At 55.9% G+C, this 69,179-nt stretch overlaps 4 protein-coding genes across 4 annotated transcripts; 2 read left to right on the forward strand and 2 right to left on the reverse strand.

Annotated features, from left to right (window-relative positions):
• The first annotated feature begins 5,033 nt into the window (after positions 1-5,033).
• Positions 5,034-6,014, forward strand: LOC113177313 (olfactory receptor 9S13-like). The gene has a single exon (XM_026381844.2). The coding sequence runs from the start codon at positions 5,034-5,036 to the stop codon at positions 6,012-6,014; it is 981 nt and encodes a 326-aa protein (XP_026237629.2).
• Positions 6,015-22,225: 16,211 nt separating this feature from the next.
• Positions 22,226-23,173, forward strand: LOC113177314 (olfactory receptor 9S13). Its single transcript, XM_026381845.2, has one exon. The coding sequence runs from the start codon at positions 22,226-22,228 to the stop codon at positions 23,171-23,173; it is 948 nt and encodes a 315-aa protein (XP_026237630.2).
• An 11,507-nt stretch (positions 23,174-34,680) lies between these two features.
• On the reverse strand, positions 34,681-38,729 carry Cops9 (COP9 signalosome subunit 9). Its single transcript, XM_026381846.2, has 3 exons — positions 38,354-38,729; positions 37,169-37,241; positions 34,681-34,927 (listed from the first exon to the last, which is right to left on the reverse strand). Exons 1-3 carry the CDS (start codon positions 38,414-38,416, stop codon positions 34,890-34,892), a joined length of 174 nt encoding a protein of 57 aa, XP_026237631.1. The 5' UTR covers positions 38,417-38,729; the 3' UTR covers positions 34,681-34,889.
• Positions 38,730-39,864: 1,135 nt separating this feature from the next.
• On the reverse strand, positions 39,865-41,487 carry Otos (otospiralin). The gene is made up of 3 exons (XM_026381848.2): positions 41,430-41,487; positions 41,282-41,308; positions 39,865-40,649 (listed from the first exon to the last, which is right to left on the reverse strand). The coding sequence occupies exons 1-3, from the start codon at positions 41,485-41,487 to the stop codon at positions 40,465-40,467; spliced, it is 270 nt and encodes an 89-aa protein (XP_026237633.2). The 3' UTR covers positions 39,865-40,464.
• Between the last annotated feature and the right edge of the window lie 27,692 nt (positions 41,488-69,179).

Below are 69,179 nucleotides of genomic sequence, written 5' to 3' on the forward strand. Positions count from 1 at the left end.
GCATTTGCAGGGAAATGGATGGCACTAGAGTAAATTATGCTAAGCAAAATTAGCCAATCCCTAAAAGACAAATGCTGAATGTCTTCGCTGATATAAGGGAGGTGACTCAAAACAGAGTAGGAAGGAAGAGCATGAGAAGAAGATTACCACAAAATAAGGAAAAGAGGAGGGAGGGAAAGGGAGGGAGAAGGGCAAATGCACGGAAGATGGAAGGAGACCCTCATGGGTTCACAAAATACATATACAAGGTGTGAGGGGGAAGGAAAGGGGAAAAAAGAGAGAGATAAGTGTCACAGTAGTATGGGTAGACAATAGGGATGGGAGGGGAGGGGAGGGGAGGGGGGATAGGGAGGTCAGCAGAATACAACTGACACTAGGATTGCAGTATGTATACACATGGATGTATCACCAATGTGATCCTGCAATCTGTACACGTGGAAAAATGAGAATTCATACCCTATTTGAATCAAATGTATGATATGTGAAGATCATTGTATTGTCTTGAACAACTAATAAAAAATAAAATAAACTTATTGTTAAAGTTTGTCTTTGTTCCTTGAGAAGGGAGTGGTAGATGGAGAGTCACGAGTTGACGAACAGCAGCCCGCCAACTATGAGGCTGAGACCCACCAGCTCCCCACCAGAGCCTTTATCCTGTGCTCTGATGAGAAGCAACCTTCATCCACCCTGCAATGGCACAACCTGTTTGGTGTCTGACTCAATCTCTGATTTAAAGTCACCCTAGGTCTGTGGCAGCCTCCAGCCACTGGTGTCTCTTGTGTCCTCCCCCTGCTCAACAACAGTCTTTGTTTTCTGAGAACAGGCAGAAGGTAGGGAAGAAAAAAGCTAAAATGTTCCAGCCTCCCTGAATCAGACAATCCAGGAGGAGCCCTTTCACTGTGACCAGCCTGGATGAGTCACCAGAAACCAAGCTGCACTATCTCCCCACCAAGATAAACACCTTGGACTGACGGATGTTAATCACAGCAAATATGAACACAGTGCTTTTGCTTCCTTGGTTAAAACCTCACTGAGATAAGGTTTCCAGAAAAAAATATAAGCTCAGGCACCATGCTTTCAGAGAATCCTGCAGGATTTATGGCCACAGAAAATAAGTTTCCCTTTAAAACTCAAGCTATTTCTGACTTGACCATGTGGCCTTGTTAATTAATAATCTCCCTAATTCCACAGAGAAAATTGGAAAGATTCTAAACATACAAGTTTTCTTTTTCTTAAAAACATTTTTTAAGGATTTTTACAGGCTTCTGCATTCTATGGATGGTTGGGCTGATTCTAATCTGAGCTCAGGGCAAACACTTAGTTGATGGAGAAGTTCCACATGCCCCTTTACTAGATTAACTATAGTTTCTTCTCTAAAAAAAAAAAAAAAAAAAAAAAAAAAAAAAAAAAAAAAAAAAGAGGAAAATGCTTTGGGGCTCATGATTTTATGGTGAATTCACATTTGATCTTGTGTGCCTAAATTAATGTGTTTCTCTAATCAGTTTTACTTTGTGTCACTATGCAGGATTTTTCACTCTGTCTTTTTACAGAGGCCCATTTTTCTGGGGATGGTGGTGGGTCAGATAGCCATCAAGGACAGGTGGCCGATTATCCAACCTTTGCTTTCACTCTCCATCAGGCTGTTAGATTTCAAACCTGACATTTCCATCTACATAGGCCTGCTCTATATTTAAATCATAATGTAAAACTCTGATTGGCTCTATCTTAATTTCTAAACAAGTTAAATCTAACAAATGCTTTGATAGAAATCCATACAATTACTTCCTACCTGTGGAGCTCTTCTTAAAGTAAAAATCTTTGCTTCTTATCTGTTTTGTGTGTACACAGTGTTTTGTACGTTGTCTGTGTCTGTATATTATATATGTGGTATCAAAATTGTCATATAGATAAATGAGCACTCATAAGTTAAAATTAAAATAAAAATGGATCCAAACAGTTGTAAATTAATTCAAGTAACTTAAAAAGAAATTCAGTTTAAATTGGTAAATAGATAAAAGATGTCTTTAATATTACCAAATCACAAGTTTTTCTAGTTGGTTTATATAAAATGTCTAAAATGTAATATCCACTGCTTATAACAATTTTTTGATACTTAATACTATCATCTACATTTGATAGATACATAGAGATAGTTAATACTATTATCTACATTTGTTTGATTTCTTGGCTTTTTATAGTTAAGAATAAGTAAGTTAAATTTAAGACTAGTGAGATTAATTAATGTTTTTATTAAAGGAAACACATTAATTTACAAAGTTAAATTGCTTAAATATCATCTACTAAATATAGAAAGATCAAGCTCTCCTAATTAAAATATATTTAAACATTAGATGTGTTTATAATTTGGTTAATAAAAAAGAGTATAAAATTCCTTTGTTTTCTATGTTCTCACTGAGAATGGAGTTGCTGGGAGTTAAGATTCTGTCAAGTGTGATTATATACAAGAGTCTAAGACTCTGAGTCCTCAGCTCTAATAAGAGGCTTTATAATCAGAAAAGCAATAAAACAATCTACTAGGCCACTGTGAAAATAAATGATGTTTTAAAAAGGGAAGAACTGTCTCTCACGCTGGATATTCTACTGAGATTGCATGAAGTTGATCCAAATAAAATGGGATAAAAATTAAAACATTCACAAGTACGTCTTGAGCTATCATTGTCTATCAGTCATTGACAGCACAAGGTCACTGAGGCCACTTTTGCAGTCAGTGGTGCTGGGTAGCCAGATGCATTAAACTAAACCACAGATGTGGAAATTTGAAGGCCGTCAAAGACAAGGTTAGGAGGCAATCATTTTTGACAGACAAAGGATATTTGCCCAAGTACTAATATCCACAAGGAGGGAAAACCTAAAACACTGGAGTGAACCCCGGGAGATCAAAGGCCTGAAAAGGAACAGCCTGCTGTACCCTAGTGCCCAGAAACGCAGGCCCGGTTCTCACAGCGTGTCAGAAATACGCTAAGACGCGGGACTACTGCTGTCTTAGAATGAATGGTGTGTACTTGACAAATTTTCCTTTAATTAGAATGATTTTTTTCTTAAAGAGTTAGATTACTCAGTCTCCCTATTTTTTTTTCCTAAAAGAACAGGCTGTATTTTACAGTGATTTGGGATTTGATACCCCTGATGTTCTTGGTTTGATAACATTGTTCAGTTGGGACACTCAAAGGTATGTATATAATAGGTGAGTAACACATAAAAATCAATGAAAGAATTCAAAGATCTCGGAGTTTGTTTAAAGTGAGAGGTAATCCATGTGAACACTTGTGAAGAATCAAATTCAAAATACATGTGGATTGATGCTTGCTTTATTTTCTTTCAGAGAGGGTTTTATATTTTTTTATGGTAACCGCCTCAACTGTTAGAGTTTGATTCAAGAATTTGTTTTGATTTTGAGAGAGAGAGAGAGGGAGGAGGAGGAGGAGGAGGAGGAGGAGGAGGAGGAGGAGGAGGAGGAGGAGGAGGAGGAGGAGGAGGAGGAGGGGAAGAGGTGAGTTGTAAAACAAATGGGGAAAAAAAACACAAAGAAATGAGAAAGGAGACTTAGAGGTGATCTGCTCCAACTTTCTAACTGTGCTCAGGGGTGATAAACCGCGGACTCACAGGGCCTGTGCAGGAACCGTCCCAGTCAGGGCAGAGCGGGCTGCCGGCCTCCCAGAGCAGGGTTCCCACCTCACTGCCCGCACACCATGGCCAGGATGGAGCAGAAGGGGAGGGCTGTGGGTCAGGAGGTCACATTAGCCCCAGCCCAGGGCAGCAGCTCTTACAAGGGGCCGTGGACACGAGGTCCCTAGGAGTTGTCTCTGCTGCATCCCTCAAGGGAGTCCCTGACGATTCAGTCTTCCTGCCGCCCCACTGGGAGGAGATGGTGATGACACACAGGTTGGCCACAGCCCTGCAGCTTGGGGGCCCAGGGAGTTGGAGTCCAGGCACTGCAGAGGCCCAGAGCCTCACTAATTGGCCACTGGAGGCCCAAGTACCAGCCCTGCCAGGTACACAGTGACCCCAAGTGAAGGTGCCTTAACACGCTGCCCAGCTGGCAGGACAGGAGAGGAGGCTGACGTGGGGCCCCTGTGCTTCACAAAGCTAGGAGCCTGCTACACCACAGCCTGGGCCCAGAGCCTCGCTGGACCTACTACTGCCCGCCACCTCACTCACTGCTCAGGAGGTCACAGCTGAGCTGCAGAGGACAAGGGGCTGGGCATCCACAGCCCTGTCTCCAGCACAGGCCTGGCTCAGGAGCACAGGGACCCTGGAAGCACAGCTGCTGTCCTAACCCTCACCTGGACAGGCAAGGTCAACACACCACCTGCTCAGGCCTGCCAGGACCAGAAGCTGACCATGAGTGAGCAGGCAGCAGGGCTGTGTATGCAGTAAGCACTCAGGCCTTGCCCCAGCAGGGAGGAAGAGACCACTCCCCTGCCCACACCCTGCCCTCCACCCTGGTGGCTGGGCAGGACCTGTGAGCCTTGGCCTGAGCCCCCGCTGGCGGCCCCTTGCTAAGCACAGGCTCCGAGTCTGCAGGCTGGGGCTGCGGCTCCTGCACTTCCACCAGCTCCCAGGGGCCAGGGACGCTGCTGGCTCAGGACCACCTGTGCACAGTGGGCCAGGGACAGTGGGGAGGAAGGCCATCCTATCACACCCAGTCAGTCTTCCAGCTCCCCAGCAGATGGGCACCCTCCCTACCCCGTGGCCAGCTGCTCATTCCACTGGGCCCAGGGATGGCCCTGCGTCCTCACCAAGCTGGACAGCTCTGCTCTGTCCCTCTTCCCACGTGAGTCAGTGACCTTGGCCTTGGGGTGGGCATTCCAAGTGTTTTCAGCTCATCACAAGGACAAGCTGTGCGGTCAGTGTGGGCACCACCAAGGGGGCGTTCATGAATTCTCTGGTTCAGGGTGCAGCATGGCACCGACACGTCTCTGTACTCCACAAAAGACGTGACCACGGTCCCGTAACCTGCTCAGTCTCACGGCCTCCACTGTCCTCTGTGCCTGCTGTCCCAGTGCAGGGCCATGCCGACCCTCAGAAACGGAAACCTCTCGGCACTGCCCTTGCGGGAGTTTGTGCTGGAGGGCTTTAGAGGAGGGGTGGAGATTCAAGCTCTGCTCTTTGCTGTCTTCCTGGCCCTGTATGTGGTGACCGTTCTGGGCAACGTCACCATGATCGTGGTCATCACCCTGGATGCCCGCCTGCACTCCCCCATGTACTTCTTTCTCAAGAACCTGTCCTTCCTGGACCTCTGCTACTCCTCGGTCATCGCCCCCAATGCCCTGGCCAACTTCCTCTCCCCCAAGGCCATCAGCTTTGGGGGATGTGCCACCCAGCTGTTCTTCTTCTCCTTTCTTGGTACCACTGAGGCTATACTTCTGGCTGTGATGGCCTATGACCGCTTCATGGCCATCTGCAGCCCCCTGCAGTACCCTGTGACCATATGCACTGCTACGTGTGTCCGCCTGGTGCTCGGAGCCTACTGTGGAGGCTGCCTCAACTCCATCATAGAGACCAGCCTCACCTTCCAGCTGCCCTTCTGCAGCTCCAACCGCATCGACCACTTCTTCTGTGACGTGCCCCCCCTGCTCCGGCTGGCCTGTGCCAACACGGCTCTCAACGAGCTGGTCATGTTCGGCATCTGTGGTTTCATCCTTGTGGGTGGGATACTAGGGATCTTGGTCTCCTATGGCTACATCGCAGTGACCATCCTCAGGATGCGCTCAGGATCTGGGCGGCACAAGCTCTTCTCCACCTGTGGCTCCCACCTGACAGCCGTGTCTCTGTTTTATGGAACTGGTTTTATTATATATGGCCAGCCAGAAGCCGTGGGGTCCATGGAGCAGGGCAAGGTGTTCTCCGTCTTCTACACCCTGGTCATCCCGGTGCTCAACCCCCTCATCTACAGCCTGCGGAACAAGGACGTGAAGGACGCCCTGCGGAGGCTGGGAGAGAGGCCCACAGCCTTGTGCAGTAGGGAGGCTGGTGAGAGGCAGTGTCCATGAGGACTGATGGAAAAGCTCCAAGGGAGACAGTGCGTATTGCAACAACAGACCATGTGTGTTCCAAGTCTTAATTTTTCCTTTCCTTCTTGCTTTCTTGCTCCGTCTGTCTTTCCTTCCATCCATGATCCAATCCTTCATAAAAGCATACCATGGCTCAGACCTTATTAAATACAAATGTGTCATGTTCTTTGCCACCAGAAAAGCACTGGTCCAGAGATTGAGCTGACCCATGTCCTTCATGCTTTGTTGGAACACACAGAGGCCTAAGCAGAGCACTTTGGAAGTACACCATGGAGCTGGTGCTGACATCTCCCAGTGAAGGCTTCTCTTTCCCTCATCACTGAATGTCCCTGTACCTGGGGACCCCTCCTGTGCTCCTTGGGACTCTGAAGTGGCTGCTGTGGAGCCTATCCTACCGGTGTCGCAGGCAGTTCCGAGAGCTCTGAAGTCTACTTGTCCTGGTGTCACCCGCTCAGGTGCTGCCTCTGCCTCCCTCCCTGTGCATGATGCTGGCCTCCTCCTGTACTTGGCCCCTAGGATAACCCCCAGCCCCCAGCAGCAGCCCCAGGCACACCACCCTCCTGAGACGAACCTTCCAAACCCGCCTGCTCCCGGTGATCACAGAGAGTTGTGCTTCGTCCCACAGAGGCTGCAGAGGGAGGATGGGCTCTGGCGGCAGCACCAGGTGGAGGTGAGGAAGGGATGGTGCACCCCGTGGTGGCCAGCACAGCTGCACCAAGCCTGCTGCCTCCAGTGCTGGCTGACAGCCTGCACCCGTAGCTAGGGTGGACCCTCTCACCTACCCCCTCCTCACCCCACCCACCCCCTGGGCTCCATCCCGGGACCTAATTGATATGCCTGTCTGTACTGGAACCACCCATGCCCTGGCCACCACCAGCAATACGTCCTCCTCCTGGAGGGCCCTGTGTCCCTGCACCTCAGCCTGGTCTCCCCTGCAGGAGCCTGCCCGTAGGAGCCCTGCAGCAGCCAGTTCCGAGTGCTGCTCCCCATCAGCTCACCTCACCTGCACTCACCCCCAGCGCCCAGCTCTCCGTGACTCTTTGTCCCTCTGCTCGGGTGCCTGCTGGATGCCAAGTCTCTGTTTCTCTCTGGCTCTCCTGCTTCCTGCACGGTGTGTCTCGCGTCTGGTAACTGCCTCCCGCTGGAGTCTCCCTCCATGCCCTTCTCTCTGTGCTTTCTCACACGTGTCCTGTCAACCACGTGTGAAGTTGCTTCTTGTTAGTCACACATGACAACAGCATCCATGCCTGGTGCTGACCTGGGTAGGGTCTCCCCAGGGCTTCTCTCCCCTCTTCAGGGCCTGTGCCCAGGAGTGGGCTGCCAGATGACCCAGCAGTTCTCGCCTAACTGTCTGTGCATTTATCCTTACTAATTCTTTTAGTCACACATGACAGCAGGGTCATTTTGATGTGATCATGAAGGCGTGGAATACAGTCTGCTCTGATTCAGTCTCCGCACCCCTCCCTCGACTCTGCTGGCCTTCCGGGGCTTTCAGGGTCTCCCAGACATGCGTGGAGGTGGCTCTGCGGTGGCACAGGCACACAGGCACGGTCTTTGAAAGGCCCACCTTGCTCTTTTCGCTGCCTGCTGTGCCATCTTGACCCCCCAGCAGACGAGCGCCGCCTCCCCACTGCCTGGCCAGCTCGAGGTCCTCGGCAGGTTCCGGCAAGCCACCTACCAGGCACAGACGGCGTCTCCTTGTGGAGTGATTCACATTTCCCAGCTGAGTGGTGACGTGCAGCACCCTTGTAGGTGCTGGTTGGCTGTTCTGGGTCATGTTTGAGCTTCCTCTGCCCAGCTCTCAGTGGGCCTTTGGGGGACACTCAGCGGTCAGTTTGTTTTTGAGTGGTAGGACTCTGACTCCTGTCACATCTGTGATTTACACATCCTCTCCCACTCTGGAGGCTGCCCTTTCACCATGTTAATTGTGGCCTTCAATAAGCAGAGGTCCTATGTGGTGTGGTCTCAGCTGTCCATATTCACTCTTGCTGCTGGAGACCCAGGGCTCAGCTTTAAGAAACAATGGCTGAATCTGTCCTGCAGCCTTCCCTGTATTTTCTCCTGGGAGTTGTATCATCTTAGGTCTTAGGTTTGGGTGTTTGGTCCAATTCTCATTTGTGGTGCCAGGGAGGATCCAGGTTCAACCTGCACGTGAGCACCTTCCGGGGCACCCTGCTCCGAGGGGTCTCTTTCCTTCTTGGTGGCACTGGAGACTGTCAGAGAACACTAGCCGGGTATGTCGGGGTCCAGGCCTGGCTCTGCTCTGTCTCACTGGCCCACACGTCTGTCTCCTAGTCCTACACTCTCGTTTGTTGTTCACCAAAGCTTTGGAAGACTCAACCAAACAGTGCAGACCTACACCTTTTCACGGTTGCCTGGGATATTTGGGGTCCCTCAAGATTCCATGTAAATTTTAGGATGTGCTTTTCTGTTTCTGCCCAGCACAAGATCCTGGGATCGGGCAGGGCTGCAGGTGAGTGTATGCACTGTGGGTGGTTCCGCCCTGCCACACAGGAGTCCTTCAGGACCGCGGGCTCTCTTCCCCTTCCTGCAGCAGCGTTTCCAAGACCTTCCTCTCCTCGGGTACATTCATTCCGAAGCATTTTACCCTTTGGTGCCGTGGGACGTGCAATTGCTCTCTTAGTCCTGTTCATCATTAGCAAGCAGCACTGCCACTGACCTTGGCCTGTGCTGTGTCCCTGACTTTGCTGGGTTCACCCTTGCGTTCCAGCAGTCTGTCTTCTCCGTCTGCAGGCCGCATGAAGCCCACTCCATCTGCACAGAGGAGCGCTTCATGCTTCTCAGTTCTCCTTCCATCTTCCTTTCCTGCCACGCTCTGAGGATGCGGGTTTCCAGTGCTTGCCGACAGTGGCAAGAGCAGAGCCTGCCTTGACGCCACCGCAGAGCTCCTCAGTCTCTCATGTGAGATCCAGGCTCTTGAGACAGAGTTTGACTGTGTGGACGTAGTTTTTCTTCCACTCCTAGTGAGTTGAGTGTTTTCATCATAAAATGGCATTGAATTTTGTCAAATGATCTTTTCTTTTTGTTGATGACTTTTTAAAGAAAATTAGAGCATTATAGTTGCACAGAGTAGTTGGGTTCATTTTGACAAAACTACACATGCATAAAATTTGACTTTCTCCTTTCCATTCCCCTTCCTTCCTCTTTCCCTCCCTTCTCTCTCCCTTATTCTCCTTCCTCCCTGATCTTCCTTCTGCTCATCTATTTATTTTTGATTGGTGCTTTGTACACACACAGAGTGGTGAGATTCACATGACTTTGTTAAATTCATTCCATTTCTCCCCTTTCCCTCCTTCCTCTGTCCTTCCCAGTCTCCTTCTAGTCCACTGAGCTTCCCTATCTTTATGACATCTCATTCCCCTTCCCCTCATTTTGCTCTAGCTTCTGCAGATAAGAGAAAATGTCCCACCCTGGATGCTCTGACCTGGCTTATATCACTTTCACCAGAAAGTGCAATGATTTTATTCTTCTTTATGGTTGAATAAAGCTCCATTCTGTGTATGTTCCACATTTCCTTTATACTTTCATCTGTTGACAGGCACTGGAGATGGATCCTTAACCTGGATATTGTGAACTGTGCTGTAAACATTGAGGTGGCTGTTTGGCTGATTTTAGTTCTTTTGGATAAATACCAATGAGTGAGATACCTGGGTCATATGGTGGTTCCATTCCTAGTATTTTGAGGAGTCTCCATACTATTTTCTAGAGTGGTTGCACCAATTTGCAGTCCCACCAACAATATATGAGTGTACTTTCCCCCCATATCCTCTCCAGCATTTATTATAATTTGTATTCTTGATTATTGCCATTCTGACTGGAGTGAGATGATGTCTCAGTATAGCTTTGATTGGCACTTCCCTTAATTCCTAAGTCTTTGATCCATTTTGATTTGACTCTTGAGCAGGGTAAGAGATAGGAATCTTGTTTCTTTCTTTGACATATGAAGTCCAGTTTTCCCAGCACCATGTCAATGATCTTTTATCATTCAAGCTGAGCAATTGTTTTCTTCATACTTTACTGAGGTGTGATTGGCATACATAAAGCTGTACACATTTAACATGCACAGCTGAGTGAGTCTGGAGGTAAGTACACAACTATGAAACCATCTCCATGATCTATGCCATGAACACTTCCATCTCCTCCCAAAGTCTCCCCTGCCCTCTTTACTCACATCTTCATTTCTGTGATAGGAACACTTACAGAAGATCTGCGCTGGCACCTTTCCTGGTGCACCACGCAGCACGGTACAGAGGTGCTGTGCTGCAGCGCGGCTCCCGAGGGCCCACCCACAGAGGCCCGGGGAGCCTCTGTGCCCTGCGGCTCTCCTTTCCTCTTTCTGGTCCCCGGCAGCAGCAGCTTGCTTTCTGCTTCTGTGTGTTCTGTGGACTCCACGCAGCATCTGTCCTCGTGTCTCCAAGTTCCCCCGGGGGGAACCCTTCCTGCCTAAGACTGGGAACGTGTTCCTGCAGGTGGGCACATTTCCTTTGTCCACTCTGTAGATGGGATTCAGGTTCCTTCATGTCTTGTACAAGGCGAGTTGTGATGCAGAGAATGTGACAGTGCAGGTGTTGCTTGAGATTATCACTTTAATTCCTTTGCATATAACCTAGAAGTGGGGTGGGTGGGTGGCAGGATCCTGTGGATTCCACTTTACTGAGGAAGCCCCACATGGTTTTCCATTGTGGCTGGAGAATCCCTTCCATGCCAATCATTCTGAGAGGAGTGCAGAGCATACCAGGTGCCCACTGCATCCACGAGAGGCCCATGTGCTGACCCTGTCACACTGACCACCGGTATGCATCTCAGCACTGCCCCTGCACCCCAGGGGTGAACACTACTTGGGGTCGTGATGTATGAGCTTCCCAGTGTGAGTTCCGCTCATGAGCATTTTGTGGGTTGCATCGTGGTTTGACAGGGACGTTGACCTGTGGTTCATTTTCTTGTGGTGTCTGTCTGGCTTTGGTGAGAGTTTGGGAGTGCTCTCTGTTCTTCGGGTCCCTGGAGGTGTCTGGGAAGGACTGGTGGCAGGTCTTGGTGTTTGGTTCATTTCCAAACCACATTCGTCCACACTCCCACAAAGGGCAGGATTCCCTTTTGAAGGCTGGGTAGTGTTCACTGTGCACACACCCCAGGTCCCTGTCCCCCACACCTGGTGATGGGTGCTAGGTTCTCCTGCGTCCTGGGTGCTCTGGCACACGGACTTCCATCAGCCCCCATCGGTGGGAAGTAAAGGTTTTCACAACTCTGGATGGAATTCCCTGTGGAGGCCTCAGGTCCTGAGCTCTTCTGTTGGGGTGTTCCCGTTTGCTCCTGGTGTGTCTGGCCCTTCTGTCTCTCCCGGATCCTCTCCTGGCAGGGTGTTGTAGGAACTTACCCGTGGAATGCCCTCACAGCCCTTCAGGGTTGCTTCCCTGCAGTGTGGGCCTCAACACTCTTCTGTTCCTGATTTTCTTGGGCTCTTTCTCTCTTTTCTTAGTCTACACCAGGGTCTGTCATTTGTTTATCTTTTAAAAAAACTTGCCATGCATGGACAGTTATGTCAAGATAAACCCCAATATCATGTGTAACTGCAGTGCACTAATAAAAACATCTGAAGACGTTGCCCTTTCGTGATCTGTTTTGCCTTTGCTCTGATGTCTGTGGTCTCCTCTCCTGGGCCTGTCATTCTGCTCAAGCTCCTGGAGGGCTGGGGCTGGTTTTACCCGGGGCCTCCGTGGAGGTGTGAGCCTCTGCTGCTGCCCCTGTGCCGCTCAGCTGTGTCCCGTTCACGGTGACCTTCTGTTTCTGTTCTCACTGCCCGTTTTCCAACACCCTGGATGTCTCTGTCCCCAGGACAGTTGCTCAGGCGCACGGTGTGTCATTACCTCGTGTCTTTCATTTCGAGTTCTTATTCTTTTCTGGTTTCACCCTCTTGTGGTCATATTTTGATCCTGTCAGTCTGTTAGGACCAATTCTGTGACCTAGCGTGTGTGTGTGTGTGGTGCTTCCTGGAGCATGGCCGTGTGTGTGTGTGTGTGTGTGTGTGTGTGCACGCGCACTGCTTCCTGGAGGATGCCCATGTGTGCCTCAATCGCCAGGCTCTTAGGGTTGCTGGGGGCTGCGGCTTCCCTGCCACCTGGACTTCTGGGTGGCCCACCCCTTGGTGGGGACGGCGACACCTGCCCTGCGGCAGCTGTCTCGGTGGTGGTGGTGCTGTGGCGGGTGACGTCACGTCTGCACAGCTTCCTGTGGAGTCGGCCCCTCCTCGTGTGTCACGACTTCCTTTTGTCTCCTGGGACAGTTTTTAACTGAAAGTCTATTTTACCTTAAATGAGCATTGCCGCCTGCTCTTCTGGTCTCAGTTAGCAGGGAACGTCTTTTTCTGTCCCTTCACTTTAAACCCATGAATTTCTGTTTTAGTCACTTTTACTACTGTCACCAAAAGACCTGACGAGAACAATTTTAAGGCTGAACAGTTTATTTTGGGTTCACCGTTTCAGAGGTCTCAGTCCCTAGAGGCTTGCTCCAATCCTTGGGGCATTATGTAAGGATGGACATCATGGCACAAGAGGGTGGAGGAGGGAAGCAGCTCAGGACACGGTACCAGGAAGGGGAGGGGAGAGACAGAGAGAGATGGGGAGGGAGGGAGGGAAGGGGGCAGAGAGGGAGGGAGGGAGGGAGGGAGGGAGGGAGGGAGAGAATGGGCTCCACAAAATCTAAGCCCCAAAGCCTCGCCCCAGGGCCCCACCCCTCCTGTGGCCACCCTCAGTTAATCCCATCAGGGGATGGATGTGCTGATTAGGTTAAGACTCTTAACCCAATCATTCCTCCTGTAAACCTTCTTGCATTTTCTCACACATGAGCTTTTGGGGATACCTCATATCTAAACCGTAACAGTATCTTTAAATCTAAAGTGAGCCCCTTGTAGACAGAGTAAAGCTGGATATGATCGTTTTAACCATTCAGCTGCCCCAAGTGTCGACTGGTGAATTTATACCATTTACATTTAGTGGAATTATCAATGGATAAGGACTTACTACTGCCATTTTGTTAACCATGTCCTGTCTCTCTTGCATCATTTTCCCCTCTTGCTAGTTCCATTTGTGATTTTGTTTTCTGTAGAGATAAACTCTACTTCTCTTCATCTTTTTAAAATCCGCCCTGCTGTTTCTCTGTGTGATTAAGATGAGGTCTGCATGAGGCTTCTTAGAGTGATGAAGTCGACGTTACGCTGCACTGCACTTCCATCAATGCAGCCGTGTTTCTCGACTCCTCCAGCACACACTTCCTGCTACTGGCTTGAGAATTTGCCTCTGTTTATATTGTGATCCATTCAGCTTTGTGTTTATAGTTATTCTCACAACATTGCTCTTTGTCTTTCATACACTGATGTCAAAGGTGATCCAGACACAACTGGGTTACCAGGTGCTGGTCTGGTTTGACCCTGAAGAGTAAGAGCTGTGCTTTCGCATGTTTCCTCCCTTTTAACCCGAGGACCTCCTCCTAGCAGTTCTGCAAAGACAGGTCATGGTGAGAAAGCCCCTGGGTATTGTTTCTCTGGAGAAGCCTTTGTCTCACCTTCATTATTATAACAGCTGCTGCAGGGTTGCTGCTGAGAAGATCCTGATGATATCATCACGGGTCCCTTGTATGTAACACATACCTTTTCTGTTGCTTCTTTCAAATCTTCCCTGTTGTTTTTCATTTTGATAATTTACCAGTTTAATTACACTGTGCCCTGGTACAGACCTCATTGGCTTAACCTATCAGGGATCTTTGGGTTTCCTGAATTTGAATGTCAACTTCTCTCCCCAAGTTAAGGAAGTTTTTGCCACTGTTTCTCTGAATGTCCCCTCTCTGTTCTCCTTCTGTGACTTTCCTGCTGCACACTGGCTCGCTTGGTGGTGTGCCCCAGGTCTCCTGTGCCTCTTCCGCTCTTTTCCCACTGGTGTTGTGCTGGCTGGGCGGTGTCAACATGCAGTCCACCTCCACCCCGTCCTCCCAGCTCAGGCCGACACAGGCTGGCCTCCCACGAGCGCAGACCCCTGTGCATCTTCCAGAGCACACCAGGCCTTCCCCAGAGCAGCTTGTCTTCACGAGGACGGACTGGCAAAGGGACCCTGGTCTAACAGCCCCCGGCCACCTGACGGCCAGGCCAACAGACACCTGAGGAGGGCACGCTGCTCGCCTGCAGCAGAAGCTCCTTGGTGCCAATTCCAGTCCACGGGTGTGGGCAGATTGTCTGAGACCCACCATGGCGTCTGCCTCCCAGCTGCAGGGCACAAGATGTGCAGTCTAAGCCCTCACTCAGGAGTCCAGCACTGTCAGGGCAAGGGGAAGAAACCACCCACACCCCACGACCCCTGGCCCTTCCAGCCCTCGTCCTCCAAGACTGAACATCATCATGGCTCCATACACGTCAAGCCATTCCAACCCTGAGAGAATTTTATAGAACAAGCAGGCAATTCTAAAATAGGATGCACCACATCAAAGAACTTGGGAAAATAATAACAAGGGGCAGAAACATATCCTGCAAAAATCGAGACTCCTTTTAACACTATAGTCCCAGAAAGTGAAAGAGTCTCAAGAATCTAAGAGGGAAAAACAGAAAACCAAACTAAAACACAGACACTTCTGAAGAGTCACTGAACTCATTAGCAGCTGGGAAATGCAAATTAAAATAAGATGGCAATGATGTAGCATGCCCATCAAAATGAGGAAATGGAGGGACAGGGACTCGGAGGCTCCCGCTTGGTGTCTTTGGTTCAGTGATTTTGAGAGAAGTGTAGCCGTTTCAGCGGATCGAGAAAGAGATGTGCTGCGGTGGAGTTGCTCACAGGAGTCCGCGGGACAGTCTCCGTGGGACAGGCGGCACAGGAAGAGCTCCTGGGAGTTATGAGCATGGACAGGGCAGACCCACAAGGACAGAGAGCCGAGGACAAGGTGGCGACCACAGTGTGCCAGCACCGTGTCCTCCAGCAGCCTGCAGATGGCCCCCTGTGGATGGCTCCCATGGGAGCTGTGGGCCTGGAGCAAGGGCCACTAGATGTCAGAAAAGCAGGACGGTGGAGTACTGGTGGCCTCTGGGATGTGAGGGTAGCAGGCACTGAAGCCGTTAAGGAAAACGCCTCTACTCTACTAAGACACCCACCTCCGTGTGTCTGCCTGAGGGAGCGTGGCTCATCACCCACTGCTCGGGAGTGCCCCAAGGCCCACAGATCCGTTGGTGTGTTCCTATGAAGGCCACAATTCAAGTGCTCAGTTCTAACGTGTCTGCTGCACTTCACTGGCTTGCTCTGCCGGGAACAGAGAGGTATGGTAAGACATCAACTGGAATTTGGATGCATGCCTTCCTTCTTTAATCAAACATTTTTGCTTTATATATTTTAAATCCTTATTAGCTATATAAAATTGAAAGTCTTCATTGTCTAGTTGGATCAATCATTTCTACTATGAAATGTCTCTATAAAGAAACGTCTTTCCTCAAAGTCTACCTAGTGTAACAGTAGCTGTAACATCATCTTTATTTTTTTAGAATCTTTATGGTATAACAGGTATTTTTCTTTTATACTTTCTATATTTTATATAAAAATAGTATGTCCTTTATACTTTGGTTTGGCTTTTATATCCAAGTGTACAATATTTTGCCTTAAAAGATGCTTTTACTCCTTTTGCTTGATTAGTTTAGTACCAACCTGAGAGGATCCTAGTGGCCAAAAAGTGGACAAATTTATGATTTGAATCAGAATCATAACTATATTAGATGGAAACACATAAAAGTTTGGATCTTGAGTGCACGCTGATACATAAAAAACAGTCATCTTTAGAAGGTGCCAGTGAGCCAACTCATTGCTCAGAAATGTCTCCGATGGCAGAGCCAGCGTCTCTCCAGCATTCCTCATGTGGACACAGCTCAGGTGGTCCACAGTTAAGTGGGAATTCTCTTCTCAGCCCAACCGGAAGCCAAAAACCGTTTCTCAAGAAAAGAGTCACTATCTACACAGGAAAGTCATATCTATAGGTGCATGCAGCTGAGCAGAAGAGGTGCTGGGTGCCACCTTTCTGCAAACCTGATGAATGGACCTAAGTGAGCAGTGCTGGTCAGCGGCTCATGCCAACACGGGGGAGAAGTGACACCACACTCCCAAGAGAAGAGCACATGCCTTCCAGGAAGTGGAAGTGATGGCCAGTAATGGTGAGAGTGGTAATGACCACAACTGAGTCCTAGTCAAACCCCTACCTACAACTACAGATTGACTAAAGACCCACAGGACAGGGAACATGATGAAGGGCACCACAGTGGAACCACTCAGCCCCGCCGGGGGACGTTGTACAGGACTAAGTCCAGCTTCTTTTAAAAGTAAACAGCATTGAGGTTTTTGAGTTGTTTATATATTCTGGGTATTAATCAGCCATAAGGAAGTATGAAATAATGGCATTTGCTGGTAAATAATAAAAATGGAGAAAATCATGCTAAGTGAAATAAGCCAGACCAGGAACATCAAGAGCCAAATGTCCTCTCATATATAGAAGCTAGAGCAAAATAAGGGAAAGCAGGTGGTAGGAAAGGAGGATTGATACCACAAAGATGTGAGACCAGTGGAGTAAGAAAGGAGAACAAGGAGGAGGGAGGAAGGCAGGGGAAGGGGTAGAGATGTGGAATGAAATAAACAATGACTTGTTACATACATATATAAATGCACCAAAAAGAATTCCACCTGAGTGTAAATGTAGGAAATACAGATTTAAAAAGGAGTGAAAGCAAGATCAACAGAAGAAAGGAGAGAGAAAGAGGGAAGGAAAGAGGGAGTGGTCAAATCCCTTGCATGTGTAATTTTGTCAAGATAAACTCAAATACGATGTATAATCACAATGTTCCCCAAAAAAAGAAAAAGAATCAGCGGCCGCCGCCCTGCGTTGCTACCAGCCACAGTGAGGACAGGCTGGGAAGGGAGCCCGCGGCTTCCAGGGGCAATGTCGACTGTCACTTCTCCGGTGAGGACCTGTCTTGGACAATTACTTAGGAGCTACGTGAAAGTGACATTCATTATGCTGTGAGCTCACTGGACATTGGACAGAGGTGGACATTTGATGACACCAGGGAAATATTTTTCTTTGGGTATGATAATGGTACTGTGCAGATCCTTTTGAAAATAAAAGCCCTTATTCTTAGGGACGTGTGGTGAGGTTGCACACAGACAGTGTGATTCCTGATTCTTGCCTTCAGGTGGCGCAGGCCCTGGAGCTGGGGAGGAAGGCTGAGTGATATTCGCTGTGTGTTGGTGACTGTGAAGCTGAGGGGCGTATCTGAGGCTTGCTGCAGTGTGGCCTCCACATTTGAGCAATTTTAAAATCATCCTAAGAACAGCCTAATAAGAAGGCCATGCCTCAAGGCTTCACCTTCTCCATCATTTTCCTTACAAAATCAGATTTCTCTTCAACCAGCCAACCCCTCTTCACTGCAGGAAGTCATCTAACATTGTCCTGGACACAGACTCCCTCCCGCTGCATTTCTCTGTGGTGTGGCCACAGTTACACGTACTGGTGCTTGGGTGACCTGCCTCAGTGCGCTGGCCTCTGGCCGTGTCCTCCCACCCCAGCTCTGGTTGTCTCTGACCTCTTAGGCACAACATTCCCCTTTACCTGGCCAGGAATCCCCCTGTGCTGGAGGTTCCGGGTTTTAAATAGGGATTAACAAAGTGTACTGGGGACATGGATGGCAGCATTTTTTCTTGTTGCCTGAGATCATCATACACATAAGTGCAGCTACAAACAGCAGTCCTTCCACTTCTCAGAGGCCTGACAGACACGGCAACCAGGGGAGCCAGGGGTGGGGTCTGGGCCACGCCTTCATATTCTTGGAACCCTGTGGAATTAAAAAGAATGTGAAGTTGGTTGAGATATTTGGAAGCCACATACCAGAATGCACTTTCTAACTCTGCTTGAAGACCAGCTGACTAGCATCACAGAGCTTGGAACACAGCACACACCTAAGCCTTGGGGCTTGTTATATGTGAACACTTCACAAATTCTAATGCTGACCAGCAAAGAGACCTCAAGGAAAAATGGAAGGAGATTGTAGGTCAAAAGAAAACAGAGCGAACAAGTTGGACAAGAACCAGCCAGAGCTGGTGGACAACAGCCACCAGGCAGGCAGCCAGCTTGAACCTGACCTTTCTTGACTGAAACAGGAAGGAAATGAGTGTCTCAGTGCACTACACACTTCCAGAACTGCACAGCCACATGGACTGGCCAGGCTGCCTGTCCCCCGAGGAGTGCAGATGCATGGACACGAAGGTGGGCAGAATGAAACCCATGAACTGTCTATGTTCACCCACAGGCTACCTGGAGGACTCCATCTACTCTGCAGAGATGACGGCAGAGGCAAAGTGTACACCAGATCACACAGTGGGACAGGACAGGAGAACGTGCTGGACCAGCGGTCAGCAGATGCACGGACAAGCACTGGACACCACCCAAGAAGACTGTGGAGGCACCGCACACAGGCACCCACACAGTCTCTGGTAAGGTAAAGTCCCAGTTCAGAAGTAGTGAAGGTGGACACGTAGACTGCACAAGCACACCAGCAGAAACCCACAGGGTGCAGACACATGCGTGGGATCACAGCCAGCGGCCAGGGCGGGAAGGTGTGGTGGGGTCGGAGTGAGGGCTCTTCTCATTGACCACTTGTACTTGCCTCTGTTCCTTCAAACAGAAACTGTTTTAAAATTTAAAAGGCAATCAACACCCATAAATCAGAGGCATTTCTGTACATCAGTGACAAATCCTCTGAGAGGGAAATGAGGAAAGCCACCCCATTTACAATAGCCTCAAAAAAATAAAATACTTGGGAATCAACTTAATGAAAGAGGTGAAAGATCTCTACAATGAAAACTAGAGAACCCTAAAGAGAGAAATCAAAGAAGACCTTAGAAGATGGAAAGATTACCTTGCTCATGGATAGGCAGAATTAATATTAACAAAGTGATCACACTTCCAAAAGCACTGTACAGATTTAATGCAATTTCGATCAAAATCCCAATGGCATTCCTCATAGAAATAGAAAAAGCAGTCATGAAATTCATCTGGAAAAATAAGAGACCCAGAATAGCTAAAGCAATCCTTAGCAGGAAGAGTGAAGCAGGTGGCATCACGATACCAGACCTTAAACTATACTACAGTCAATAGTAACAAAAACAGCATGGTATTGGCACCAAAACAGACTGGTCGACCAAGGGTACAGAATAGAGGACACAGAGATTAACCACAAAACTATAATTATCTTATATTAGACAAAGGTGCCAAAAACATGCATTGGAGAAAAGATAGCCTCTACAACAAATGGTGCTGGGAAAACTGGAAATCCATATGCAACAAAATGAAATTAAACCCCTATCTCTCACATGCACAAAACTCAATTCAAAATGGATCAAGGACCTAGGAATTAAACCAGAGACTCTGCATCTAATAGAAGAAAAATTAGGCCCTAATCTCCATCATGTGGGATTAAGCCCAAACTTCCTTAATAAGACCCTTATAGCATAAGAATTAAAACCAATAATCAATAAATGGGATGGACTCAAACTAAAAAGTTTCTTCTCACAAAAGAAACTGTCTGTGAGGTGAATAGAGAACCTACATCTTGGGAGCAAATTTCTACCCCTTATACATCAGATAGAGCACTAATCTCTAGGGTATATAAAGAACTCAAAAAGCTAAACACAAAAAAAACAAATAACCCAAACAATAAATGGGCCAAGGACATGAACAGATACTTCTAAGAAGAGGATATTAAATCGATCAACAAATATATGAAAAAATGTTCATGATCTCTAGCAATTAGAGAAATGCAAATCAAAACTAACTCTAAGATACCATCTCACTCCAGTCAGAATGGCAGCTTTTGTGAATACAAACAACAATAAGTGTTGGCGAGGATGTGGGGGGAAAGGTGCACTCGTACGTTGCTGGTGGGACTGCGAAATGGTGCAGCCAATCTGGAAAGCAGTATGGAGATTCCTTGGAAAACATGGAATGGAATCACCATTTGACCCCACTGTCCCTCTCTTTGGTCTATACACAAAGGACTTAAAAACAGCATACTACAGGGACACAGCCACCCACAAAATTACAATTATCTTATATTACATATAATGTTTATAGCAGCACAATTCAATAGCTAAACTGTGGAACCAACATAGATGCCCTTCAGTAGAAGAATGTATTAAAAATGTGGCATATATACACAATGGAATATTACTCAGCAATAAAAGAGATGGCATTTGCAGGTAATGGATACAGTTGGAGAAGATAATGTAAGTGAAGTTAGCCAATCCCCAAAAAACAAACGGCAAATGTTTTCTCTGACAGAAGGAGGTTGACTCATACTGGGGTAGGGACGGGGAACATGGGAGGAATAGACCAACTCTAGAAGGGCAGAGGGGTAAGAGGGGAGAGAGGGGAAGGGAGGGGCAGGGGGTAAGCATTGATGATGGAAAATGATGGACATCATTATCCAAAGTACATGTATGAAGACATGAATTGGTGTGAATATACTTTATACACAGAGATATGAAAAACTGTGTTCTACAGGTGTAATAAGAATTGTGATGCATTCACTGTCATGTATTTTTTAAAAAGCAATTAAAACAATAAAAATAAATTTAAAAAATAAAATTTGAAGGCAAAAAAATATATAAACTTGTTTGCAAAAAGAACAAGAGAAGGGAACTTAGAGGTAAACTAGTCTAACTTTTGAACCTGTCTAGAAGTCGACAGGGCCCTGCCTGTGCAGGAACCGTCCCAGTCAGGGCAGAGCGGGCTGCCGGCCTCCCAGAGCAGGGTTCCCACCTCACTGCCCGCACACCATGGCCAGGATGGAGCAGAAGGGGAGGGCTGTGGGTCAGGAGGTCACATTAGCCCCAGCCCAGGGCAGCAGCTCTTACAAGGGGCCGTGGACACGAGGTCCCTAGGAGTTGTCTCTGCTGCATCCCTCAAGGGAGTCCCTGACGATTCAGTCTTCCTGCCGCCCCACTGGGAGGAGATGGTGATGACACACAGGTTGGCCACAGCCCTGCAGCTTGGGGGCCCAGGGAGTTGGAGTCCAGGCACTGCAGAGGCCCAGAGCCTCACTAATTGGCCACTGGAGGCCCAAGTACCAGCCCTGCCAGGTACACAGTGACCCCAAGTGAAGGTGCCTTAACACGCTGCCCAGCTGGCAGGACAGGAGAGGAGGCTGACGTGGGGCCCCTGTGCTTCACAAAGCTAGGAGCCTGCTACACCACAGCCTGGGCCCAGAGCCTCACTGGACCTACTACTGCTGGCCACCTCACTCACTGCTCAGGAGGTCACAGCTGAGCTGCAGAGGACAAGGGGCTGGGCATCCACAGCCCTGTCTCCAGCACAGACCTGGCTCAGGAGCACAGGGACCCTGGAAGCACAGCTGCTGTCCTAACCCTCACCTGGACAGGCAAGGTCAACACACCACCTGCTCAGGCCTGCCAGGACCAGAAGCTGACCATGAGTGAGCAGGCAGCAGGGCTGTGTATGCAGTAAGCACTCAGGCCTTGCCCCAGCAGGGAGGCAGAGACCACTCCCCTGCCCACACCCTGCCCTCCACCCTGGTGGCTGGGCAGGGCCTGTGAGCCTTGGCCTGAGCCCCCGCTGGCGGCCCCTTGCTAAGCACAGGCTCCAAGTCTGCAGGCTGGGGCTGCGGCTCCTGCACTTCCACCAGCTCCCAGGGGCCAGGGACGCTGCTGGCTCAGGACCACCTGTGCACAGTGGGCCAGGGACAGTGGGGAGGAAGGCCATCCTATCACACCCAGTCAGTCTTCCAGCTCCCCAGCAGATGGGTACCCTCCCTACCCCGTGGCCAGCTGCTCATTCCACTGGGCCCAGGGATGGCCCTGCGTCCTCACCAAGCTGGACAGCTCTGCTCTGTCCCTCTTCCCACGTGAGTCAGTGACCTTGGCCTTGGGGTGGGCATTCCAAGTGTTTTCAGCTCATCACAAGGACAAGCTGTGCGGTCAGTGTGGGCACCACCAAGGGGGCGTTCAGGAATTCTCTGGTTCAGGGTGCAGCATGGCACCGACACATCTCTGTACTCCACAAAAGACGTGACCATGGTCCCGTAACCTGCTCAGTCTCACGGCCTCCACTGTCCTCTGTGCCTGCTGTCCCAGTGCAGGGCCATGCCGACCCTCAGAAACGGAAACCTCTCGGCACTGCCCTTGCGGGAGTTTGTGCTGGAGGGCTTTAGAGGAGGGGTGGAGATTCAAGCTCTGCTCTTTGCTGTCTTCCTGGCCCTGTATGTGGTGACCATCCTGGGCAACGTCACCATGATCGTGGTCATCACCCTGGATGCCCGCCTGCACTCCCCCATGTACTTCTTTCTCAAGAACCTGTCCTTCCTGGACCTCTGCTACTCCTCGGTCATTGCCCCCAATGCCCTGGCCAACTTCCTCTCCCCCAAGGCCATCAGCTTTGGGGGATGTGCCACCCAGCTGTTCTTCTTCTCCTTACTGGCTACCACTGAGACTTTCCTTTTGGCTGTGATGGCCTATGACCGCTTCATGGCCATCTGCAGCCCCCTGAAGTACCCTGTGACCATGTGCTCCAAGACATGCTCTCGCCTGGTGCTGGGCACCTACTGTGGAGGCTGCCTCAACTCCATGGTACAGACCAGCCTCACCTTCCAGCTGCCCTTCTGCAGCTCTAACCGCATCGACCACTTCTTCTGTGATGTGCCCCCGCTGCTCCAGCTGGCCTGTGCCAACACGGCTCTCAATGAGCTTCTCCTGTTTGGCCTCTGTGGTTTCATCATTGTGAGCACTACACTAGCGGTCCTGGTCTCCTATGGCTACATCGCAGTGACCATCCTCAGGATGCGCTCAGGATCTGGGCGGCACAAGCTCTTTTCCACTTGTGGCTCTCACCTGACAGCCGTGTCCTTATTTTACGGAACACTATTTGTGATGTACGCCCAGCCAGGAGCAGTGGAGTCCATGGAGCAGGGCAAGGTGGTCTCTGTCTTCTACACCCTGGTCATCCCGATGCTCAACCCCCTCATCTACAGCCTGCGGAACAAGGACGTGAACGACGCTCTGCAGAGGCTGGGACAGAGGCACATCGCCATGTGAAGAAAGTTCTGGTGACAGTGTCCATGGAGCTGGACTGAAGGGCTCCATGGAGATCTCTGATCCTCCAACTGCTCCCTGCTTCAAAATGCACCTGAAGGTGTTGGGCACATGTTCGCCAAGGTCTTAGAGCATTTCACGGACCAGATGTTTATTGAGTGTGAGAAGCATGGATGGAGAAGGCTGGTCATGGGCACCATGCAGAACTCTGAGGAGGACTGACAGCCTGGCCACAAGAAGCCTGGGTGGGCACTACCCCTGAGCGCCTAGCAGGGCCTTGCCTTCTGCCTCCTCCTTTGCATCTCTGGGCCATTTCCCAGGCTTTAGTTGGTAGAGGATAGATATTGTGCATCCTGATTAAAGTTGTCAGACAAAAATGTGTATCTCACTAGCCCAGCTTTCACCCAGATGCAGAGCCTGGCTGGCCGGTGGCCTCCCGTGATGTGAGTAAAGGGTCTGCCTGCCCGCTCCCTCAGCCCATCTTCCACACCAGTGCCAAGGAGCTACTAAAAATAAGAACTGTTTAAAGATTCACAACCAAGCCATCCCGCAGAGCGAGTCTGGCCTCAGGTGGAGCAGGTTTGGCTGTGAGTGGCCCAGTCTGACAAAGAGAGCCTGTGTGTGAAGGAGCTGCAGGGGGTCTGAGCTTCAGGGTGGCTTCTCTTGGGGCAGAGCTTGCCTAGGCTCCTGGGCATCACACCATGGGCACAGACAGCATGGCCCTGGGACCCGGCAGCCCCTCCTAGCCTCAGGATGGACCTGGGAGAAAGTAAAAAGCTGCACTGTGTGTGTGACCATAACTGCATACATCATATACACGCAGAGTGTGTGCACATGGATGCAGAGCAGGACTTATCCCTCCTGGTATGTGCACATATGTCTGTACATGCACAATAGAAACTCTAATTCCAAGGGAAAATACACAAGTTTCATCTACAACTCAGCAAGTTCAACACCTGCAGGTCAAGAGAAGGTACCGCTCACGCCACCTGCCTGTCCTCGCCCTCAGTGTTAGCCTTATCCTGACTAACCACATCTTCAGGATCTGGGTGGCACAAGCTCCTCTCCATGGAGAGTTCTGTGAAGACAAAGTACTTTCCATGGAGAGGTATGCACAGTTTGTCTTCTGTTTGACCACTGCTGCTCGCCCATGTCCAGCTGCCTGTAACGGAGCCCTTGGCTGTCCACCGTACATGATTCCATTACAGATGTTCCTCAGTTGCAATGGGATTACACCCCGTAAGCCCAAAGTAGGTTGGAAACATCACAGGCTGCACTGCATCCAATACTTGTCACCTACAGGTCACAGTTGGGCCTGGCCTACCTAAGCATGCTCAGAGGCTCACATCAGCTTCGGGATGGGAACAATCATCTCACAGGAGCCTCTCTGATACCAGTGCTGAGTGTCACCTAGATCCTTCAACACGTCCAGGAAGGGAGAGCAGAGCACTGAAAGGGTAGCTCACACCATCAGAGAGTCAGGAACCACTGCATACAGTACTGACATGGTCATTCACTCATCCTCCTACTGACCATGGACATTTTGGCTGGTACTAATTACTGGCCCTTAAAATAATTCTGTGTTCTGTTAAACATCTTTTCCTGTGAATGAAATGAAATCCTGCAGGCATTCTTAAACATGAAATCGTTCACCCAAATAGTTTTCCAAACATGATGCCGATTTCTGCTCACATTGACCAAAGCAAGCACGATTTCCGTTGCTGTGTATCATCAGGAGCAGATGTGTTCCGCTTCACAAGCTTCCCCACTTGGGGGTTAGTGATCACACATCCCTGCCATTTTCCTTGTCATTTCTTGAGTGGCTCATGAGCTCACCCACCTTTGCACAGAACAGACATCTGGATATTCTTTGGGGGGAAGTATATCTGTTTTGCCCATTTTTCCACTGTTTTCTTTTTCATATTGATTGTAGAAATTCTTCACCTCTCCCATCCTTATGAACCCCTTGTTGGTTATTTGATTTGAAAATACTTCTCCCACTTGGTAGTATTCACATCCACATAGTTGTTTTTCTTTTGTTAACAAAGTTAGTCAACATCATTCTCTAAACTTATTACCAGGTAACTGTGTTGGTCACTTCCTTCATGGTTCTGTGGCATTTAATACTTGCCTATGCTACGTCCCCAAAGATACTCTTCTCTGATATCTTGTTATTTTTAGATCTCTTTGCTGAGTCTTTCATTCCGTGTCCACATGCACACAAAATTGGTGATGGCTTTTGTGCTTCAGGGGTAAACTGTGTGCGGCACATGGTTACTTACAGGTTCCCACTGGCCTAAGGCCACCTTGAGTCGACCCTGCCAGGAGCCCTGTGTTGGCTGCTTCCCGGCACAGACAAAACCCACCCAGGTGTAGGGCTCAAGTCGGGGGATGTGCCCAATGTCTGTGGCACTGCCTCCAGGTAATCCTGCGTTCTGCAGGACGAAGTCACCTTGGTCCTGACTGCTACGCAAGCCCCTCCTTCTTACCCAAACTTCAGGGACCTGATGGCCTTGCTGCTTCCCAGGAACACACATGATCACAAGTCCAGGAAGCTGCATGTCAGCCAGCCTTCCATCTTGGGCCCTGTGGCCAGTGCTCATGCCCTGGGTGCAGGTTTTCCTTTTGTAACTTGTTTTTAGATGTGCATGACAGCAGGGTGCACTGAGATATTACACATACATGGGGAGTAACCCATTACAGTCCTGAGCCCATTCTTATGGCTGAACAGGATGTGGAGTTACACTGGTCATGTGTTCACGTATGAGCACAGGAAGGTTATGTCCCATTCACTGACCTAAGAAACACTTTTTAAAGCACCTTTTCTCTAGAGTTGTGCAGGGTCACCAAGTCATTAACCAGGTGCCCCTGTGGGCGGGCTTGCTTCCAGAGACTGTATTCTGTTCTATTGAGCTATTTCAAAATACATCATGGAATCTTACAGGTAAAATGTTATAATAAAAAGTCTTTAATATCTATGGTGTGTAAACTATTAGGAAATAAAGTGTAGATACTCTTGAAAGTTGTAGCAGGGGACCGAGGAGAGAGCCAGCGTGTCTCTGGCTGACGGCATCCCACATGACAAAGCTCCTGATAATGCGGCACAGCCAAACCAGCCAAGGCCTTTCCAACCCTAAGGTGAGGTTAGGAGCCACCTCACACTTCTCTGGAACAGTTTTAAATGGCACAGTGGGAGGGCACGCCCTGCCCGGCTGGAGCAGTGCCACGCTGCAGCACACGGGTCTGGGTGTGAATGGACTTAGTTAGAGGCCCTGGCACCTCTGGCCCCTGGCATCTGGGTGGACTGCTTCTCGGTCCCCCAGCCCACCTTGGCCTTCCACCAGGTGCTCATCAGACCCTGGCAGAGGGCTTCTAAGGCCTCTGCCTTAGGTTTGAGGGGCTGGTGAGACCCAACCCAGAGCAGTTTGCCACTCTGGTGCTCTCAGGGACATCCTGGACCTTCTCTTGCCACACAGGCCAGAGCTCCCCTTGTCACAACCCTGCAGTCGTCCCAGAGCCCCCTTCATAGCCTACGGGGTGCACCATGTCATTTTACCCTCTGCCCTTCTCCAGCACAGTCCCAGGGTCAGTTGCAGGACAGTCCTCAATGCCCTCTTCTCATGTGCCTCAACTGTGGCCACGCTTGCCCAATCACTTCCCTTCTCACAGTGAAGGCAGCTGCGTGTGTGCATGTGCACAAGAGCATGCACGTTGGTGCATGCTGACCTCAAGGACAGAGACCACAGCTCGGTTCTCTCTAGTCTAGTACACAGCCCCTCGTGGCTAGTGACCACAGGCTGACCTGAGCTGAACCCCCAGCAGCTGCACTTTCTTCTCCTCCTCCTCTCCTCTCTTCATCCTCTCCTCTCCCCACTCCCCGACCCCTGCAGCCTGCTCTTCATCCTCACCCTTCCCTCTAGCTCAGGCAGGTCTGTGGGCTGCTCACCTCGCACTCACTCCCAGGAGCATTTCTTACAACAATACTCTAGACTTCACACCTCTGCTCGTGCTACTCTCCACCCCTCTGCAACCTGCTCCTGCTTCTGCCACTGCTCACTGTCCAGACCTAACGGGCATGTCCCATTCCTTGTCAAGGAAGACCTCTGAGTGGACCCGGGTGCCATCTGTCAATTGCTCTTTGGTGGCTGTCTTCCACTGGTGTCTGTCTGGACACTCATCAAGCTTTGTGCTTTCTAAACACCTCTGGTCATTCCTGCATGACCAGACATCTTTGCTGGGCACTCTTCTCTGTGCTGGCTAACTACTGGCACCCCTCAGGGGCTGGTCTTGCCCCTCAAATCCTGCAGTCTGCTTTCCCTCCCTTGGTGACCTCCAAGGTCACTCTCCATGACATCCCCCCACCCATAGAGCTCCCCTCCACAGCACACATACACTAGGTGTGCACTCCATGTCTTTCACACGATGCCCAGGCCCTGCTGCCCTCACCAGGACAGGAAACGCTGAGCCAAAGAGAGCTCTTTTGTGCCCTTTATCAATGAACACCCTGCTGCTAGGGCAATCATTATTCTGATGATCTCTAAGAACAAAAATGACTTTTGTCTGCTTAGAGAATCACAAAAATCAGTTCACCTGAGGGAGGTGTATTCTTCGTAGACTTACCTGATGCAACAGATGCCCCAGGCCGTCCTCCCTGCTGCCCAGGACGGCTGTCCTCACTGCCGCCTGCGACAGCAGTCCCCTCTTTTCCACTGCTGTTCAGTATTTGATTGCTCAAATCATACATCCCTTCTGTGGCTGGTGGACAGTACCGCTATTCTAACTTGGGGGACATCATGAGCACACTGTTAGGAACAATCTCCTGTGTGTCTTTGATGGTACAAGGAATTATTTCTATTGCAAATATGCCAAGTAAACTGGAAACTGTTGTGTCATTGAGACATGCAGCTTCAGCAGGCCATGCCAAGTAAGATGGCCTTGGAAAACTCTAAGAATCTACCAAAAAAAAAAAAAATCCCTTAGAAAAATAAATCAACCTCAATCTCAGGATACAAAGTCAGCACACACAGCCAATTCCACCTCTACACTAGCAAGGAGTGACTGCAGTTTGGACTTCCCTGTCATATGCAATATGCCAAGTAAACAAAATATGTTAGAATAAACTTAACAAAATGTTAAAGTACATTAACAAAAAAGTATAGAATATCAATGAAAAATTAAAAAGCCTAAATGAAGGGAGCTAAAGTGTTTGTGAACTGAAATATTCTACATTGCTAAGATACTCATTTGTTCCAATTTGGTCTCTAGATTCATTGTAATCCCCATCAAAATCCAAGAGACATTGATGACTTAATTCTGAAATTTATATGGAAAGAAAAAGCACTAAAATAATTATATTAGCTATCTATTTCTACATCAGCTCAAAAGTCTAGAATCTTACATATATACTGGCTCCAGGTGTGCCTCAGGCTCCTCGGGTTTGGCTCCTTAGGTACAATTTACAAGTATAGTCTTTCTTGATCTATAGACCTGCGAGACTAGGGAAGCTGTCAGATCCCTGTGACCATCGCAACGATGGGGATGGTCAGACAGGCATGGACAACTTGTTTTTTTTTTTTTTTTTTTTAAGAGAGAGAGAGAGAGAGAGAGAGAGAGAGAGAGAGAGAGAGTTTTTTTAATATTTATTTTTTAATTTTGGTGGACACAACATCTTTATTTTTTTATTTTTATGTGGTGCCGAGGATGGAACCCAGGGCCCGCGCATGCCAGGCGAGCGCGCTACCGCTTGAGCCACATCCCCGGCCCGAGCCCCAGTCTTTACTCAACAAACTGATCGCACGCAGCACAACAGCGCTTCATCTATGCTGCTCACGGGAAGAGAGCACCCAGTCCAGGCCACCTCCGGGAGGGTGCGAGGTCTCCGGGGCCACCGTGGAAGCTGCCTACCTACCACGCTAGTCACAGACTGGAAGAAAACGTTTGCAGATTATATATGTGATAAAGGATTACATTACACACAAACATGATTTTAAGTAAGAAAACAACCAACCAAACACAAACGAGTAAAAAGTGGTTGATTTTTCCTTCATCAAAGAAGACATACAGATGGCAAACCATCACATGGCAATATGCTCAACACTAGTAACTAGGAAATACACCTTAAAACCTCCATGGCTCCTAGCACGCTCACCAGCATGGCGGAGACAGAAGACTGCTGGCGAGAATGTGGAGCCCTCTGGGAAACAGCTTGGCAGTCTATTAAAAAGCTAAGTGTACACCTGCCACATTCCACCCCACATGGTGACCTCCAGCTCTATCCATTTTCCTGAAAAAGACGACTTAATTCTTTTTGTGACTGAAGAATACTCCATTGTGTATATACACATACATTTTCTTTATCCTTTCATCAGCTGACAGATACTTAGGATGCTGTAAATTGTGCCTTAGAAGACACGGGTGTGCATTACCTTTGTGATATGCTGGCCTTAGCTTCTGCAGGTGTAATGGGTGGCAGGGTCAACTGCGTCACACGTGGTAATGCGACTGCATGGGTGGCAGGGTCAACTGCGTCACACGTGGTAATGCGACTGCGCCCTTTTGAGGAGCCTGCGCTCTGGCGGCCGCGGTGGCTGTATCTGCATTCCCACTGCAGTACCTAGGGGTCCTCTCCCCTGTGTCCTTGCCAGCAGGCACTGTTGTTTGTGCCCTTGAAGACAGTCCCGGTGACTGAGGGGAACAGAACCTCAGTGTGGTTCTAATTTGCATAGTCCCAAGAGCTAAAGATGTTGAATGAATTTGTATGAAATTACTGCCCATTGTACTTCGTTTGAGAGGTGTCTGTTCAGTTCACTTGCCTGATTTTGACTGGGGATTTTCTTTCTTTCTTTTTGGTATTAAGTTGGCATTCTTTTTTTTTTTTTTTTGAGTTCTTTTTATATTACAGACACTAATTCTCTGCCATGGTTTCTGTATTAGGTGTCCCCCAAATGCTCACCTGCAAGGATGTTCAGATATTAAGTGACTGGGTTACGGAGGCACTAAAGGGACTGACTGGGAGGTAACTCTAGGCAGGTCAGGTTGGAGCTGAGCTCTCTCTGCTTCACGGTGCCATGTCCTGAGCTACTTCCCCCTCCATGCCCTCCACCATGATGTTCCGCCCCGCCTGGGCCCAGAACCACGAAGCCAACTGACCACAGATTGAAACTCTGAAACCATGAACCACAATGAACTTTTCCTCTGCTGCTGTTCTCGGGGTATTTGGGTCACAGCAATGAAGCGCTGCTGTCAGAAGAGTGGCTTTCCCCGTTCTTCCAGCTGCCTCTTCACTGTTTCCTTTGCTGTGCAGAAGCTTCTAACTTGACATGATCCCATCTGTCAATCCTTGCTCTTGTCTGAGCTACTGGAGTCCTTACTCAAGAAGGGACTGCCTGGGCCTGAGCCTGGGCCTGGGCCTTGAAGCGTCTCCTGTTTTCTTTGGACACTGCCCTTCTCGAGGGCAAGCCTGCTCTGCCGCACCTCAGGGCCAGCCTTGGGGAGCCGTCCCACCACTGCCTGCTCATGTGCAAAGTGAGCACACACCCACTGGGCCACGTCCTGAGACGACATGACAGAATGCAGATGTGGGGCTCACGTGGGCTTCGGTGAATGCCACCTTTTAGGATTTATAATCCTTGGCAAGATGTTAAATAAATAAAAAACAAAACTGTTCCAAATGCTATTTTCATGCCAGGTCTGCTGGTTTTCCGCCTCAGCAAGAATTCTAAGAGGTTCTTCCAACGTTTACTTAACTGCACTGGGCACAGTTGGGGACAGAGGTGAGCCTTCCAAGTGACAGTATAAATTAAGTTCAGCAAAATAAATTTTGAAGTTGAAGCAGCCAAAAACAAAAAGGAAAAAACAAGCCACCACCAGGGGACAAGGGGAGAAAGCACCACCCCACCGCCACCTTGCCCGAGGCGGCCTCAATCTGCAGACCACGACCACGTCCACATCCTGACACTCGAATCCAGGGGCCGGGGCTGGCAGACTCCCAGGTGAGCAGAGACCCTCAGATGCAGGGAGGTTCCAGCTGAAAGGAGGCCCATCTGCAGCACAGTCTGCCACAGGCTGCCCCCAGCAAACTCCCTTCCCAGGTCCAGGAGCAGAGGCCACCCACAGCTCTGGAGGCCAGTCCCCCTTTCAAAGCACATGCTAATTAATGGCCCTTGACCTTGAAGGCCATACCTGCCTTCTTTGCTTTAGCTGCAAACAAGGAAGCAAAGAAAAGGATACAAGATTGCAGCTTGGGGCTGACTGCATGTCTGGGATGGACAACTGCTGCTCAGGAGCACAGCCCATCCCAGGTGGCCAGCCACAACCCCGTCCTCCCTCTCAACAGTACACCCTCTCCTGAGGCTCCTCTTCACTCTCCAAGTGCTTCCTTCCAGGTGAGATGGGGGCCATCTGCTCCCCAGCCCCTACTCACCCACGGTGTGTCCTGGGTTTTCATAGCTCTTTCTCCACAGGCCTTAAGCACAATCCTTCCTGAAACACGTTCACATACACACGGAGCTGAATACACAAGTGTGTGATCACAGCTGGAGATTCTGGGGGGGCTGCAAAGGTGGAGACCTGCGGGGCTTTGTGTACGCGTATGCCCCACGTACACTCACCTAAGAGCACACATCTCTGCACACAATGTGTCCTGTGTGCACAACCCACAGATGAACACGCCAAGCAACACGACTCTCTACCCTGCTTCCCACCCAAGGACCAGGTGGACACCTCAGCTCACTGGCTGGCTGTGGGAGCCCACGGGTGGCCACAGCATCAATCCCTCACTTGGTTTTTTCCACGCTTGTTGGGTAGTATTGAGAGGTCAGCAGGCACATGGCCCTTCCCTGTTTACCACCCTTACGCTCTCTCTTTAGAAAAGACTAGGGGTACATGTTGTCCCAAGTATGGAAGTGGCTGCTGTTGGTGAACTTCTGTGCACGGCTGCTGGGTTCACGTAGCTTGCATGTCCTCAGGGCCAGGGATCCTGGCTGATTTTCCATCTGGATCACCTGACCACTGCCACTGGGGACACTGAGATCTCCTACAACTATCATCAGCAGCAATTTCCCCTCAGATCCACCGGGTGGTGGCAGGGGCACATAGGACTGTTACACCTCCCGCCACCCCTGTCCCACCAAGGCGGGTGGTGTTCATCCCTCGCTGGCCTGGCGCATGTCACTCTGAGCACCTTCAAACACTTACTGGGCCATTTGGCTTGCTTGGCTCCTCCATGAACTTTTTTAAGTACTCTGTGCCCATGATTTTTTACCGTATGGCTTCGTTCATGCCTTTGCAAGCATCTCAACATCTGACAAACACCAACGCTTCGGCTCTAGGCGCGTGACCTTGTTTCAGGAACTCCTTCCAAATCCACCCCTCATTTCCCTCATGGCCTCTTCGGAGAGGGCAGCTCTTGATAAGGGCATGGGGTCTGGCACCTTTGTCCTCCAGAATTCTGAGTGACCTGGGCGAGCAGAGAGGTTTTTCGACAAGGTTCAGAAATCAGAGTGGAAAGCCGAGCAGAAGGCCAGAGTCCCTGCAGTGCCCAAATGTGCACACAGCAGCAGCGCACATCCGCGGGACTCTGAAGCCATTTCACCCACATTGACTCAGAGCCCCCTGGCCCACCCCACAGGGAACACGTCACTGCTGCCCTCACTTCACAGCCCGAGGCAGACGCAGCAGACCACCTCGGACAGCTGGGCTTTGCCGCAGGCATCAAGCTCCAGGAACCCTCAGCTACTGTGCTGCTCCCTGACCAGGCAGCACATCAGATGGGTGGCATGCAGTGCCTTGTCCCCCTGTGGGTGTCACCAGGCAGGTCAGGTGTCTGGGGCAGTCTTACTTGGCTGGACCCTTTCTGCTCAGGTGAGGCTGACCATCACACCCCTGGGATCGGAGTTAGGGGCTCAGGCAGAACTCTCAAGCCAAGTGTGGCTTGAGGACAGATGGAAACTCGGGCCCCATGGCCCTTGCTACGCACGGACGGCTGCACTCTTTGTGTTGCTGGTGCTCTGGGTCCGGAGGGGCACAGCATGGGGCTGATGCTCAGCACTTCTCTAGGTTGGCATTTTCTTCTCTCCAGAAAGACCTAGGACTTGGTCATTTCCAAGCCCCTTGCATATTGATATACTGTTATTTCTACTCAACAGATACTTGCTGAGCACCTTCTGTGCTAGAGGCTCCCCCTGATGCTGGGGACAAAGAAATCAAGCTATTTCTTAAACACAGTTACCTATATATAAGTCAAGTGACTGCTCTTGAACACTCAGGGTGACAGCCATCTGAGGCACTCACACCCCTCAGAAATTATCCAGCAGCCACTAAAATCATAATTACGAGCAGCATTTTGTGACTCACCAGGGAGGGTAACCATGATTCACAGAATCCACCGGGCACCTAGGAAAGCTCGGAGCTGCTGGAGGCCTGCAAGTGCGGACACAGAACTAGATCCTGAAAAGATACACAGCATCCTGGTCTCACAGTGCCTGAGCCTGCCTCTTGAGAAGGGTGTGGCAGAAGCTCACAGAGGGCTCAGTCCCCTTCACTCTAGGCCGAGACCTGAATCCTGAGCAAAGGAGCAGTCCAGCTCCTGAGTGCCCAGCTTTGGCCTCGTGAGAAACAAAGGGACTTCTATCTAAGCACATTTTTCACAGTACTTTCTCACCTTGACTCTAAGCAGTGTCAAGGCAGGAAGAGTTCTACCATCAATAATGTCTTTTTTCTAAAACCTGCTTGTTCTGAAGTACCACTGGTACCAAGGGCTCAGAGACTTGTCTCTGGTCCTCAGTGGAGAAGATGGGCATTTCCACCTGACTCTGAAGAGGCAGAGCCTGAGGACAGGGCAAGGAGGTGCTTCCTCCAGAAGGCCTTGCCGGTGACCCTGCCTGTGTCACCCAATGACCTCCCCAGGCCCCAGGCTCCAGAGCCCAGCTGTACAACCCTCCTGGATGGCATCGAGTCACTAGAGAAGGCTGTTTCATTGAGGTTCTCACTTCTATCAGAACTGTAACAAGAACCTTCAGAACATTTGACTTTAGTAGAAAATATTCTTCAACTAAATCATCGCTGGCAGTGTGTGGGTCACCCACTGCTCCCTGCCCTGCAGGAGAAGGTCCTTCCATCAGAGTGGCTGGGAGCCACCACCCTGCACAGCTCAAGCTTGGCTGCTGCTGACTGGCTGGGCCTTCTCCATGTAGTCCCCATGGGACAGAGCCCTGGGACATAAGCCTCAGGTCTGTGACAGAAGCCACTTGGATCAGGAAGCTAGAGGAAGAAACCAGGCCAATGGGGGTGGGCAGCAGTAAGGCCCTGCCCACTCAAGGAAATGCAGGGTCAGGAGTGCTGCAGCAGGACACCTACAGGTGACCAGCAGGCACCACACCAGAGGCACACCAGCCACCAAAAAGCAGCACATAGCGTCTAATCCTCCTTGCATGCTGATACACAGTGCACACACCCAATCCACACACTCGGACGGCAACATCCACCCAGACATGCAAGAATCACAACTGCCCTGAGTGTGATGGTGTGTTTTTAATAAGCGTGAGGACAAAGGCCATTCCACAGGAGATGATGAAGTGTCCAGGGGGTTAAGACAGTCCCCCACCCTCGGTTGGCCAGGTCCTGACTTCTAGTGATCTCCACGAGGTCTCTAAACCATCTGACACCGCCCTCTGTGCAGATTGGTGTGCTGTGCATGGCCATGTGTGCAGCTGGACTGGACTCACTGGACATCATCGTCATCAAAGAGATCTTCAAAATCTATGTAAACAGAACCCCACATTAATGGGCACATAGGGAAAGCATCCCAGAAACCCACTTCAAAATTAATTACAGGTAGTTGAAGACACAGACAGTAAATGATGTGGCAAAGGCCTTTCCCCACGACAGATGCTCAGCTTTAGCTAACAGGGCTCACAATTCAAGGGGACAGTGTGGTTTCTATGTGCTTTTAACCTGCTCTTACGCAGGAAGACACAGGTGTTGCACACTGACAACCACCTCACAGCTGCACTGACACCTGTGCTAAGGGTGACATGCGGAGGGGCTACAGAAAGGTGGCAGAAGGACTGTGCTACTGAGAATGGCCTTAGGGGGCCTGGAAGAGGTGAGTTCAAGACACAACGAAGCCCCATTCCTGCCAGAAGCAGCTGGATAAACACCCAAGGCACTGGCTGGGTGACCACAGCCAGGGCCAATTTGTCCTTCTGTTTTCCTCTGTGCACCTTCCAAGTTCTGGACCTCATGCCAGCATCCCCTTCACCATGGGAAAAGAAAGAACTAAGCCCCTCCTGTGGGCCCTGGCCTGAGGATGTGGTCAGACAGAGCGGTGGGGCAGGCCCCACACTGGCCTTTCTGGGGAAGGGCAGCTCCTCTGGCCACAGAGGGAGTACTCGCTGCCCACTGACCTCTCTGTGTGGTGCTACTGCTCTAGACACTTCTTTCCCTCTCCCCAGAGCATCCCTCTGCTCTACATCTTCACAAGGAGACACCTTCCAGGGCAATCCCACCCAGCCCTCAGGGTGCAGTTCTGTCCCTGCCTGCCACCTCGTCTAACTCCTCCACTGCACTGTGAAACAAGCCAGGGAAGAGAGCAAGGCACACTCATCATGAGGACCCACTGCCCAGCAGACAATGGATCCCAAAGTCCACCCAGCTGACGAGCCAAAGGGCTGTGGGAGAAACCTCAACTGAAGCCAGAGGCTCCTCGTGGACAACAACAGCCACCACCCAAGACGGGCAGCACCTGCAGGAGGACTCTGACATGCTCCTGAGCCCAGAGGCAGGTGCACAGGAATCCACTGTCTTTGGAAATCTTTGGAAATCCTTCTCACTGGAATCCAAGGGCCGTCTTTGGAAATCTCAGCACTGACCATTGAACACAGTCAATCATCTCTAATTTAAGAGGCTAGCAAAGGACAAAAGGGACTTTTGAAGATCACTGAACTGTGAATTAATGGTGCCAGCACTAGGAATGAGACGGCCCTGCCTGGTGAGAATCCCAGGTGCCCTGCGTAAGCCACCCTCCTCACCAAAGAAGCTCTAGAAGGCCACCCTCCCGCACCTTGTGTTCCCTTGGGCAGAATTTAGAGAAAGGCTACTGAGGCTCTCAAAGCTCAGCTCCAAGGTTATTGGATGTCTGATATCAGTTGGTGGCAGCCAGCGCCCCTGGAAAGACTGCACCTTATTTAGCAGCAAGGTTCCTCCTCCTGGACACTGAGCCAAATCAGCATGGACTCAGGGATCACTTGTAAAGGCAGACCACACCCCAGCTGCTACTAGCGAGTAACAAAAGTTCTTTGTAGGGACAAAAATCATGTGATTACAGCGGTACAGAAAAAGGAGAGAAATCTCACTTACCCTTCTGAGCAGGAAAAGTATGTTGTGTTTCCTCTGTTTGAACCCTTGGCAAGGGCCCAAATAACTTGTATGGACAAAGCCTTCAGAAACCAGAGGAATAAGAGAAACATGCCCTCTAGCACACCTGAAGGTTCTTGAGAGGTCAGCTTTCGGTGTGTGTTTGGTAAAACTTCCTGGGTAGCTAGCATGAAAAGAGTTCTGAAACAAGATGAAGTGTGTCCTCGTCCCGACTCAAAGACGGGGAAGGGCTGAAGCTGGAGAGTGGCTGCTCCTTGCAAAGACAGCCAAGGGCAGACAAGTATAGGTAAGGAAGAAGGGAGGGAAGATCAGGAGAGTACAGCCACCCGAGAGAACCTGTCCAGGGTGACAGGCCAGCCACAACTGGCTGTTAGCATGTGCTAACATTCATGCCACGTACTCAATCTCAGGCCCTACCATGTGAGACAGGGAGCAATTTCATGCTTCTCCAGATGTGGCCGACAGCCAGTGTGATCGCTTCTGCACTGTACTCTGAGAACGGCAGTGTCTAGGCTTCACTGTTCCATGATCCTAATTATTCAGGTCACAAGATCGTCCCACTGTATTAACTTACAGGAAAAACTTTTAAATAAAACCAGGCATGCAGAATCCCGGCACCCTTACCATTAAAGAAGTCTGCATGGACTGCTTTCTCATTGGCTGCCAAGTCCATCAGGAGTCCAGTGCTGCCTCCTGCCTGAGGAGTGAAAGGTAAGTTATGTGAGCTCTTTCCCCAAAACAGCTTTGAGTTGTCATAGCACCCCATACCTCCAGGGAACAGGAAGAGGGTGAGGGGTGACAGGCAAGTACTCAGGGTGGTGTTAAGAATTTTAGTTGCAAATAAAGAATGTGTGTGAAGGGGGAATTCAAGGAGACGTTTTTAAAATTCTACATTCCTTAATTTTTCCCTTTCTTTCAAAAAGAGAATTTCCATTGCCCTGAGTGCCACTCCTCATCTGTGGACCTCAAGTTCAGCCTCCAGTCCCCTCCTGGACACTGCACAGAGACCACAAGCATGTGCAACCCCCTATTCTGGACCCCTCCCTTCTGAGAATGCAACCATTTCCCTTGGAAGCTGACCTGCCCTGGCCCTGGTGTGCCCTCAGAGCCTCCCACAGCTGAAGCTCCTCCTGGTGGCAAAATCAGGTCACTGCCACCGCTGGGCAACAGAATGCACTCAGGATTCTGCACGTTGCTTAGTCGCCTGGGAAGGATCAGTGCAGTGTCCTCTGATGGTAGCCGTCTGGATGGCTGGCCACAGGAGCCTGTTCCTGCTCTGGTCCCTACATCCTCGAAGGTGTGTGCTCAACTCTCAGTGCCAAACGCCTCCCGTGCTCCGTGTCAGGCTGCTGCCAAGGTTCCAAGACTCCCCCCTTCTCAGCCAGCCTCCCCATCCCAACACTGCAGGAAGCCACGCAGACGCCACCATAAATCCTGGGTTGGGGTTCTCCCTGCTCCCACCGGCCTTCTCCAGGCCTTCTTCAAGTTTCCTTTCTAATTCCATTTTCCAGCCGCCTGGCAAATCGGAGCCTGAGGCCCCCCGCAGGGGCCTTAAACCCTGACAGGAGCTGGGCTCGGGGCCCCGGGAGTGGGATGCGCAGGACCCGCCGGCTCCGCGCCGCTCCGCCGTCTGGCCCTGCGTTCTCTCCTCCCGCCGGCACCCACCCCGCGGGCCCCTGCCAGGCAGGAGCTGCGCACCCCGGCCAGGCTCGTCCCCAAGACGCGCGGGCGTCGCCAGCCGGGGAACCAGCTCCCGCCTTCCGGCAACCGCCCCTGCGCTAGGCCAGAACGCCGACGCTCCCACCTCACCTCGTCCAGGTCCACGTAGGGACCGGCGCCCTCGGGGAACATCTCGTCCACCGCCGGCTTCATCTCGGGCCGTCGCGCTCTGCCCACTTCCGGCTCGCCGCGCCTACTTCCGGCGCTCCCACCCGGCAGGTCTAGACGCTGGAGGACCGCGACTCGGTGGTGCCCGCCGCGGGCCCCGGTCAGCCAAGGTGGGCTCCTTGCCTCGCCCTCGGGAGCTGGGCTGGTCTCGCCGACCTGCGTGCCCGGGGAGGGCGCCGGGAGCCGGAGGCTGCGTCGCAGCCGACGGGTGGAGGGAGCGGGGAGCTCTTGGACGTCGAAGCCCGACGTGGGGCGGGCCGGGCACGGCAGCTCTTCCCGGAGGAGGATGCGGACGCCAGGCTCGGGGACGCGCAGCGACGTTCACAGCCGCCGCGCGCCTCCCGCGTCCGCGTTCTGGGGCTGCCCGCGGAGGCGGGACCTCGCGGCGACCGGAGGACATCCCCGAGCCCTCGGAATACCGCCCAGGGCCGCCCCGAGTCCCCTCCGGAGCGCGTCCCCGTTGGGAAGCGGACTCCTGCGAGCGCCGCGCCGGGGGCGAAGGCACCAACGGAACGGGCCTGTCCCCTGGGCGCAGTGCCACCCAGGAGGCACGTTCCCCCGCGGTCAGCGAGGGCCAGCCTCGAGGACATCGGGTTACTGAAATAAGCCGGTCACCGAAAGACACGGTGTCCCGTTGGAGGCGCCGGGAACGTGCCTGGTGACACTGAATACGGTTAAGGTGGAAATTTCATGTTGTATTGTTTTGCCACAATTTGTGACGGAGAAAAGGGGGTAGGGAAGGAAAGGAGGGAGAGACCAGAGCCCAGAGGGAGCAGGAGGCGCCTGGACTCCACTTGGTCCAGAGTGCAGCCGCCTCCTGTCTGAGGCCCAGCTCTGTAAAGCCCAGTGTTAGCAAAGAGCCCTGCTAAGCCAGCGCAGCCAGATGTGATCACCCCGGCATCTGATGGGGTTCCTCCGCCCTCACACCCGTGGGCATCTGAGCTCCCTGGCCTCCTTCCGCAAGTCCTGTTTAGCAAGACCCACTGTGCCACCTTCAGTCACTTTCCATCCATCACCCAGCCTGCTCCTTGCTGTCCACCCCACTGCTGCTGCTGTTGGAGTTGGACGCAGTCTTTCCCATTGGGAGGCCCCACAGGCCCTGGCCCCTGACGTGGTAGTCCTGAATGGAGTCTCTGACTCCCTGTTAGTGTCCTTGCATCATCTTTTCCTTAACTTTCAGGAGTAGGTGGACATGGAGGTTGGGAGGGGCTGTGGAGGCCAAGGGACAGAGCAGAGATGTCGGGGTATTGTGGCCTGGACAGGGGCCAGCCTGGGCTGAGTGGACAGGGACTGGGTTCAGGGCGGAGGAGCCTCAGATGCCAGGTCAGAGTGTGTCCCCTGAGGCACTGAGGGGGCTGCCGCTGGCTGCTCTCTTCCCTGACTGGTGTGAGCCTCACGGTCCTCGTGGCTCGCACACCTTGCACAGACGGGTCTCCCCGCACTGGGGCTGGACCTGAGGCACTCCTGCGCTGCCTGTCCACCCTCCCACGGAGCCTGAGCCTGGGCCCTGACTCCCCTCACAGCTGGGCTCACGTGTCCTCTTTCCCTGCTGCTCTCAGGAGTGTGTGAAGTGTGGACAGCTGGCCTGGGCTGACTGCTGCCCAACTCCGTGTCCCCTGCTGGGGCGGGAACCAGCTCCTCTGACCAGCTGAATGGCTTTAACGATTCAGGCCGAGCCTCTGTTCCTGCCTCAGTCTCCTCACCGGCAATCTGAGGGTCATCGAGAGAACTGGAGGAGGGGGTGACTCAGAGGCGACTCCCCGTGGATGAAAGTGTGCAGACATTTATTAAAGCAGAGTCCCCAGGGATCAGAGCCAGCCAGGTCAGCTGGCGAGACAATAGAGCGGAGGCACTGTGTGCAGCTGTGGGGTAGGTCAGAGTGTATCCCTGGCCTGTGGCGCCCCATGGCCTGTGGTGTCTCTTCAGTGGGAGGTTTACTGGTGTGAAGCCACCAGACCCCCCACCCCACCATGGCTATGGGTCACCCCCAGGCAAGGGCAGTGCAGCCAGGCAGGCGTCAGGCTGGGTGCTGCTCAGTCCTCCTGGTAGGGGACGTGGAAGCCCAGGGTGCTCCCCAGGGGGAAGTGGGCAAAGAAGGTGCGGGCCAGGTCCTCCAGCTGTGGGTAGGCGCCCAGGCTCTGCAGGTACTGCACGTAGTTCCAGAAGTCAGAGGTGGAGAAGGGCCAGTAGGGCAGGGCCGGAGGTTCAACATAGGGGTCTGAGAGACACAGGAGGCCACCTCAGGGGCGGCCCACAGCCTGGAGACCCCTCTGGGGCAGGTGGACAGCCCAGCAGCACCTGCAGTGGTGGGGCCTTCTGGCCTGGAGCAGGGCCCAGGCTGCCCCTCATCATCCTAGGAACAGGGGCCAGTGTCCCTGCATCTTAAGGGTGCCAGGTCTAGGGACAGAGGAAGAGTCAGAGAGGGGAGGGATGAGGACCTGAGGTGGAGGAGGAGGAAGGGGAGGGGAGGGAGAGAGGGGAGGTGCTGAACTGGGAGGAGCTGGCTGGTAGGATTGTAGGGGCTTGGGCAGTGTCCTGGGAGGGGTTCAGAGGAGAGCAGAACTTCCTGGTCCTAGAGTTTGGTCAAAGACACCCAGATAATACCTGTGTTTGAACTTGAGGGAGGGCCCCGGACCAATCCCAGGTCTGAGGGTGGGAATTTTGGGGCTTCATTGGCCAGGTGTGTTCCCAGGCTGCTGGGCAGGGCCTGCTGGCAGTGACCCACCTCCTCGCAGCTGAGCCAGGCTTCCCATCATGTCTGTCTGGTAAAGAAGCCCTGGCCCCAGCCACCGCTGCTTCCACCCCACCCAGTTATTGATGTCAGTGAAGAAAGGGCCAGGAAGAGCTTACCTGCGCCCTCCTGCACAGGCTTGGCCCCTGCAAAGGGAAGGGGAGGCCATCAGCCAAGCATCCCAGGCCTGACCACACTGCTGAGTGGACCGCAGTATGGAGGGGAGAGCACCGGAGGGCAGAGGTCTGTCCCAGGGTGGCCCCTCACCTGCAAGAGGCCCCAGCAGGAGGCAGAGGGCCAGCCCCAGCATCCAGCAGGCCTCCATTGTCCCCAGTTGCAGCCAGTCGACTCCTCAGGTCCACCTGCAGGAGCCCAGAGGGCGAGACCACTGTGCACCAGAGCCAGCCTTTCTGCCACCCTGGGAAGCGAGTGTCTGCCCAGTGACTGACTTCAGTGGTTTCGAGCCGTCATTCTCCCATGAAGCCCCCACCTGGTTGGCTTCATTGATTCTGATTACTTAAGAGTCTGCCTTCCTTGCCCTCGGATACAGTCCCAGGTCCCCAGAGGCTTTACCTTCCCTCCGTCTGCTCAGCCCAGCCGTGCAGCCTGGATGTGTCGCTGCCAGCTCAAAACTTCCTCTTTATACAGGGGCTGGGGACAAGGAAGGAAACGTCACCTGTCTGAACTGTCAAACTGAATATCTCATTCCCAGCCAGAGGACTGTGGGCTTTTGTAGCCTGCGGGCAGCAGAGTCACGGGATCAACTTGTGAGACTTGGATCCAAGATCAAATTGAGAGAAAAGCATCCTTGTGCAGTCTGTTTCTAGAGCATTCAGGACTGAGATTCAACCTTGGCACTTGGAACAAACCCACAAGAGAGCGGGCATCTGCCACTGGGACCCATGGAAGCTTCCTGTCCTGGGGTAATGTGGGTGAGCCCAGAGCTGCCCCAGCAGTCCAGCTGGCAGGAGTCACAGAATGACTGTGAGCAAAGTCACAGCAGAAAGTGTGGGGCTGAGCTGGACCTGTCTCCAAACCAGAGCTTTTGGGCTTCTGCAGAGCCTGTCTCTAGTCGGGAGGGAGAGTGTCCCAGCCCAAGGGGTGCCAGCGCAAATGCCAGGGGGTCCTGAGCCATGAGAATGCACCCCTCTGCACAGACCACCACAGTGCCGAGACCACCCTGCCTCTCCGTGTCAGCGCAGATTCCTGGCCCTGCCCGCGAGGTCTGCCATCCCATGGGACACTACTTCCTTTGTTTTTCCTCTCCACCCCAGGGTGCTTCAGGGGTGCTGGGAAACTTGCTCACCCACGTGTTTTGGGATTCTGCACCTAAAGATCCCCAGCTCCACCCCAATTTGCCCACAGATCCCCATCCTAATGGCTGAGGCCCATTCTTTCTCTAATAATGCCCTAAATTTACCCAGAGACCCACAACTTGCATGATAATGCAGACACCCACCAGGTTAGACTTTGGGTTTCATTTTCAGAAACCTGGTCCCTGTGACTACAGGAGGTAATAGGTTCTCTTGGGGGCAGCTGCTCTGGGGTCTCCAAAACCACAATTCACTAAAAGAACACACAGGACTTGTCACGAGGATGCGCTCATGGTTGGTTTTATTACAACAGCTGGACACAGAGGGAAATCTGCATGGGACAGGCCCAGGCCTCCAGTGTCAGAGGAGAGAGCTGCCCGCGGCCATGGCTCCCACCCTGCTGAGATGGCATCCCAGGATGAGTTAGGAAAAGCACACCCGACAGCAGTCGCTGTACCTTCACGACTCTGTTCCTGATAGAGGACCGCGTCAAAAGTCTAGGAGGATGGACAGGGATGGTGTTTGGGGGTGGGGGACTACAGGTGCACATGCGTTCTGTCTTCTCTTTCTGTACGTATTGTAGATAATTTATCTCGTGTCAGGAGGTCTAGACAGCAGCAGTAGCTCCCTGTGACTGGCCCTGCCCTCTACACCCCTTGCCCCATCCACTGGTCCTCCCCCACCCCTGCTCTCCTGCAGTGGGCCAAGAAAGTCCTGGAGGGGGTTTGCCCGCCCCCCCCCCCCGTGTGTTCTGGTTTGGGCGGGAGAGAGATGTCCCCATCTTTAGGGATCTCCAGGGATTCTGTTGAAATCAGGTTCTGACTGGTGGTGGAGCAGGGGGTGCTCGGCATCACTACCAAGCTGCAGGGCCCGGAGCACACCTGGGGTGGTGAGGCGCAGCAGGGTCCAGGCTGAAGGCCCTGGGGGACCTGACAAAGTGCAGGTGCCACCGGCCCCTCCCCTCGGAGCTCTGAGTGAGCCCAGCGTGGGCTGCGTTTCCAGCTTGTTCCCTGTCCATCCTCAGCAGGGTGGTCAGCATCTGTGCCTCTGGCTCACGTGGGAACGAGCAGGGCAGCTTGAAATACCGCGTGTCCACCTCCCCGCGTGAATCCTAACTCGGCGGTGGACCCTGGTACCGGTGGGTTTGGAATTTGTCCAGCAACTGCTCTGAAGCCTGGTTGACCACCACTCCCTGGATTGGGGTCTTCCCTGTCCCAACCCCTGTCCCTGCAGGGCCCTCCCTATGGGGACATCAGAGGCCTCAGGAGGTCCACTGTCTGGAGTAAGAAAATGCCTGGGCTGCATAAGGCCATCTGGGTGGACAAAGGCTGCCCTGTACCCTCTAGTGATAATGAGAAGGCGCCAGCTGGCGGCCTCAGCAGCGTGGCAAAGATAAGGTCTCTGGCGCCCCCTCCCGCCCACCCTGGAAACAGCAGGTGTGGCCTGGATCTTGCAGCCCCCAGATGCCCAGGCCAGTGCCCCACAGGGCCACCTGCTCTCTTGGGAGACTCAGGTCTCACTGCAACTCTTCCCCCGGCCCTCCTCCCTTCCTGCTCTGTGGAGTGTGTCCAGGGTCAGTGCTGGGGCCTGCTCATTGCTCGGAGCCCTGCCCTCTCCAGCCAAGAGCTGCACCTCCCTGGGGCTGAGGCAGCGTCCTCTGCAGGCCTTGCTGCCCCAGTATCCCCTAGCCTGTCACTCCGTCCTATGTCCTCCATCCTGGCAGGTGGCCCTCTTGCCCAGCTGTGTCCCTGGGCTCCCAAGAGAGCCTGGTGTCCAGGGCCTGAGCAGTTGAGGTGGAGAGTGGCTCTCTGCCTTCGTCCAGCTAGCAAGGGTTCCAGCCCAGAGGCCCCTCAGCTGCCCCCTGCTGCCCCTCCTGCATCACAGGACATGCCATTCCAGTGGCTTTGGCCCACTTCAGTACTGTGCCAGACTCCCCCCAAACCTGCTGAGACCCGGGCCTGGGTCCTCGGGAGGCACTGCCCCTGCTCCAGGAGTGGGCGGGACGTCTTCTAGTGTCACCTACACTCGTTCCCAAACCCACAGGTTCTGCTCATGTTGTTAGCTCAATAAAGGACTTAAATATCATGAAATCAGTGAACACGAACAGGCAGACTTGGGAGTGAGAGCCACGGTGACTTAGAAAGACCCCTGATGGAGCAGGTCCCAGACCCTCCCTGTGGCCTTCAGGGGAGGAGGGCCAGGGCGGACCCCACAGGGTCTCTCCAGGTCTGACCCGCTGGGGTTCTGGGAACAGCACGTCTGGAACGGGGCCCAAAGTGCCCTGGAACAGGAGAACCAGGAGGGGCACTGCCGCAGGCTACACAGGGCTGGGCCTTGGGAGTCCCTCCTGGGCATGGTCCCGATGACTGCGGGGAGTGGGAGGGCTGGACAGAGGGGCCCAGTGTTGCTGGGGTAGTGGAGGGAGGAGTCCTGGGGCAGGGACATGACCCAAGGCTGAGACTGCCCACAAGAAGGGGCCATGGTCCAGGGACCACCCTGGGACCTATGGGCAGCTGGGGATGCCAAGAGACGTCCTCCTGCGGTTGGGGATGGGCCTGGCCAGCAATGGACTGCTGCGGAAGGTGGACACTCCTCCCCAACTCGGACAGGCATCAGTTTCTGCTGCTCCCAGACAGGGCCAGGGCTCCAGGACTGCACGTCCAGGCTCCTGACTGCAGGGGGCCCTTCAGCCATCTCTGCCACAGAGAAGCTGACCTTAGGGAACTGGGCGTTTCTCAGCTGCCTGAGGCACCCAGGCCACAGCGTCCCCCACCCCCCAGGGTGCCCGGCCTCTCGGCCTCTGAGGGTCTCTGCCGGAGAGTCCAGCCTTCATAGCTTCCCAGCAAACGGACCCCTGTCCTCCTCCCTCGGGGCCTCCAGCTCTCTCTCCCAATGCTGAGGACAGGAGAGGCAGGAGAGGTCTCGGTGGCACCCGGCTGCCGTCCCAGATTCCAGACCTGTTGATCCCCACGAGAAGGTGTTGTGAGCCCAGAGTGCGGGGAGTGAGGTGGCCGCTGCTGGGCAGGGTCCAGCCGGGCCAGGAACGCGTCTCTGAATTAAAGGGCTGGTCGTGCCTTTGGAAGCCCTGGTAAATCTGTCTCCTGGCCCTGCTGGGAGGTGGCTGTCCAGCCCAGACCCTGGACAGCAGAGCCCATCGCCCATCTGGCTCCCAGGAGATGTCAGCCTGGCCCCAGGAGCAGCCAGTGGGGGAGGACGGAGTGAAAGAGGAATGAAGACCCCCGCCCCTCCAGCCCTAGGCCTCCCTGTCCCAGTGAGGCCATGGCGGCCATGACAGGCCCCGATCACACCCGTGAATCATAAGCCCATTTTCTCACTGAGTGACATATTTGGAGGTCTGCCAGGTCAATATGTATGAGGCCACTCGTCCTTCCTAACAGCAACAACACTTTGATTCCAGTTCCCAACTTCAGCACGATGGACCTCGGTGGAACGCTAGATGTCCAGCAGCACCCCAGCCTCCACCCACCCCAGCCTCCACCCACTTCTGGCCTCCACCCACCTCTGGCCTCCACCCACCTCAGGCCTCTACCCACCTCAGCCTCCACCCACCTCAGGCCTCTACCCATCTCAGCCTCTACTCACCTCAGCCTCCACTCACCTCTGGCCTCCACCCACCTCAGGCCTCTACCCACCTCAGCCTCTACTCACCTCAGCCTCCACACACCTCAGGCCTCTACCTATCTCTGGCCTCCACCCACCTCAGCCTCCACCGCCTCAAGCCTCTACCCATCTCAGCCTCCATCTCCTCAGCCTCCACCCATCTCAGCCTCCACCACCTCAGGCCTCTACCCACCTCAGCCTCCACCCACCTCAGCCTCCACTCACCTCTGGCCTCCACCCACCTCAGCCTCTACTCACCTCAGCCTCCACACACCTCAGCCTCCACCCACCTCAGGCCTCCACTCACCTCAGGCCTCCACTCACCTCAGGCCTCTACCCACCTCAGCCTCTACTCACCTCAGCCTCCACCTCCTCAGCCTCCACCCACCTCAGCCTCCACTCACCTCAGGCCTCTACCCACCTCAGCCTCTATTCACCTCAGCCTCCACCTCCTCAGCCTCCACCCACCTCAGCCTCCTCTCACCTCAGGCCTCTACCCACCTCAGCCTCCACCCACCTCAGCCTCCACACACCTCAGCCTCCACCCACCTCAGGCCTCCACCACCCCAGGCCTCCACCACCTCAGGCCTCTACCCATCACATGCCAGCCCCAACCCTGGTCAGGACAACCCTGACTGACACACACCCAGGGGCACCTTGGGTTGGGGACCCTGCCCTGCTGTAGCACGCTGTGCCAATTCAGTCATTTTCCTGGATGACATCTGGGGTTTCCAGGACCTGACCACTCTGAGCAGCGATGCTGTGACCATCTTCACGTGCATCTGAAGTTCTAACCCAGAGGGGAGCTTAGAGTGGACACAGGGGGCAGCTGATGGAAACAGTGTGAGTGGACTCCACAGAGCTCCTGCCACTGGCCTCTGTGAGTGAGGCCCCCTGCCCACCCCTGCCCTCTGGTGACATGGAGTGGCCTGGCATGGACACTGCCATCCTGCTTCTGTCCAGGACCCGGAGCCCTCAGCTGTGGCCACGCAGTGTCCTGGGCTCTAAGCCAGCCTGGCTCTCCCCTGCCCTTGCTCTCTCCCCAAGGGGCAGCCTGGACAGCCGTGCACCCCTGGACCTGCTGGGGTGATGTTGCCAAGAGCAAGCCCGGGGCCGAGGCGTGGCTCTGGACTGGCTGCTGCAGAGGGCCTGGATGCTGCGTGTTTCCAGAACTTACGTGAACAGAGGCGTCCTGTCCTGCCCTGTGGTGCCAAGGCAGGGGGCCTCCGTGGGGCCTTATGCCTGCTCCCAGTCCAGGTGGCCTGGACGAGCAGACAGCCAGGTGGCTCACAGCAACGCAGCCATCCCGAGCAGGCCTTGCTGGGCGCCGCCAGGCCCACCCCGCCTTCCTCCCGGGCCAGTCCGCCCGGGCCCCGCCCGCCGCCCAGGCTCCGCCCGCCGGGGTACCTAGGCTCCACCAAGCCCACCCTGTTCCCCCAGCGTCCTGCCTCCCTGCAGCCTGGTCCATTCTCAATCTGAGCCTGGCCTTGGCCTCCAGGAGAGCCCTGGACACGTCCGCTCAGGGCCCAGAGTCAGGGTTTGTGACCTAGAGGAGGTAGAAATGGGGCGGCCAGCTGGAGGGCGGGTGGTGTTGGCTGAGACAGTGGGGTGGGCGAGGGGCAGTGGGGAAGGGGGATAGGACCGAAGGACGGGGACCACAGACAACACAGGCCACCACGTGAGACATGCCTAGTCGTCCCTGCGTGGGGGAGACCTGCTTTGTGGGGACCGTGGTGTTCCAGAGGTTTAATGAAGTCTCCTCCAGGCTTCAGGGTTGACGGTCTCTTGGGAATGACCTGGCAGGAGCTCCCCAGCGGAAGTGCCCTGGCTAAGGGGGAGACGGAGGGTCTCCACACCCCTGCCTTCCCAGCGAGGCTCCCCAGGCTGTCCACCAGGAGCCCCACAGGCGGACCCCACAGCAGACTGCACTTGGGGATGGGGACGGGTGTCGATTGAGGAGGAGCTGAGGAAGGCCAGGGGCCTTGGGTCGCCCTGTCCACACCCCCGGGGCGGAGTGACCCCTGGGGACCCCGTGGCACCAGGCCCCCGTGGCACCACTCCTGATCTACGGGGCTCGCCCTGTAGAGGACACTCCGCTGCGGGCCAGCGTCAGCCTGCAAAGGCAGCGTCAGGACCAGCCGGCTGTCCGGCCCCGTGCCCACTGTGTGCCTCCCTCTTCCCGTGCCCGGGGGGCTGGCTGCTGTCCACCAGGAGACACAGAGGACTTGGAGCTGCAGCGAGACCAAGCCTGTTGGGGCACAGCTGCAAAAGTGCAGGTGACAGCGACCAGGGACGTCAGCTGTGTCCAGGGGTCAGGCCTGGGGGTGGGCAAAGCAAGACTGAGGGGGTCACACGAGGCACAGTGACCACACCTAGGTGCCATCAGCCTAAGGCCACACAGACGTGTTGGAAGATGTCCTGGCAGAGACCCTCCTCGACTGGGAGCCCTCTGGGGCCAGGGATCTGCCCGTCTTCAGGGACGGTCACTCGGGCAGCTGTGCACAGAGCCCTTCTCCCAGAGTCCCCCAGGTTTGCTGCTGGAGTTGACCCAAGCGACTCCATTTGGGTTGTTTTCCTTCTTCCAACTGAAAGATGCGCAGTGACAGTCGTGACCTCCAAGACTGCGTCTCTCAGTCCCCACTGCCTTCCGTCGCTCCGGTCAGCTGCCAGCTGTGACCCCCTGGGGGAGAGACCCATGTGGCCAGAACCTGAGGGGGCAGCAGCTGGACCTCAGGCCGAGGAGCCGCCACCCCCACTTCCCAGGCCACGTGGTGGTTCCCTCGGACCCTGGGGTGAGGGCCGTGGACGAGGGTGGGACAGCACAGAGCAGCTCTGAGGTCTTGGTACAGAGCCACCCAGAGTGAGCGGAAGCCGCACCCTCCTGAATCCGCCTGTGGCCTCTGAATAAATCCACCACCAGCCCCCGGAACCCTGGGAGGGCTTCACTGCCATTGCACGTCACCGGCTTGACCTAACACGGTCACTCATCTGCAGCCAGGAAGGGGCCGGGACAGCCCTGCAGGTCCTGCGGCTTCAGAATGCGGTGACAGGACTCAGATGGCAGCCCCAGCCAGACCTCCCGGGACGGCCCTGATGTCCAGGGAAACACTCCTGATGTGGGAGGTGCTGGATCGATGGCCAGGGAGGTCAGTCGATAATGGGGCTGCGATAAATCATGCGGAGATAACTGGTTAATGACTTGGAACAAAATTTGAAATTAGATTTTTCGCCTCACAGGGTTTTTCATCAAAGAAATTCAGTCGGCCCAAGGGCTAAAGGAGTGAGGCTGGGCGTCCCTACCACCACCCGCCCGCCCAGTGCCAGTCCAGAGAGAGGGGCCAGGGCGGGAGGGAGACCTGGCAAGGCCCAACGTCCTGGTCCCAGGCGAGGCTTCGGCGACACCCAGAACCCCAGGCTGGACAGGGGCTGTCTTCAGCAGTCGATGCGCACATCGACGGGTGGGAAGAGCGAGCTCCGGGGAGCCCCGTGCCCGGCTTCCTACGCTGCACCAAGGGCAGGCCGGGGGCTCTGCTGGGGAGTGGCCTCAAGGAGGGCTTCCTGCCGGCCCTCACGCCCGGGTCCCAGGTGGAAGCATTTCTGGGGCTGGCTCTGGCTCACCTCTTCCCCACTCTGTGGTGACGGCCCAACAGCTCTCCCGCAGCCTGTGGACACTGGCGTTCCCACCAGCTGTCCCTGCTGCTGCAGGCTGGTCCTGCCCTGGGGTCCTGCTGGTCTCCTCTGGCCACACTGCCGGGTGGGGGTGGCTCTGTTCCGCTGGGTTGCGTCCCAGCTGTCCGTGAGCTGGAGCACCTGCTCCACCACGCGCCCGTGCTCACACACAGGACTGGTCTCAGCCTCGTCCTACCCCTGAGGCACCCCCCAACACATTCCCAGAAGAGGGTCCAGCCCTAGGTGAGGTGCAGGCCTCTCTGGGGTCAGCAAAGGGCAGTCTCCCGCTTCACCCCATAAACTGGCTACCTGAAAATCACCTCGAAACCTCAAGGGGGGCCACTTCCTGACCCCCCAGGCAGGTCAGCTCCCCGTCAGCTGAGCGGAGGTGAGCGGCAGTCCACTGTGCAGCCGTCTGACCTCCACATGAGTGACCACACAATGACCACCTTGCAGTCACCACCTAACAGCCCCGTGGTGGGAAAGCCAGAGGAGAGGACAGACACCCCCCGGACTCAGGCCCGAGTCACCGCCGTCATTTCTGGTGTGTGTCGTGCCCCTTTCTACAAAGGACGCCGCCCTTCTTTGTGGTCACATAGTCCGTGTGTGTGTGACGGCCTTCTCTCCTCCTGAGACACCTGACCAGCGGCTTCCCGGCCAGCCACACTCCACCGGGGGCCGTGCAGCGGCTGGGTGCCCCGGTCCTCTCCCTGACGGCTCGAGTCCTCTTGGCTGCCTGCTCAGGCTGATGGGAGCTGCGCAGCCGTGAACGGGGCAGGTGCGTCTTGGGTCACTCGGCTGCTTGGTCCTTTGTGACGATTTCCTAAGAGGAACGGGTCTGCGTGAGGCCTGGGCACACCGTGGCCCCTCCTGCCCAGAGCCACGTCCAGTGCGCCTGTGCTCTGCCGGATGGACGGGACGTCTGCTGCTGTCGTCACAGACGCAGGTCCATGAGCTTGGTCTTCCAGCTGGCCTCCACGGTCCCTGCGCCCCTCGGCTCCCACTGAGGTGCTCTTGAGCCCTGTCCTCTCCGCTGTGGGGAGCCTCGTCCCCGCGCTCGGCCTAGGGCTGGCTGTTGGCTCAGGAGGAGGCTGTCCGTTATTAAGGAAGCTCTTCCCTTTCTCGCTCACCAAGATTTCTTTCTTTATATATTTGTTTATCCAAAAATAAATGCTGGATTTTTGCACACGCCTCGGTGCCCTCAGTTTCATGGTTCTCTGTTCCTTGCTGAGGGGATAGACTTCCCACCTCTTCCTGGTTGAGCCCACCTCCTCGTTGAAGGTGCAGAGCAGCCGAGCACCCACCTGCACCCGTCTGTCCTGGCCACCGTGGCAGGAAGTCCTCTCAGGGCCTGCAGCTGATCATGGTCCAGGTCATGTCCAGTGCTCTGACCCAGGGTTTGGGCAGGTGGGTGGCTGGGAAGCAGTGAGTGGTATCCTTCAGACACCCCACAAAAGCAGGCAGCCCTCCTGCTGGCCAACAGAGTTTTCGTTCCCACCACCCCCTGTGGCCAGGGCCGAGGAGGAGGTGCGTGGTGGGCCGGGGCTGAGCAGGTGCTGGTCTTAAGCTGGTTCCTGGCAGGGCATGGGGCAGGACAGCAGCGCCTCTCAGGGCCTGCTTTCTCTTCTTCCTGGGCACCAGAGGAGGTGAGATTGCACAGAGCTGAGGCCCTGACTTTGCCTGGAGCTGCCACTCTGCCCCCAGAGGCACGTCCACTGCACCCTGGACAACTGGACTTGGACACGTTGTTTCTTGGATATTTTTTCTGATGCTGGTGAAACAGACATTGGAGAACACTTTCTGATAAACTCTGACCAGACGTAGGGGAGCCTTTGACAGCAGCGTCTTGTCAATCACCCTCCAAGGTCTGGGTGCTTGGCATCTGGGTGGGCTCTGGTGGGTAGGATCCCCGGTGGCCACACCCGGGCACCTGTGTCCTCGCTCTCACACACCCGTTCCCTTATTCCGCCCACACTGCTGAGCACCAACTCGTGCAGGAACAGGCGCGTGGTCAGGGCCGGTGCCGGTGGCCTGCAGAGCGGGGACAAGAGAGGCAGCTCAGTGCAAGCAGGAAGTCACAGCACCGGGGCCGTGGGGTGGCACAGGCAGGCTTGGGAGCAGGGAGGGTTTCCAAGGGGTGACATTCCAGAAGGAGTTAAGCAGAGGAGGAGGAGGGAGGGGTGCGGAAAGCGAGGCCCTGGGGTCGCCAGGGTGCCCGGCCTCCTCTCCCTCTCCCGCTCCTCCTCCCCCTCAGGCCTGTGGAGGGCAGCAGCTCAGGAGCTCCCTCGGCCCCTCCTGCCTGCCCACAGGCCCACCTCCCATCTTGCTCAGCGGGTTGGGGGGGCGCTGAGGGGGCGCTGTGGACGGCGCTTCCCTCAGGGCAGAAGAGCCCCTGTGGACGTGAAGGGGACGCCCCGCCAGCTGGCACCCTGGGGTTTGATGCCCTCACCTCTGCCCAGGTCCCCGGCCAGCTGCCACCCCCATTCCTTTTCCTAGAAACCAGTCTGGGGAGGAGCTGAGCCGGGCCTGTCCGCCGCCCTGGGACCCCAGTGTCGTGCTCTACCCTGTTTCAGTGGAAATGGACGCTGGCTAGGGTCTGCAGGACTTGCCGGTCCCATCCCATCAGGACCTGTTTGAAGCCGCGGGCCTCTGGGTGGCGCACACCCGTGGTGGTGAGCTGTCTTCTGTGCAGCCTGTCACGCGGGCACACGTGGGTGACGTGGGCACCTGTGCTCTGCACCGTGTGGTGGCATCAGGTTGGACCCATCTTGAGTGGACATTTGTCACCACGGGTGCACTCCCTGCCTCAGAGGGACCCGTGCAGCTTCTCACATGGAAACCATTTTAAAGATCAGCTGAGGACCGGGGAGCGGGTGGGAGACAGGCGGTCTCAGTGTCATTTATCATTGCAGACGACAGACTCTGAGGAGGTCACGTCAGGTAACGGCACACGCGAGTCCCAATGACCACCCCCCACACCTCAGGGCTGAGGAGCCAGCGCCTTGCGGGGCCTCTGGGCCACAGACACAGCCGCCCAGGTCTGCCCTGGTGCCCGCTGACCAGCCTTCCAGCCCCGGTGCCCGCTCCCTTCACCCTGCCCCCTGGCCGCCGATCTGAGTCACCTGTGGGGGAGTGGGATTGGATTTGGGGGTCTTCTCCTCTACGTGTTGATGTGAAGACGTGCACAGCATGACCTGGCCACTAGGACCGCCCTGCATGTGTGCGCCAGGGACGGGGAGCTGGCCAGGCTGCTGCCAGGTCCTCCCGTCCCCCCGCCCCATGCACCGCCCACTGAGCTCAGCCCCAGGGCCTCTGGCTCTGCCCCCCTGATTCAGGCAGGGAGCTGGGGCCACATGGTGACACAGCTGTCCTGTGATCTCACTCAGCAGAGCCCTCAAGTCTGTCTGTCCACGCTGTAGCCTGGGTCAGGATTCCCTCCTAGAGGGCTGCAGAACCTTCCATGTGGGTGGACAGGGCTGTGCTTGTCCGGGCATCTGTCCCTGGACACAGGCTGCTTCCGCTGCCACTGTGGGGAGTGTGCTCCTGTGGCCCAGGACCTGTCAAAGTCCCTGCCGTCACAGCGTGGGGCTGCCTGACCCCAAGGCCCTCCAGGTTTCCTACTGAAGACGTGAGACTGCTTCAGGGTGATTGCAGGAGGGACCGGCTGCCTCCCAAGCTGCCCCCCTTGGTATCACCGTGTCTGGGTACAGAACTGTACCCCAGAGCCAGTGCCTTCTTGAGGCCAGGCCTGGCCCCTGAGGCCAGCCAGTCCCCCGTGTCCTCTGCCCCAGGGGTGGGGTATAACCCCCAAGGTGGCTTCTACTTGGCTGGGCCAGTCTCCAAAGAGAATCGCCAGCCAGGGCTGCCAGCCAGCGCAGGAGCAGCTGGGACAAGGGACCAGCAAGGGAAAGTGGCTCCGAGCTGGGTGCCACCAGGGCGGCAGGTGTATCCTCGACCACCTGTGAGATGGGGCAGGACCATGATTCACACGCCCTCTGCAGAGAACCTGTGAAGCACGTCCCATTTCCTCTTGGTCTCCTGGTTTGTGCTCTACATATAAAGCATCCTGTGACCTGCCACACCTGGGCTCTTGATGGAAGGACGGCTCAGGGCGGCCAGCCCCACAGCAGGAACTCGCCTTCCTTTCTGCAGGCCAAGGTTTGCAGAGTGTGCAGGACAACCGTGTCACCACGTGGCCCCTGCTCCCCGCCTGAGTGCTCGCGATCCAGTCTTCACTGACTGCCCGGCACGAGCGGATCCTTCACAGTGACTCTCCAGCATGTTGTGCGCCGCTCAACAAGACAGAACATGGCGGTGAAGATCTAGGGCATCTGAGATAGGTTTTCCCTGCAGCCCGAGCCTCCGAGTGCTTATTAATTGGATGAATTTTGGAAGTCATTCATAGCCCCTGACTTTCTGCAGTCGCAACGTCCCAGATGGAAAGTGGGAAGCTCACTTCACTGTCCTGTCCAGGGACAGGACCCTGTCTCTTTGCCAGCCTGGGCTCTCCAGGGCCAGGTGATGCTGTAGCAGGTGGCACCGTGGGGTACCCTCCAGAAATGCAGAACGGGACCTGATTGGAACGAGGCCTTTGCAGATACAACTAGTGAGGATCCTGGAATGATGTATTAGGTTTGAAGTGGGCCCCGAATCCCGTGGCAAGTGTCCTGATAAGAAGAGAGCAGAGACAGACACAGAGGAAAGGCCACGGAGAGGACTGGGTGGTGCAGTCACGAGCAGAGGCCACCAGAGGCTGGAGAGGCAGGAAGCACCCTCCCTGGAGACCTGGAGGGAGCCCAGCCCTGCGGCACCTTCACCTTGGACTCGTGGCCCCCAGGCCTGTGGGAGAGCCACGCTGGGGTCTGTTGGGGAGTTTCCCCGGCCCCTATGCGCCCCACCCCCCCGTCTGCCTCCCTCCAGGCTGGGGAAGAGGCCAGCCCTGGCTCTGCTTCCAGCCCCTGAAGATGTCCAGTTGCAGCCAGGTGCCTGGGCCATGCTGGGCAGTGCAGGGCGAGGACGGTGGTGCAGCCACAGTCAGCAGCTGGGGAGGAAGTGCTCCTTCCAGGGAGTGTCCACTAAGTCAGCAGGGCCTTGCTGGGGTCCCTGAGGCTACGCTGGCTCCAAGCTCAGGGCATCTATAGGTCAGCTTGGCCCGCTGTGGCTCAGGAGGGGCAGGTGCCCCTGGGTGCCAATAGGAGCCGTCTGCCCCTCCAGGGCCTCCCCGCCCCAGCCCACCTCTGTCCACACTGAGGACGCAGACTTGCCAGGGAGTCTGTCCCCCCAGGGGCTCCTGCTGCCGTGGCCTCTGCCGTGTGTCCCTGCTCCTGCCCCACCTGTCGGCTCCCAGGTGGCCTGCACTCTGAAGCAGCCTGCCCTGACCCCTGGGCCTCTCTGTGTGTCCACCAGAGCCCTGCCCAGGCCCTGACCGTGGGGCAGAGGCAGAGTGGGTGGCCCCTCCACCAGCGCAGTCCTCCCAAGTCTGTGTCGCAGTGAAGAAAGGGACCCAGCGCAGCCCGGCCCTGCCAACATGGAGGCCAGGCTGGCCCACCGCCCCCAACATGGAGCCAAGGGCAGCCCTCCACAGCAAGGGTCAGTTGAGCCCCAATGCCCCTGGTGCACGCGGGCGGGCCCTGCCTCCCACAGCCCGGCCCTCCCACCTGGCGCACACCCACTTGTCTTGGCTTCTGTAGAGCCCTCTTTTGACCCACGGAGCTTCATCTCCCCACCCAGACTCGGAGTGGACTGGAGGGAGGGGCCAGGCCTTGCTCAGTGGCCGGCACACCAGGGGGTCCTGTGGCTGGGTTCTGGCCTGTGGCACAGTCCCTGGCCCCGGAGGGAGAGCTGTGTTGGTGTCAGACTTTCCTGTCTCACTCTTCTTCCCACTGTTTTATCACGCTTTCAACTTTTTTGACCCTAATGAATTTAAAATAAGTGATCAAATTCAAATCTTTAAAAAATGCTTCGTGTTCCTGGGCAAAGAAGGGGCTTCTCTTCTCCATGCCCCCAGAGCACCGCTCTGTGAGTTCCCGAATGCGTCGACAGGTGACGCCAACACAGAGCAACCTGTAACTTCAGGTTCACAGGGAAAAGCCCCACAGACCAGGTGAGCCTCTGCCCGAGGTCCCTGGAGGCCACACCAGGGCACAGCTGGGCTCCCGCTCACCTGCAGGTAGACGGGAAGGACCCAGCTCCTGTGTGCTGTGGGCCGGCTGCAGGCCTCACGGCTGTGGGCCTGGCCACCCTGGGCTCCTCACCCTGTAGGGCTGCAGCAGGTAACAGGGTCCACTTGGGCACGGAGCTTCCCTCCGAGCAGGCCACTGGCCTCTTCAAGGCAGCCAGTGCTACAGGTCAGCTGTCAGTGCCACTAGCAAATACCAGCCACCAGGCATCCTTGAGGGCAGGTGGACCAGCCAGATGAAGGAAGCTTTGGAGAGAGAGGGTGCCGAGAGGAGGTGCCACCAGAGCCCACCAGATAGGGACCCTACCAGTGTCACCCTGCTCTGCTCTGACTTACAGGGGAATCAAATCGGCAGTACCTCCAGCAGACGCTTCAGTCTGACTTGCTGGATCAGCACCCGGGCCCTGCCCTCCTTCCTCCCTGTTCCTCAGCTCACTGCATGGAGGCCCGGCTCCCGTCTGCACCCTCAGGGCACCCAACTCCCTCCTCTGTAAAGGGAAGTGGGTCACTGACTCCTTCGGAGTTCAGCCAAGCGTGGATGTCCCAGAATGTGGAAGGCTGGAAAGTGACCAAGGGAAAATGGTGTGCACACCTCCTGTTGTGGGGACACTGCACGATGGCAGGCAGGGGACTTGGGGCTGGGACACTGCACGATGGCAGGCAGGGGACGTGGGGCTGGGACTCTGCAAGATGGCAGGCAGGGGACTTGGGGACCCTGCAGGATGGCAGGCAGGGGACTTGGGGACTCTGCAGGATGGCAGGCAGGGGACTTGGGGCTGGGACTCTGCAGGATGGCAGGCAGGGGACTTGGGGCTGGGACTCTGCAGGATGGCAGACAGGGGACTTGGGGCTGGGACCCCGCAGGATGGCAGGCAGGGGACTTGGGGCTGGGACCCTGCAGGATGGCAGGCAGGGGACTTGGGGCTGGGACTCTGCAGGATGGCAGGCAGGGGACTTGGGGACTCTGCAGGATGGCAGGCAGGGGACTTGGGGCTGGGACACTGCAGGATGGCAGGCAGGGGACTTGGGGCTGGGACACTGCAGGATGGCAGGCAGGGGACTTGGGGACTCTGCAGGATGGCAGGCAGGGGACTTGGGGCTGGGACCCTGCAGGATGGCAGGCAGGGGACTTGGGGCTGGGACACTGCAGGATGGCAGGCAGGGGACTTGGGGACTCTGCAGGATGGCAGGCAGGGGACTTGGAGCTGGGACCCTGCAGGATGGCAGGCAGGGGACTTGGGGACTCTGCAGGATGGCAGACAGGGGACTTGGGGCTGGGACTCTGCAGGATGGCAGGCAGGGGACTTGGGGACACTTCAGGATGGCAGACAGGGGACTTGGGGCTGGGACTCTGCAGGATGGCAGGCAGGGGACTTGGGGCTGGGACACTGCAGGATGGCAGGCAGGGGACTTGGGGCTGGGACTCTGCAGGATGGCAGACAGGGGACTTCGGGCTGGGACCCTGCAGGATGGCAGGCAGGGGACTTGGGGCTGGGACTCTGCAGGATGGCAGACAGGGGACTTGGGGCTGGGACTCTGCAGGATGGCAGGCAGGGGACTTGGAGACTCTGCAGGATGGCAGGCAGGGGACTTGGGGACTCTGCAGGATGGCAGGCAGGGGACTTGGGGACTCTGCAGGATGGCAGACAGGGGACTTGGGGCTGGGACCCTGCAGGATGGCAGACAGGGGTCTTGAGGACTGTGCAGGATGGCAGGCAGGGGACTTGGGGCTGGGACTCTGCAGGATGGCAGACAGGGGACTTGGGGCTGGGACCCTGCAGGATGGCAGGCAGGGGACTTGGGGCTGGGACCCTGCAGGATGGCAGGCAGGGGACTTGGGGCTGGGACACTGCAGGATGGCAGGCAGGGGACTTGGGGACTCTGCAGGATGGCAGACAGGGGACTTGGGGCTGGGACACTGCAGGATGGCAGGCAGGGGACTTGGGGACTCTGCAGGATGGCAGGCAGGGGACATGGGGACTCTGCAGGATGGCAGGCAGGGGACTTGGGGCTGGGACACTGCAGGATGGCAGGCAGGGGACTTGGGGACTCTGCAGGATGGCAGGCAGGGGACTTGGGGCTGGGACCCTGCAGGATGGCAGGCAGGGGACTTGGGGCTGGGACTCTGCAGGATGGCAGGCAGGGGACTTGGGGACACTTCAGGATGGCAGACAGGGGACTTGGGGCTGGGACTCTGCAGGATGGCAGGCAGGGGACTTGGCGCTGGGACACTGCAGGATGGCAGGCAGGGGACTTGGGGACACTGCAGGATGGCAGACAGGGGACTTGGGGACTCTGCAGGATGGCAGACAGGGGACTTGGGGATGGGACACTGCAGGATGGCAGACAGGGGACTTGGGGCTGGGACTCTGCAGGATGGCAGGAAGGGGACTTGGGGACTCTGCAGGATGGCAGACAGGGGACGTGGGGCTGGGACCATGCAGGATGGCAGGCAGGGGACTTGGGGCTGGGACACTGCAGGATGGCAGGCAGGGGACTTGGGGATTCTGCAGGATGGCAGGCAGGGGACTTGGAGCTGGGACACTACAGGATGGCAGGCAGGGGACTTGGGGACTCTGCAGGATGGCAGACAGGGGACTTGGGGCTGGGACACTGCAGGATGGCAGGCAGGGGACTTGGGGACACTGCAGGATGGCAGGCAGGGGACTTGGAGCTGGGACACTACAGGATGGCAGGCAGGGGACTTGGGGCTGGGACACTGCAGGATGGCAGACAGGGGACTTGGGGCTGGGACCCTGCAGGATGGCAGGCAGGGGACTTGGGGACACTGCAGGATGGCAGGCAGGGGACTTGGGGCTGGGACACTACAGGATGGCAGGCAGGGGACTTGGGGCTGGTACACTGCAGGATGGCAGGCAGGGGAGTTGGGGCTGGGACACTGCAGGATGGCAGGCAGGGGACTTGGGGACTCTGAAGGATGGCAGGCATGGGACTTGGGGCTGGGACCCTGCAGGATGGCAGGCAGGGGACTTGGGGCTGGGACTCTGCAGGATGGCAGGCAGGGGACTTGGGGACACTGCAGGATGGCAGACAGGGGACTTGGGGCTGGGACTCTGCAGGATGGCAGACAGGGGACTTGGGGCTGGTACACTGCAGGATGGCAGGCAGGGGACTTGGGGACTCTGCAGGATGGCAGGCAGGGGACTTGGGGCTGGGACACTGCAGGATGGCAGGCAGGGGACTTGGGGACACTGCAGGATGGCAGACAGGGGACTTGGGGCTGGGACTCTGCAGGATGGCAGACAGGGGACTTGGGGCTGGGACACTGCAAGATGGCAGGCAGGGGACTTGGGGCTGGGACCCTGCAGGATGGCAGACAGGGGACTTGGGGCTGGGACCCTGCAGGATGGCAGGCAGGGGACTTGGGGCTGGGACTCTGCAGGATGGCAGACAGGGGACTTGGGGCTGGGACTCTGCAGGATGGCAGGCAGGGGACTTGGGGCTGGGACACTGCACGATGGCAGGCAGGGGACTTGGGGCTGGGACTCTGCAGGATGGCAGGCAGGGGACTTGGGGCTGGGACTCTGCAGGATGGCAGACAGGGGTCTTGGGGACTCTGCAGGATGGCAGACAGGGGACTTGGGGCTGGGACTCTGCAGGATGGCCGGCAGGGGACTTTGGGCTGGGACCCTGCAGGACGGCAGGCAGTGGACTTGGGGCTGGGACTCTGCAGGATGGCAGGCAGGGGACTTGGGGACTCTGCAGGATGGCAGGCAGGGGAGTTGGGGCTGGGACACTGCAGGATGGCAGGCAGGGGACTTGGGGCTGGGACCCTGCAGGATGGCAGGCAGGGGACTTGGGGCTGGGACTCTGCAGGATGGCAGGCAGGGGACTTGGGGCTGGGACTCTGCAGGATGGCAGACAGGGGACTTGGGGACCCTGCAGGATGGCAGGCAGGGGACTTGGGGACTCTGCAGGATGGCAGGCAGGGGACTTGGGGACCCTGCAGGATGGCAGGCAGCTCTAATTTGGATCTGGTCTAACTCCTGGTTCTGACCCAGGGCTTCTGGAACCACAGGCCCCAGAGCCTTGGGCACCAGGGTCCGTGTTCAGCCGCTACCACTCTGCCCCCACCTCTCCCGCCTCTGTGGGAAGGGATCGTGGGCTGCTGTGAGCTCTGACGGTGCTCCTGTCCTTCCATCTCATAGTTGGAGCCACAGTGTGCCTGGCCGCTCCTCTTCTGACTGTACAAGATAACCTGGTCATCAGGGTGGAATGGCCTTGAACCGCTCAGCCCGTAGCCAGGCCAGAGATGCTCTGGTGAAGGGGCAGCCTGAGTGCAGACTCTTTGGGGCCCCGTCCAGCCCAACAGGATGCCCTTGGACGGTGCTTGGCCAATCCACACCGCAGGTTTCCCTAAGTCAGCTCACCTCTGCAGCAGCTGAGGGTCCAGTGTGGGGCGATGGGGCAGAGAAGGGAGCTGCACAAAGCAGACCCTATAGAGATCCCACAGAGGTGGAAGGCATCCCATCCTTAACAGACACGGGAGATTAAGAAATGATTCGGAATTTCAGACCTCAGCTTGACATAATTAATGAAAATTAAACATCTGTGTTGAGCATGTGTTCTGCACATGGAGAAGGCTTTCTTGTAAATACCCAGGAAATATTTACAGAGACCGTGTGCTGGACAAGTGGTCTCCACGTCCCCTCCCTGGGTGGGGACCTCTAGTTCACTATACATCCTTGCTCCTGATAGACCACAGGCCTCGTGGTGCCGTGTGACACCGAGGTGCCATGTCACACTGTGAAATACCTGGAGCAGATGTTTTGAGAGGCCAGCACAAGAGCATGAGGTGTCGTCCCTCCTGTGCATCGATGGCCAGCCGGAACTCACGGGCCTCACTTAAAATGGAAGACTACATGTTCCTGCAGCCAAGAAAACACTCTACCGAGAGCTGTCAGCACATCATAGAAAAATACAGGTTTTCAATAACTACGTCTTAGCCAAATGCCAGGAAGTGGAATTTATTACTCCATGGAAAGCCAACCTCCTGCTTGATCCACTCAGAGAAGGCCAGGGCGGTTCCATGTCGAGAAATCTATCAGCTCCCCTCCTCAGAGGCGAAAGGAGAAACGTGTGCGTGCGCTGCAGAACAGTTGGCCATGGTGAAAAGCTGGACGTGGAACAAGAGCCATCGTGGTGGAGCACACAGATACAGGATGGCCCTGCCACCCAGCCATCTGAAAGAATCCCATCTATATGTCCCGTACGTCAGAATCTCAACATGAATTATTAAGCAAAAATAGAAAGCAGAAAAGCAGCCTATTAATATATGAATACGTCAGGCATAAATATGGATAAAGGGCTTTATGTATTCATACATAAATGTGATGCATAACTTATGTATAAATTATACATGTATAATTCACCAACAACTGATCCATAACATGAGATGTAATTTACATCCATAATTCATAGGCACATACGTGTGTTTATCCCTAAAAATTTCCAGGCATTTCTCAAAGCTGCAGGGAAGGAGAGTGAAGAGTTCTAAGCAATGTAAACCTGCCAAGTGAGGAGGAAGCCCTGAGTCCACTCACTGGACTCTGCAGCCCAGGCGGAGCCTCTGCTCAGGCCCCTCCAGGGCAGAGCACGTCACTCTAGTCTGTGATCCCAGCGTCCAGGGCAGGCCTTGCAGAGCCTCCTGGCCACACCCACTGTCTCCACATCAGGCACCCAGCCTGCTGATCACTTGCTCTGGGGCCAGTAGACAAGCCTGTGGGCTGAGCGGACCCCCAGGGTCTCTGCACCTCACACCTGTGGGCTGAGTGGACCCCCAGGGTCTCTGCACCTCACACCTGTGGGCTGAGTGGACCCCCAGGGTCTCTGCACCTCACACCTGTGGGCTGAGTGGACCCCAGGGGTCTCTGCACCTCACACCTGTGAGCTGAGTGGACCCCCAGGGGTCTCTGCACCTCACACCTGTGGCACATCATCCTTCCTGGTTGCCCTGCCCCTCAGCCTGTCCCAGTCCCCTTCCACCAGCCCTGCTCCAGGCAGGTGGACTTCCACTTCCCTGACCACACATACGTGTGGATCTGAGCTGCTGGACTCCAGGGCCGAGGGCAGGAAGCACAGGAGTTGTCCCTCCTGGTCAGTTCCTGCTGGTCAGCCCGACCTTCTCACAGCAGAGGACAGCCGTGTCTGGCATGTGCTAGCTCAGCAGGTGGACAGTCAGACCCCCATGGCAACACAGAGAGCAGAGGCGCGGTGGCAGGGGAGGGAGGGACGTCAAACCGGAACCTTCGCAGGGAAGCCAGGACAGGAGACTTCTGGTTGAGAACGCGGATCTGAGGCAAGTGGCTGGTGCTGTGTCCAAACGTGTCCTCAACCACGCAGGTTTCTTGGTCAGAGCATCCCAGGGCTTCCCGCCTCAGCCAGTCCCCTCCCCCTTGCCCTTGTGCGACCTTGGCCCGGGTCCACCCGATGTTAAACTGTCCTTTGTGGGTCTTCCCTGTCACAACCTGCTGGGTCTGCGGGACCCTCAGCAGTCCCTCCCTGATCTGTGCAATGCAGGTCACCCGGCTCCTGGGCCTGGTGACCACCAGGGGGACCAGACACTGGTCAAGCTGAGCCAGTCTCCCTCCTGGGCCCTTGGACGGCTCCAAGTGGGGCCATCTAGTGAGGTGCCAAAGCCAGGTGGTGCTTCACCAGGTGGCTGCTGAGGGTGACATAGGGACACTGGGAGGCACCAGGGCACTGCTTCTGGGCTTTGTCCTCTGGGGAGCATGGCTGCCTCCTCGCCCATGGTCTTACCTTCCACTTGCCTCACTTCCTCCAGAGGAGGGCCAGGCCAGGCCTCGGGAGAGATGGGGCCAGAGCTGGTGTGTGCCACCGCCCAGCTCCTGTGCCAGGTGACCTTCCTGCACCCGCACTCTGGCCTCGGTCCTGGAGCACCCCCAGGCACACTGAGAGCAGGCCACCGCCTCTCCCCACAGGAGCCCCGGGTGTGGAGGCTCGGGACAGAGGACTCAGTGGGGTTAGCCTTATCCAGTGTCTCCCAGCTGTGGCTTGGAACTGGCCTCTGCCTGGCCTGCGGTAGGTGGCCGGGGCCATGCACTTCAGTCTTTAGCTCCCTGGGGGGGGTCCATAGCTTCCCTCACTCAGAGGAAAGACCAGGCTTCAGGGTGAGGCCTCGCTCTGGGGGCCACCGGCTTCCCCTGGCTGCTCAGCCCCTCCCGGGCGCCCCTTCCCTGTCTGTCTCTCCCTCCAGGCAGCCCTCCGGCACCTCTGCCCCTCCCCCGGCCCTCCTCCCTTGCCCTGGGCCTCTCCCTGCCCCCTGGCCTCCGGCTCACCCTTCAGGCCTGGGCCCCCGAGCCTGCCCACCCCCAGCACGGTCTCCCTCCCAGCAGCTGCCTTTCCGCTCTCTGTCACCCCTGCCCACATCACCATTCGGCCCCCCAGTGACTGGACGGGAAGCTGGGGGTCAGGCACCAGCTCAGAGAGGCCGTGGCCTGTCCTGGTGGTCTGGGGGATGCACACACAGCCCAGGTCCCGGGCCCTGGGGGTGGCTTGCAGCCCCGCTCTGTGGAGTGGACGTGAGCAACTGTCCCACAGCCTGGACACCTGCCCCACCCAGGTGCTCTGGGGTCCCCAATCTCAGCCTGGGCTGGCGACCATGCCCTCACGTGGTGACCACTAGGGGGACCGGCGTCCTCCTGGCAGAGGAGACCAGCGGCTCTCTGCAGGAGTCTCCCAGAGCTCTCAGGCCGTCAGCCCCACGGCGCCCTCCTGGGCCCCCACCACACCTGGTGGCCTGGGCTGGAGGTCAGGCCCTCTGAGCCAGCATCTGCCCACACCTTCACCCAGCCTCGTCACCGGGGTCATCCTGGTCCCCCTGTGGGGCCAGCTGCTTTGTGCTGTGATGAGCAATCTCTGTCTGGTAGGACCTGGGCAGCCGCCCTGCAGGCCAAGCATGAGCCCTAGGCAGCTGGGGCATCAGCCCAGCAGGCTGGACCCCACACTGCGCAGGGCACTGCAGCCTGGCTCCTGTCCCCCCTCCCCAGCCGAGTGCGCTCAGGAGGGCCCGCCAGGCAGGGGCCGCCGCGTTCCGCCTCTTCAGAGGCTGGTTCTCAGGAGAGGCTGGTCTATGGGGGGACAGTCTCTGGCTCCTCAGGACCTCCAGGAGGGGTCAGCATTCCCAGGGCTGTGATTGTCACCGGCTGAAACCCTGTGAGACTGAGAAGGCAGCAGAGGCTGGTTTGAGCATTTCCCCCTGGGAGCAGCCGCCTGGCAGCCAGATCCTCAGGCCACCTCCGGCAGCTGAGGTGAACGCCAAGGGTCTGCTCGCCCACAGTGCTCCGCCACACCCCTCTCGTGCCCCTGAAAGGCAGGTGCTGCAGGCGCAGTCCTGTGGCCCTCCTTGTCCATAGCCATAGACCAGAGCCCTGCTGCCTGACCTGCTGAGAAGACACGGGCAGTGAGGGGCCACAAACACCCACCTAGGGCGCCTGAGCCACAGAGAGGGACCCTAACTCTGACCCTAGCCTAACCCACGTCCTGCAGAGGCGGGGGCCGTGCTGAACACGATGGAGGAGAGACACAGGGCTGACCCAGGGGTCTCGGTGGCCAGCAGGAAGGAAGCGCCCAGGTTCCTGAGCCACAGCACCCAGCTGGCCCATCTGCTCTCAAGCGACCCCTGGGTGGAGAGTGCGGTCCCAGGTGGCCCCCGGTGGCAGTCAGGTGGAGAGTCCCTCAGGGACTGTGTTTACCAGAGCCCCGCTCCAGGACTGGCGGGTGGAACCCGGTGCCTAGGCACTGAGCACCGACATGCACACCTGTGGGTGGAGGCCCCAGGGTGGTCCTGGACACAGGGGCTCAGCTTTGCTCTAAAGTCAGGACAGCAACAGACTCTTCACCCACCACAGGGCTTCGGCCACATTCAGACTCAGGGGCAGGAGGCCCGTCCATCAGCCATGGTGGAATGGGCACCTGTAGTGACCGTCCTCACAGCCGGAGGCTCCTCAGACACCTTGCACGCTCTCTGCCAGGTGAATGCTGAGCCACACCTGCCAGGTGGTTTGTTTCCTGAGCCCAAGGAAGGGAGCTCTGCCCCATGGACATCCACACCTCCCCAGCTCTACCTGTCCTTTTGAAAAGAGCAACTGATCAAAGGTTGGTGGCTATTTCCTCTTTCCTTTGGGTGAGCCTTGGCTTCTGAGCTGGGGCCACAGGAAGACGCCAGGCAGCGTGGTAGGGGAGAGGGGCAGCTCCCCCCGGACCCCCAGTGGCTTCGAGCAAGGTGATGTTGACCTGCCCACTCAGAGCTGCAGATTCACTTCTGTGAAGGCAGAAGACCAGAGGAATCACCCAGCCTTCATGGGGGAGGAGGACACCACTCAGCTCCAGCCTGGGTGGAGAACACGGAAGTGGGTCCCACTCCCTGGGAGTCCCGCTCCACCCAGCCCTAGAGAAGCAGGGCCCTGAAATACACAGCCCAGCTCCCGGGAGGTGGGATGCAGTCCCTGGGCAGACTGAGCATAAACTCAGGCTGCTCAGAATCCCAGTGGGCCACTCAGGGTGGGTGCGGGCAGAGGTGCCCAAGGCAAAGGTGATTCCCACTCTCCCTACCAAAAGACTTCAGTGTACTGGAAGGCAGCCATGCCCCGCTGCAAATGGCATTTCCTGTAGGTGTGACCTACTGGATCAGGGCTGCTGCAGCAGAGAGCCAGGGACCTGAGCCTGTGCCTGGACTAGGGCTGGGCGTCCTCTCCTCACCCTGGACACAGTGCTGGGGTGCAGGGGTAGAGAGCCAGGGACCTGAGCCTGTGCCTGGCCTAGGGCTGGGCGTCCTCTCCTCACCCTGAACACTGTGCTGTGCTGCAGCAGAGAGCCAGGGACCTAAGCCTGTGCCTGTCCTAGGGCTGGGCGTCCTCTCCTCACTCTGGACACTGTGCTATGCTGCTGCAGCAGAGAGACCAGGGACCTGAGCCTGTGCCTGGCATAGGGCTGGGCGTCCTCTCCCCACCCTGGACACTGTGCTGGGGTGCAGCAGTAGAGAGCCAGGGACCTGAGCCTGTGCCTGGCCTAGGGCTGGGCGTCCTCTCCTCACCCTGGACACTGTGCTGGGCTGCAGCAGTAGAGAGCCAGGGACCTGAGCCTGTGCCTGGACTAGGGCTGGGCGTCCTCTCCTCACCCTGGACACTGCTGTGCTGCAGCAGAGAGCCAGGGACCTGAGCCTGTGCCTGGCCTAGGGCTAGAGTCCTCTTCTCACCCTCGACGCTGTGCTGGACCGCTGCAGTAGAGAGCCAGGGACCTGAGCCTGTGCCTGGCCTAGGGCTGGGTGTCCTCTCCTCACCCTGGACACTGTGCTGGGCCGCTGCAGCAGAGAGCCAGGGACCTGAGCCTGTGCCTGGCCTAGGGCTGGGCGTCCTCTCCTCACCCTGGACACTGTGCTGGACTGCTGCAGCAGAGAGCCAGGGACCTGAGCCTGTGCCTGGCCTAGGGCTGGGCGTCCTCTCCTCACCCTGGACACTGTGCTGGACTGCTGCAGTAGAGAGCCCAGGGACCTGAGCCTGTGCCTGGCATAGGGCTGGGCGTCCTCTCCTCACCCTGGACACTGTGCTGGGCTGCAGCAGTAGAGAGCCCAGGGACCTGAGCCTGTGCCTGGTCTAGGGCTGGGCGTCCTCTCCTCACCCTGGACACTGTGCTATGCTGCAGCAGTAGAGAGCCAGGGACCTGAGCCTGTGCCTGGTCTAGGGCTGAGGGTCCTCTCCTCACCCTGGACACTGTGCTGTGCTGCATCAGAGAGCCAGGGACCTGAGCCTGTGCCTGGTCTAGGGCTGGGCGTCCTCTCCTCACCCTGGACACTGTGCTGTGCTGCAGCAGACAGCCAGGGACCTAAGCCTGTGCCTGCCTAGGGCTGGGCGTCCTCTCCTCACCCTGAACACTGTGCTGGGCTGCAGCAGAGAGCCAGGGACCTGAGCCTGTGCCTGGTCTAGGGCTGGGCGTCCTCTCCTCACCCTGGACACTGTGCTGGACTGCTGCAGCAGAGAGCCCAGGGACCTGAGCCTGTGCCTGGCCTAGGGCTGGGTGTCCTCTCCTCACCCTGGACACTGTGCAGTGCTGCAGCAGAGAGCCCAGGGACCTGAGCCTGTGCCTGGCCTAGGGCTGGGCGTCCTCTCCTCACCCTGGACACTGTGCTGGACTGCTGCAGAGAACCAGGGACCTGAGCCTGTGCCTGGCCTAGGGCTGGGCTTCCTCTCCTCACCCTGGACACTGTGCTGGGCTGCTGCAGCAGAGAGCCAGGGACCTGAGCCTGTGCCTGGCCTAGGGCTGGGCGTCCTCTCCTCACCCTGGACACTATGCTGGACTGCTGCAGCAGAGAGCCAGGGACCTGAGCCTGTGCTGGCCTATGGCTGGGCATCGTCTCCTCACCCTGTACACTGTGATGGACCGCTGCAGCAGAGAGCCCAGGGACCTGAGCCTGTGCCTGGCCTAGGGCTTGGCGTCCTCTCCTCACCCTGGACACTGTGCTGGACTTCTGCAGCAGAGAGCCCAGGGACCTGAGCCTGTGCCTGGCCTAGGGCTGGGCGTCCTCTCCTCACCCTGGACACTGTGATGGACTCCTGCAGCAGATAGCCAGGGACCTGAGCCTGTGCCTGGCCTAGGGCTGGGCATCCTCTCCTCACCCTGGACACTGTGCTGCTGCAGCAGAGAGCCCAGGGACCTGAACCTGTGCCTGGCCTAGGGCTGGGCGTCCTCTCCTCACCCTGGACACTGTGTTGTGCTGCTGCAGTAGAGAGCCCAGGGACCTGAGCCTGTGCCTGGCCTAGGGCTGGGCGTCCTCTCCTCACCCTGGACACTGTGCTGGACTGCAGCAGAGAGCCCAGGGACCTGAGCCTGTGCCTGGCCTAGGGCTGGTCCTCTCCTCACCCTGGACACTGTGCCGCTAGAGTAGAGAGCCAGGGACCTGAGCCTGTGCCTGGCCTAGGGCTGGGCGTCCTCTCCTCACCCTGGACACTGTGCAGGACTGCTGCAGCACAGAGCCCAGGGACCTGAGCCTGTGCCTGGCCTAGGGCTGGGTGTCCTCTCCTCACCCAGGACACTGTGCAGTGTTGCAGCAGAGAGCCCAGGGACCTGAGCCTGTGCCTGGCCTAGGGCTGGTCCTCTCCTCACCCTGGACACTGTGCCGCTAGAGTAGAGAGCCCAGGGACCTGAGCCTGTGCCTGGCCTAGGGCTGGGCGTCCTCTCCTCACCCTGGACACTGTGCAGGACTGCTGCAGCAGAGAGCCCAGGGACCTGAGCCTGTGCCTGGCCTAGGGCTGGGCGACCTCTCCTCACCCTGGACACTGTGCTGTGCTGCAGCAGAGAGCCCAGGGACCTGAGCCTGTGCCTGGCATAGGGCTGGGCGTCCTCTCCTCACCCTGGACACTGTGCTGGACTGCTGCAGCAGAGAGCCAGGGACCTGAGCCTGTGCCTGGCCTAGGGCTGGGGGTCCTCTCCTCACCCTGGACACTGTGCTGGGCTGCTGCAGCAGAGAGCCAGGGACCTGAGCCTGTGCCTGGCCTAGGGCTGGGCGTCCTCTCCTCACCCTGGACACTGTGCTGGACTGCTGCAGTAGAGAGCCCAGGGACCTGAGCCTGTGCCTGGCCTAGGGCTGGGCGTCCTCTCCTCACCCTGGACACTGTGCTGTGCTGTAGCAGTAGAGAGCCAGGGACCTGAGCCTGTGCCTGGTCTAGGGCTGGAGTCCTCCCCTCACCCTCGACACTGTGATGGACTTCTGCAGCAGAGAGCCAGGGACCTGAGCCTGTGCCTGGCCTAGGGCTGGGCGTCCTCTCCTCACCCTGGACACTGTGCTGGGCCGCTGCAGCAGACAGCCAGGGACCTGAGCCTGTGCCTGGCCTGGGCTGGGCGTCCTCTCCTCACCCTGGACACTGTGCTGGACTGCTGCAGCAGAGAGCCCAGGGACCTGAGCCTGTGCCTTGCCTAGGGCTCGGCATCCTCTCCTCACCCTGGACACTGTGCTGGACTGCTGCAGAGAACCAGGGACCTGAGCCTGTGCCTGGCCTAGGGCTGGGCGACCTTTCCTCACCCTGGACACTGTGCTGTGCTGCTGCAGTAGAGAGCCCAGGGACCTGAGCCTGTGCCTGGTCTAGGGCTGGGCGTCCTCTCCTCACCCTGGACACTCTGCTAGACTGCTGCAGCAGGGAGCCCAGGGACCTGAGCCTGTGCCTGGCCTAGGGCTGTGCATCCTCTCCTCAACCTGGACAC

Source organism: Urocitellus parryii, chromosome 1 (assembly GCF_045843805.1).
Source record: "Urocitellus parryii isolate mUroPar1 chromosome 1, mUroPar1.hap1, whole genome shotgun sequence".
NCBI lineage: Eukaryota > Metazoa > Chordata > Mammalia > Rodentia > Sciuridae > Urocitellus > Urocitellus parryii.

What these genes read in the sequence shown, in the direction of transcription:
- LOC113177313 (XM_026381844.2), top strand. Translation starts at nt 5,034, where the DNA reads ATGCCGACCCTCAGAAACGGAAACCTCTCGGCACTGCCCTTGCGGGAG.
- LOC113177314 (XM_026381845.2), top strand. Translation starts at nt 22,226, where the DNA reads ATGCCGACCCTCAGAAACGGAAACCTCTCGGCACTGCCCTTGCGGGAG.
- Cops9 (XM_026381846.2), bottom strand. Translation starts at nt 38,416, where the DNA reads ATGAAGCCGGCGGTGGACGAGATGTTCCCCGAGGGCGCCGGTCCCTAC. An exon ending in CCTACGTGGACCTGGACGAG is followed by an intron (nt 37,242 to 38,353) that starts GTGAGGTGGGAG and finishes TTCACTCCTCAG; the next exon opens with GCAGGAGGCAGCACTGGACT. An exon ending in CCATGCAGACTTCTTTAATG is followed by an intron (nt 34,928 to 37,168) that starts GTAAGGGTGCCG and finishes CTGTTTACATAG; the next exon opens with ATTTTGAAGATCTCTTTGAT.
- Otos (XM_026381848.2), bottom strand. Translation starts at nt 41,487, where the DNA reads ATGGAGGCCTGCTGGATGCTGGGGCTGGCCCTCTGCCTCCTGCTGGGG. An exon ending in CCTGCTGGGGCCTCTTGCAG is followed by an intron (nt 41,309 to 41,429) that starts GTGAGGGGCCAC and finishes TTCCCTTTGCAG; the next exon opens with GGGCCAAGCCTGTGCAGGAG. An exon ending in GCCTGTGCAGGAGGGCGCAG is followed by an intron (nt 40,650 to 41,281) that starts GTAAGCTCTTCC and finishes TGTGTCTCTCAG; the next exon opens with ACCCCTATGTTGAACCTCCG.